Raw genomic sequence first — 62,981 nt, 5'->3', positions numbered from 1 at the left:
ATTCAATTTTGTTTAAGTGTCAAGTTTTTAAAGTCAAATTTTGATTGGAATGCATTTTTTGAGGGTGAGCTTTGATTTTTCAAATACTTTTAATGTCAAAATTACATTTTACTCTCCAAAGTTATTTTAGAACCTTAAAGTTGAATTATTTTTTATATAACAAAAAGGGGGAGAAGTATGGGTTTGAAAAATTCAATTTCTTAAAGAAAAAGGGGGAGCTAAACATTTTCATATATTTTCCAATAATTGGTATCTTTTTTATTAAATATTTTATTAAGGGGGAGTTTGCCAAAAACAATTTTTCAAATGTTTTATTATATCAAAAAGGGGAAGATTATTGAACTATATTTTGATATAACAATTTAAGGAAAAATGTTTTTGGACTTGAATTGAATTTGTTCAAAGTTTTCAAAAATAATTCAAAGTCCTTAAAAATTGGAATTGAGCACAAAACGATTTTCTGGACAAGCAGTACCGATATTGTTCTTACAGTATTGATACCTCATGAAGAATATCGATATTATTCATATGTTACCGATACCAAGGTAAGGGAAGTATCGATATTCACTAGGTGGTATCGATACTACCAGCTTTGCTCAAATTCCAAAATGCAAAATGGTACCGATACCTAAAGGAGTATTGATACTACTTTGTATAGTAGTATCTATACCATAGACATAGTATCGATATCGATACCATCACGCCCCAACGGCTAGTAATGAATAGTTGATTTAAATATAACAAAGGCAGTACCGATACTCCCTTTAGGAGTACCGATACCCTCTGTTCTGGGCAGCTTTATTTTGAACGAAAATTGATTCCCTAATGGCTTCAAAACACCTCCAACGGCTAGAAACGGCCACAACAATATTCCAACGCATAAATACAAGTTGAGGACACTTGAAGAAGAGTTAGAAACACCTATCCAAGCAATCAAACATAAGAGAAGAGTTTTTCATTCTTATTTTAATTTATCTTGTAAATATTGTGTTTGTATGAGCTTAATTCTTTGTAAACACCTACCTTTGAGAGGTTTATTTGTTTACTTCTTTTTATCTTTTGTAAAGGGTTTTTGGTTCTATCTTAGCCAAGTCAAAAGATAGGGTGATGTAAGGTATTTCTACCTTTTAATTGATTGTGGATCTAGGAATGAAGCAAAACAACCTGCATAAGTGAATGGCTCAACTAGATGGTTTGGTGGTATATGTAAAGGTGAAATGGTAGGCTATTTATGTTATGAGAAATGATAGCGTAAGTATGTTGTTATGGCTATGGTATGGGTGATGAAATAATGGAAGGTTGGTGAGGATAGTATCTTAGAAATGACCAAGGAAGAACTAGTGCTATAGAGAGAAAAGACCTAGCCTTACGAATCTTTCTAAGGGATGGTAACAAAGGACTTGGACCCACTATCTATATGGAGATACGAACCATAAGTATCAAGGGAATAAGGAGTTGATGGAACAAGTAAATGAATTACTTGATAAGTCTATAAAAGTCACAAGGACTTAAGGAAAGAGAATAATCTAACTTTAATTGATAAGAAAAGTGTCAGTACAAATGAAATAGGACTAGCATATTTATAGTTTTTGAAGGGACTTAGCCGAATGGGTACATGGTGGTTCAGCCAGCCCTTGTGTCCCTCTATAATGACATAATTAATTAATAAATAACATGAAAAAATAGGTGTTGGTTCAGTTGGAATAGAGTGGCATGTCTCATGGCCGAATAGCACTTGAAGCCCTTTAAGTTGGTGCCAAATTGGAGGAGGAATAATGTTGGCCGAATGGTTATGTGGCAATTCATCATGGCGCCTAAATGGAGTCACATGTATAGCACATGCCTTGGCTGGTCACAAGGTGTGCACATGACTTTCTAGGATGTTTGTGGTGCAACCTTATGCATAGGATGAAGACCAAGCATGGGCAGCAGCATTGGGCGTGAGTTGAGCTACATTCAAGCTTGCATATGCTTAGCTAGCTAACAATGTAAAGGCTGGCGGTGAATGAACTCCTTAGCCGTGACCTCCCAAGATTCTTAGATGCACATTCAGCTATAATTAATGTCACCTTTAACAACCTATTTTCAAATAGTCCAACTAGCTGAGATTAGCTAGCCTTGAGCTCCTTCAGCTGAGTTGAGCTTTCCTTAGTGTTCCATGAGCTGCCATGATGTTTGTGAGCTGATTATGAGCTGTATATGGCTTCCGAATACTCCACCAAGTTGTCCCAATGTGTGCCATGCTCCAATTTACCTACATGTGCAAAGAAAACAAGGTAATTCAATGGCATTAAGCTTGTATGAGCTAATTACCTTGTTGTCGTACATGATTATGATCTTGTGAGCTATGAATGCATGTCATGAGCTAAGTATGCCATCATATAATATATGTAAGCTAATGTATAAGGGTGAGAGCTAAAATGAATGCACACAAGCTAACAAATGAATAAATAAGCATGATGCCATTTCATGAATGTAATGAATCATGCTTAAATGGATGCAAGTTTAATCTAACATACTTATAACATTGTGTATCAATCATAAAGATGTGGGTATATTGTATGCATGCATATCATATAACATGGTATTCATAATAATGATAAATAGAAACATGTAATAATAATATCCTAAGAAATGAATGTAGTCATAGCATATATTTGAATGATATGAAAGACATGATCAACTAAGCATAGGATAGAAATAATAATATGATAATTTATGCTAATATGTGAATGCATGCTTATGATAGAATAAAATATATAAATGATATAATATAAGATAGGGTAATGAAGAACTCCCTTAGAAACAGCAGTGAAAAACATCCATGGAATAATCAACTTATGGAGAATGTTGGTCATGATGATGCATGTATCATCCCCCTTCTTTAAGGTGATTTGTCCTCAAATAAAAGCTCTTCATTGATTGCTTCTTTTGTGGAGGAATGAATGAATCTACTCCATGTAGAACGTTCAACGCAGATTCTCCCCTTGCATAAGCACAAGTCTCTTGAAAACCTCTATTGTGTCCTTTTGAATCATCATCCATGTTTGGAAATTCATCACCCTTGGTGATAGGACATAATCCTTTAAAGTTTTTCTTTTTACTTGAAACAACACATTTGATTGAAAAGGCACACGTCCATTGCGATCCCTCTTTGGAAATGTGATGTCTTTTTAGAATAAGACTTGCATTTTGGATTACTCCTTTAAACTTTGTACCTTTCCAAATGATGGATTTTGAGTTGGTGGATAATGCTCGATTCATATTTTTGAATTGTTCAACACAAGTGAAAATAACTCCATAGATATGAATCCTTTCGTTGTAAAATAAACCAAAGTTAGAAAATGAATAAACAAGATGAATGGAAATAGTAAACCAGGGTGGATGTTTAATGGGCGTTGGTTGCTTGATGATGGAAAACACCATTGGTTGTTGAATTCTCTTCAATAGTTGTATTGTACTTGTAGCCTCAATGATCACAACTCGTGGCACTTCAAGTGACACATCTTTTTGAACTTCAAGTGGCATAACTGTTGGAATGTCAAAGGACATGTCTTGTAGTTTACCAAAGGTCACGCCTATTGGTTCTTCAAAAGACATATTTCTTGAATCTTCATCTTGAAAAGATATGTCTCTTTAAATATCATGCAAGGAAAAAGAAATAGTAAAAGAAGATTTGTTAGGTAAAATTTGTCCTTCACTCTGCTTATCTTCTCTATACCCATCCTTTTCAAATTTGCCACTTTCAATTTGCTCCACTACTTGCAAAACATCCTTTTCAACTCCAACATATTCATTTCCAATAGTTCTTGTCTCCTCAAAACGTTCTTCTTCAAAGCTTTTTTTTATGGCCTTCATTTTCTCCCATTATTCTATGCGTGACTTAAGGGTCACTTGACATTCATGGACTTGACTTGGAAGCATAGGCGCCAATATGATTTTCTTCATTGATATTGAAAGGAATACTCATTGGAAAATCCATCATGAGTATTATTCTTGTCAAATTTCCAAGGTCGTCCTAATATAATCTGGCTTGCACTTATGGGTACCACATCACAAAGAACTTCATCCTTGTATCTTCTAATGGAGAAAGGAACAACAACTTGTTTGGTTACCTTTGCTTCCCCCACATCATTGAGCCACTGAAGTTTGTAAGGATGATGATGCTTGGAAGTCTTTAGGCCTAACTTTTCCACCATGTGAGCACTTGCTACATTTGTACAACTTCCTCCATCAATGATTACCAAACAAACTTTATCTCCCATATGACATTTTGTATGGAATTATATTCTCTCTTTGTTCATCTTCTTGACTTTGAACGTTCAAAGTCCCTTTAAAAGTCCCTTTAACTACATAGATGTTGGATGGAAGAGACATGTTAGCAAAATAAGAAAAAGGAAATGTGTATAGGACCTTACCAAATAATACTCTCACAAAGCCTCATGAGTTCACTCCAAGGAAACTTGAATGTCACTCAATCCGCTCGTGTTTGCACTCTAGGACTTTAAGGCTTTTACTAGTCCTCTTCTAATCTCACACGCTCAAGCCTTTTTCTTATCAATCTCTTTATCTTAAGTTCTAAGTAACTTTACTCAAAACTATACCAAGTAAAATTTACTTGTTGTGCGTCGGCTGCAAAAGGGTTAGTAGGAATGGAAAGCAAATTATAATGAAAGGGTGGCTTAGAAATAGAAAGAAGAGAATAAAGGGGTTACTTACACAAAGTCACTTCACAGCCCTTCTATCACCACAATCAATTTTAAAGGCTTACTTGAATGGCTTGGTGATTAGACTTGTTATTGTGTGTTTTCAACTTTTCTTCTTTTTCTGTTCTTTTTTTTTTGTTTACTTCTTTTGAGTGCTTCAATTTCTTTGCTGATTTTTTATTCTTTCACTTGCACTTCTTTTTGTAATTTATTTTTTTTGTTGTTGTTGCATGTTGTTTCTTCCACCAAAGCTCTGAATACCACTTGATGTAAGGTATTTCTACCTTTTAATTGATTATGGATCTAGGAAGGAAGCAAAACAACATGCATAAGTGAATGGATCAAATAGATGGTTTAGTAATAGATGTAAAGGTTAATGGTAGGCTATTTATGTTATGAGAAATAGTAGCGGAAGTATGTTATTATGGCTATGGTATGGGTAATGAAACAATGAAAGGTTGGTGAGGATAGTATCTTAGAAATGACCAACGAAGAACCAGTGCTATAGAGAGTAAAGACCCATCATTACAAATCTTTTTAAGGGGTGGTAACAAATGACTTGGACCCACTATCTATATAGAGATAGGAACCACAAGTATCAAGGGAAGAAGGGGTTGACACCAAAAGTAAATGAATTACTTGATAAGTCTATAAAAGTCATAAGAACTTAAGAAAAGAGAATAATCTCACTTTAATTGATAAGAAAGGTTTCAGTACAAATGAAATAGGACTAGCCTATTTATTGCTTTTGAAGGAACTTGGCCGAATGGGTAAATAGTGGTTCGGCCAGCCCTTGTGTCCCTCTATAATGACATAATTAATTAATAAATAACATGAAAAAATTAAGTGCTTGTTCGGTTGGAATGGAGGGGCATGTCTCATGGCCGAATAGCACTTGAAGCCCTTTAAGTTGGCGCCAAATTGGAGGAGGAATGATGTTTGGCCGAATGGTTATGTGGCCATTCATCTTGGCACCTAAATGGAGTCACACGCATAGCACATGGCTTGGCTGGTCACAAGGCGTGCACATGGCTTTCTAGGATGCTTGTGCTACAACCTTATGCATAGGATGAAGACCAAGCATGGGCAACAGCCATGGGCGTGAGTTGAGCTACCTTCAAGCTTGCATGTGCTTAGCTAGCTAACAATGTAAAGGTTGGTGGTGAATGAACTCCTTAGCCGTGACCTCCAAGCTTCATAGCAGCACATTCAGCTATAATTGATGTCAGTTTTAGCAACCTATCTTGAAATAGTCCAACTAGCTGAGATTAGCTAGCCTTAAGCTTCTCCAGCTGAGTTGAGCTTTCCTTAGTGTTCCACGAGCTACCATGATGTTTGTGAGCTGCATACGGCTTCCAAATACTCCAACAAGTTGTCTCAATGTGTGCCATGCTCCAATGTACCTACATGTGCAAAGAAAACAAGGTAATTCAATGGAATTGAGCTTGTATGAGCTAATTACCTTGCTGTCATGCATGATTATGATCTTGTGAGCTATGAATGCATGACATGAGCTAAGTATATCATCATATAATATATTTAAGCTAATGTATAAGGTATGAGAGCTAAAATAAATACATATGAGCTAACAAATGAATAATTAAACATGCTGTCATTCCATGAATGTAATGAATCATGCTTAAATGGATGCAAATTTAATCTAACATACTTATAACATTGTGTATCAATCATAAATATGTGGGTATATGTTGTATGCATGCATATCATATAACATGGTATTCATAATAAATGATAAATGGAAACGTGTAATAATAATATCCTAAGAAATGATATGTAATCATAGTATATATTTGAATGATATGAAAGACATGATCAACTAACCATATGATGGAAATAATAATATGATAATTTATGCTAACATGTGAATGCATACTTATGATATAATATAATGTATAAATGATATAATATAAGATAGGGTAATGAAGAACTCCCTTAGAAACAGTAGTGAAAAACGTCCATGGAATAATCAACTTATGGAGAATATTGGTCATGATCATGCGTATATCACAGGGAGTTTATAAAGGTTATCTCTTGATCCTTTAAAAAAAGAACAAATTAGTGAATTTGTTAGAAAATCCTTAGTGAGGAGCTAAGATAGTGGAGGTAGACTAGTTTGATAAGTTGAACCACTATAAATCATTGTCTTTATCGTTTTATCTTTTGCTCTCCTTACTCTCAAATCAAATTATTGACAATTAACCCCCTTGCAAATTTTTTGGTTGTTCAATTGAGCCTCTTCGATCCTAACACTACGAGTAACTCTCAAATAATACGAATCGAGCGGATCTGACGAACGGGAAGTATCGGATCTAATCAACCCTCGGTCGAGTGAAACATGAGTATCTTCATAAAAATATTTTCTCGAATCAATTCCATACCCAAATCTCAAATAAATAAATAAAAATGCTAAAAATATTAAGCATTTTTGGATTAACAGGCTCGATTCATGGCTTTCGGTCAGAATTTGGCAAAACATATCACAAAATCAGACTCAGGACGTCGAAAAATGTCAAGATTAAGGTTTTCAAAAAAGTTAATGCTGGTGAACGGTCAATGGTCAACGATCAACGGTTAACAGTCAACAGTCAAAGGTTGACCAATTCGATTTGGGTAGTCAGGTCAGGTAGGGTAGGCGGGTCAGATCGGGTCGGCCCGTTTCTAGAAACGCACCAGGCGGTGGGACTTCCCCACGCATAGTGGCGGTGCATGGGGGCGATTGCAGGGCCTTCTGGGGTCGGAAAAATAGTTGAACATTTTCTATATGCTATTTAAAGGTGTTTTGAGACACTTACCAAGATCAGTTCATAGCAGTGAAAGACGGAGAGCTCAGTTTCGCAACATCGAAAACTTGATCTTCCTCACCCCTCACAAGTCGATGATAACAAAGACATGATGGAAACTGGTGGACTCAAGACGATGCAAGGAACATGATAGTATAGGACGTGTCAAAAAGGAATAACGTTCAGCGACAAAACATCGATTAAAGTTTTCTTACAAAAAGAGGAAAGGTTGAAGAGAGAGAATGAAGTTTCCAAAAGAGGAAACTTTCTAGATTTGGGGTTTATATATTCTTAAAAAGGAAAAATGGTAAAATTATACCATAAGTCCTCTAGTTTTTTATACTTTATGAATTTGGATTCGAATTTAATCAATTTTCACTTTGGTCCCTAAATTTAGTTAAAATTTCAATTTAATCTTCATAAAATTTAAAAAATTTGGCCCTAAGTTGAGGTGTGACAGACATTGAGCTTCAAAATTGATCTCCACATAAATTAGGTAAATTCATGAAAATTTGAGGCTTTTATGCCCTAACTACAGCGCTTGTGTACACCTCAACACCTAATATGCTGACATTGTTGTACCTATTATCAAATCTTCACTTCATCTTCAGTTGTATCAGGCCTAACTCTTTCTCAATACAAGATGCAATCTAAGAGAGAAATCAAAGGGAAATTCAATAAAAGAGAAAGAGAAACTATCACCACTAAAAATTGAAAAGAAAATGATTTTAAAAGAAAAAAATCAAAGGGAAAGATAAAAATAGAGGAAATATTATTTTTTGGCCATTAATTGTCGTCAGAGGTTCAAACAGTCGCCAAAAAAGGTAGAAACTGGAAGAGTTTTTTTTAGATAAATATTGATACGAGTGTGTTTCGAGAGTTTGGAGTTTGGATTTGAGTTTAAGGAGTCTAAAGGTATTGAAAGGTATCCTTTATGAATCTCTAGCCACTGTGGGTGATGACCGAAAGAGATCATCGTCGTCAGTAAATGATTGTCGATATGGTGGCATATCACTGATTTTTGAGTTAATGTTAAACACCATGAATGATGTTTTAGATTATTTTGGGAAGGGAAATAATTTTTTTATTATTAAAAATCATCTTTTATAGGCCTCTCATACGAGGTAATTTTGGGCATCTCTTCTAGGCTTTAAACGATTTTGATTTGACTTCTTCCTGCTTGGGTGACCCGCGCCTGTATCTGGATCAACTCAAATTCACGCATTTTTGAATGGATGCAAAATTTTTACCTGTACTCCTTTTGCTTTATTTATGAATGCAATTCAATCTTTTTTCTTTATAATTGCACATTTTAACTTCATATTTATCTTAAATTAGTCCTTATCTTAGTTTTTTTTTCTTTTAAATACTTTACTTTAGTTTCGTTTTAATTTAGTACCTTATTTATTTCCTATTTTTCTGTTTCAACCCCCTTTATTTACTATAGTTTACATTTTAATCCTTTTTTTATTATCATTTACTTTTTTAGTATTTTTTTATTTAAGTTTTAAAATTTATACTATTTATATTTCAGAACTTTAAATTTCAACAATTTACTTTTTGCTACTTTAAAATTCATTAGTTTTATTTTTCAGTATTTTTATTTTGTTTATTTCAATTCATTCTTTTCATTTTTTTATTTAATTTTCTATCATTTATAATTTTTGTCTATAATTTTATTTACTTGCAACTTGATCCTTTATTTGTTCTTGATTATGTAATTTTCTTTAATTTAATATTCAAGTCTTCAATTTTACATTTATTTAATCTTAGCCCTCATTTGGTTTGTGCACATTCATTAATCGCATTCAATTTTGTTTCCTTTTCTTTTTGTAAAATCAAAGCAATGTTGTTTTATATCAAATTTTAACAAAACCTTATCTAAAGTGACTAGATGTCAATTTTCGTTAAATTTTAAAATAATGGTATATCATTTCAAAAATAAAATAGAGTGACTTGAACCCCCTTTTTGTGAATTCAAGTATAAAAATAGACTATGTGTCCAAGTAAGTCATCGAGGGACAAGGTATAGTTGACATGCCATAGAGTTCAACAGCAGGCTGCATATTCAGGATTGCACTAATGTATAACTAGTGCATATGGTGGGCACGACCTTATGTGTCATATTCGGGACTACACTAAAGTATAACTAGTGCAGATGGTGGGCATTACCTTATGTGTCATACTCGGGTTAGCACACGGTGCATATATTTGACTCGTGTACCCAGGGTCCTCAGGGTTTAAATTGGGATATGGTTTATTTTTTAATAAATGATAAACAGAAAAGTAAACTTACGAGCTTGTGGAATGAATGACAAGTATATTGGTAAGAAACTTGATATTCGGTTATATCATGTTAATATATGGTAACATGGTTCGAATACAGGAAAGTGATCATATTGCATTGAATATGGTAATTCATTTAAATTTATCTGTTCCATTTCTGTAAATTTTCATATGATTTCCTCACTATGTGTGTACTTAGCGTGTGATGATTTTCACGCTTAGGAAAAAGGAAGAGAATAAGTAAGGAGTTGAATTTGGCATCAATCACCAAGGAAATATTTACAGGTAACAATGATGGCATCCTACTGTGTTCTAAAAGTCTTAGCTAGCATGTATACGAAAATGGAATGTCTATAATTTCTTAATAGAGTTAGTATTAAATATAATTACTAGTATGAATAAATAGTATGATATTAAGCTATGCTTAGCAAAAAATAATTTGGGTTTTAAATTAAACGGGTTATAAAGTCGTATTTGTTTTATGAAAAAATAATAGAATTGTCTATCGCTACTTGAAATTGGTTTTGAATTGGTAACCAACAATATTATATTATGATTTTTCTCTGAATAATTATTTTATAATAATTGTTCAATTTATGAAACTTGAGATGTTTAAATGAAACAAAATTTTAATCAGTTCAATTAAAGAAATGTTTTGAATTTCTGATGTGACATTTGTAACTCGTATTGGTTCGCGTATACGGGTTATGAGTGTTACAGATCCTAGGGAGGGGATAACGATTCTTGATGGTTAACTTATTCAACTGACGGTAGTCAATGCACAGCCTCATCGACCCGTCCTTTTTAACGAAAATGATCGATGCTCCCCATGGAGAGATACTTGGTCGAATAAACCCCTTATCGAGTAACTCTAGAAGTTGCGACTTCAACTCCTTTAACTCTGTAGTGTGGTGATAAGGAGCAATGGGAACGAGAGCGGACCCTGTCATTACTTCTATACCGAATTCTAACTCTCTATCTGAAGGTAAACTTGACAACTCATCTAAAAATACATATCGGAATTCTATGGCTCGGATGTCCTCAATCCTCATAACTGCAACTCTGGTGTTGATCTAACATTCATTGTGCCTTAAGAGCGACACAACCTTAGCAACTTAGTCTTCTAGCCAAAATGACAATCTTAGTCTCATCGAAGTTTACACCATCGACGCTTATATCTCAAACTCGCATAATGCTCTAACAACCAATCCATGCCTAAATCAAATTAAACTCTCTAAAAGGTAGCTCATCATATCAGCAGGAAAGATCTTGCCTTGAATTTCCACTAGGCATCTACGATGAACATTATCTACAAGGATATCTAACCCTAGAGGGATGGACACTTGAACTCCTATCTTAAGGTTTTCAGTTAGAATATTTATTTCCTAGACTAGCTCATAATAGATATAAGAGTGGGTCCTCTCAGGCTCAAATTACATACTAGCGAACGGCTACCCTGGGATTGGAATTAGCCCCAGATCGGGCTGTACCCCTGCCAGTTTGATCGGATGTAGAGCTTCCACCCCTCTGGGGTCCTCTACCCCTCTGAACCAACTTTATTTATCTCTGAGTAGTGGTTGGGATCACATATTGTACCTTCGGGCAATCTCTGACAAAATGGTCCAAGGATTCATAGCGATAACAACTCTTGGTCCTACCGATAAACCCTGAATGTCTCTTACTGCAGTTAGAATAACTGGGATGAGACTGAGACCTAGAAGAACCACCCAAAAATACAACTGATGCAGTGGCAACAGTTTCCTACACTGGCTAAATCAACCACCACCTCTGCTCGTATTATGAGCAAACAAGTTGACTGGCATGTTGAGGCTCTCCATGACCCTTGAGCATCTCTCGCCCTCTCGATTGTTAAGAATGTCCATATGACCCTGTCGTCCCTCTATTTGACCAAAGATAAACTCTGTCTCTGCTCTCCTCTCGACAACTTTTTCCTGTTAGAACTCGGTGGATCAACACTAAATGGTCAATATCCAACCGAAGGCCCTCCTAAACTTCCAAAAGTGGTGATACTCCAATGACACCAGCTCTAGTGCATACCGACTCAGGCGAAGAATTCTACCTTATACTCAAACACCGTACGGTCCTCCTAGTCAACTGGACAAACTGATCTCTCAGGCATCCTATGAGCCTATCAATATATTTCTGGCAAATTCTTCTAAGAAGCGATCCCAGGTAAGTCACTCAGCTGTAGGGACATTTCACCTGTATCCCACCAGTCAATGGCGTTACCTTTCAGCAAAGATATGACACACTCCATATACCTCAGGGTAAGGTGTAGCTAGCGAAGAGTTTGAAGAGTCTCTCTAAGTCATTGGTCTACACTACTGGATCATAGTCTACTGCAGGTGGGCTGGTTGAGTTGGCTAGATAGTTGGGGTAGTAGACACTCTAGGTAGAGCTCAACTATACACCTAAGGGTCTCTGTCAATAAAGAAGGTCACCTCCTCGACCCTCGCATCCCTAGGCTTCTCGGCGTCGTGTATTAGGGACAAACTCATCACTTAAGTCATCGCGAGGGATGCCCACTCTTATGTCTACCCTCCTAACTGTGTCCTGGCTTTCGTCCATATCTAAATTCTGAAATTTAAACAATAAGCGAGATTATATAATATTCTCATAAGCATAAGTACTCTTACAATCCTAGAGGCAAGTATATTCATAAACTTCTATTGACTCTGACCTGCGGTTTTAGGAATGTCTAAACCTGATGCTCTGATCTCACTAAATGTAACACCCTACACCAGTACACACAATCAACCGATGAGAGTGCTACGGAACTACCGAGTGAATAACGAAAATTTTTCTTTACCATACTCAATTGAAAAAATAATCATTTATAAATTATTGTAATAAAATAAATAATAACATTTATCCAAAACAGTTACAATCAGGAGCTCCCACATATATAAAATTAAAAATATATAGACCTTGAATTTAAAACAAGTTACGACTTGTTTATACAAAAAGGGTCACAAATATACATACCCTCTAAAGGACTCGAGACGTACTCTGCTCTGGAAACACTACTGGTAAAAATGCTCATCTACTGATCTTCACCTAATCTGTGTAAGGAAATAAATTCCAAACGCTGAGCTAACTTGCCCAGTGCCACACTAACAACTAAAACATACTAACATGGTTTCATTAAACATGCTCAAACAACTAATAAAACAATGTATACTAAATCCATTTAGTCTCAAACTTTAGTGAGTATCTTGATACTCATTTTCTACGCTATGGTGAACCATGGTATGGCTGAGGGATCTCTGCACTCAAAGCTCACACACCCTATAGTCTACCGAGGATGTAGCCCTTAGAATCTCTACATCGGACACCACACCCCCAACTTGCGAGTTTTGGAACTTATTCCCTAACTAGTCAGTTTTAAGGGCCTTATGCCCTACATAAGGATATTCAGACTGATTCTATACTTTGACACCCTGAACTAAAGAAACTAGAGTATCCGAGTCATTTCCCGAGCATTGAGCAAGGCTAGTCTTATTTATCCCTTCTTTATCTCGTTTCTACGTTTGATTAATCGTTATTATTGTTTCCACTTGTAGTCTTATTTGAAAGTAATTATATAGTTCTTGGGAACCCCATTTCGCTCTTAATATCCCTTAAAATTCTTGCTCAAAATATAGTCGGTACCGGTACTGGAAATTGATCCCCGTAGTTTGTTATCTTCCTTGGTATCGATACTGATTTTTGGTTCGATGTTTTGAAATGTTAAGTATCGATACTCTTATGGAGAGTATTGATACTTCTACCCTGGGTATCGATACTCCCATGAGTACCGATACCAAATTTAGCTTTGATGTTTTCAAAATATCCCAGTATAAATACTTACCCTCTGATTATTGATATTGGACCCCTAGTATCGATACTCTTTTAATGAGTATCAATATTTCCCTTTCAAATTTGAATAATTTTATGCTAAAATTAGAACAATATTGATATTATTTCATTCAATATCGATACCTTCACTCAAAATGGCCCAATTGGGCACTTAAACTCACCCATTACTTTGAGTTCCCAAGTATTCTTAATGTTTTATCTAATCATAAAGGGCATAAATAAGGCTTTAAAATCATGCTTATACATAACACATGAAATCTACCATTAACATGCTTTCCAATATTTAAATCAAACTTTCATACTAACATACACTTAAAGTGAACCACTAAGAAGTATGAGAAAGTTGTAAGTGTGGTTACCTTAATCCTTTGGTTGCTAGAAACCTCTTCAACTCAACCAAGTGCTAATTTTTCCTTACCTTTGGGCTTTGAGCTCTCTAACTCTTATCTAAACAATGTAAGAAAATGAAATAAAATTAAAACATTTCTCACCTCTTGAATCAGCCAAACCATCTAAAATCCCAAGTTTCTACTAAACCTCCCAAAAACTCATTTTGGAAACTATGGTTTAAAACTTGAGAAATGGAGCTTGAATGAAAGCTAGGAAGATAGGATTAATAATCTCACCTTAAATAAGCTAAACTAGTTTTGAAAAGTTTAAATTCTTCACTTTGAATAAATGAGAGAAATGGAAGAAGATGAAGTAAGAAAGAAGGGTTGGTAAGATATTTGGGTAGGTTCACGTAAACTACAAAATAATATGGGGGGTTTTTAGCTTTTTAAAACAATGGGGAAAACTACACTTTTGTCCCTTCATTTTCCAATTCATAAAATATTTATCCCTTCCATTTATCTCCTTGGCCCAACTCAGCCCAAATCCACATAAACTTAGTCCAAGCTATTCCAACTAATCATTTGGGCTCTAAAACAGATCTCAGGTTGACCCAAACTACTACTTGAGTTTCGAGGCATTATATTGCACAACAACATTGTAAGAAAGAAATGATACAAGTAAGACTAAAAAATGAAAGGTTATGAGATATGTTGAAGTGGTTTAAAGGTGGTGAAAAAGAGATGATAATGGTGGTTGAATGAAAGAGTAAGATATGGTAAGATAGGAGAAGTGGTGTAGGCGTGGACTAGTAGGTTTAAAGTGATTGCGGTCACTAGCTATTAGAGCTATGAGTCATAATATAACATATGGATTTGATGGAAGTGGAACGTGACCTTGCTAGATGAGCTATGAACCAACATTATTCAAGTGGAATTAATTAAGACTACAAGACAAGTCTTGAAGCCGATGAAGTTCTATAAAGAATAAGAATGAAAGCAAAACTCTCATAGGTTTTTCTATATGCAAAAGGTACTTTAAATACATATCAATGACATATGATAATCTTTTGCAGGTTTAAATTCTTCAAAGAGAAGATGAATAAACATTTTCAATGGAATAGTTCATAATAAGAGTAACTAGTCCAGAGAGGGAGAAGAAGTTTATAATGAGAATTTGTTCAATGTTTGCTCGTCTATCATAGAAAAAGGTGAATTAGTGTTTCCGATGAAGGAGTTCATAATGAAAAGCACTTGCTCGATGAGGGAGAATAAATTCATAATGAGAATAACTTGTTCAACATTGACTCGTCTATCACAAAAGGAGATGTATCAACATTTTTAATAGAATAGTTCATAATAAGAAGAATTTGTTTAAAAAGGGAAACGAAATTCAAAATAATAAGAACTTTTTCAACATGTGCTTAAGAACCTAATCAGTTTAAACTTGATAAAAAATAATATTTTATATCTTTGCTCCGTTCCTATAGAGCAAAAATGTTGTAATTACCAATTTTTTTCATAAGCCCAAACAAATTAAATAAATATGTGTATAAATAGAAAAGAGGTTGAGTCCAAATTATAACACCAATGTAAACAAGCCAAACCCAATACAACCCAAACCTTAACCTAATTTTTTTAAAAAAAAACTATCAGCAAATAATCTAAATTCAAAGCCCAACCCAGACTCAATTGGCACGTGGCGAGTACGCGTGACCAATGAACTCCTTAACACGCACCCTTCAGTATCACGATTGCATCCTTCGTGGCCCCTACTACGCACGAAGTCGAGCAGCAATGGTTCATTCCTCAGTCTAACCTCCACGATAGCCCTGGTGATGGTCCCAGTCTACGACAGCAACCAAACTCGACCTCCTTGACCTCGTCACCAGCCATGCAAGAAGGAGAGATTTCTAAAAAATAAAAAATCAAGTTAAAAAAAGATTTTTCTTTTCATTTTACATTTTAAGTAAAAAATAAAAAAAAATATAAAGAATGGAGCAACAAGAACTTAAAAGAAATGAAGGAAATTTTTCAAAGGTATTTCAGATCTCTTTCTCACCATTTTTTAGAGTTTTTTTTTGTGTGTGGTGAGTCGAAAAAAAGGGGAAGAGAAAGATTAGGGCCTAATTGCCTTAGTCATTCGAAGCTCCTCAATGGGGTTGAGTATTCGTCAGAATTAACGTCATCGGGGAGTGAAGGAGTGGAGAAAGGCACAAGTTAGGGGACTTTTTGACACGGGGTGCTTGCTTGTTGAGCTTAGGGGTTGATATGGGTATTTAGGGTTTTGGTTTAGTGGACTAGAGAGGAAAACGAAGTATGTAGGACAATTTAGGTTTAGTTTAGGTCTCTATGGCATTCCTGGACGGCTATCGGAGGCAGGACTGGCCACCAAAACATGATTGCTGATGAGGGGTTTCGTGATTAAGGGCTCGGCCGCGTGGAGAGGGCTTGGAGAGAAATTTGGGGCTAGGGTTTAGTTTTAAATGGCAAAGAATTAGTATTTATATTAAATATCTTTGGGAAAATTTGTCTTTAGTCCTTCATACTCACGCATTTGTTTGCATCCTGGTCACTAGAGGATTATATTTTTTATTTATTTCGAATTGCAGGATTTGTTTATGTTAATTTCTCATTTTAGGGTAAAGTATAATAGTTGTCACTGAACTTTTTTAAAGCTTTTATTTTGGTCTCTAACTTTTAAAACTTGTAATACAGTCTTCCAACATTTAGTTCGTTTGTAATATGGTCTCCGACGTAATCGGTCGTTAGTACGATTGCAATATGGTCATTAAACATTTCAAGTGCTTGCAGTTAGGTCCTCCAACTTTTAAAACTTGCAACACAATCCTCAATTTCATTTTAAATCCTAAATTTCTTTTTGATCTCGAATTTTCTTTTTTGTCTCTCTTTTCTCATTTCCAGCCTAACTTTTCAGTTAGGGATGCATGAAATATTTTAATTTAACTTTGAATTATGTGGATATGTTGACTTGAATAAGGGTCTATTGAGAGAATACTTGACCAAGGGACTATCAGGTTCATTAATGATTCAAGGTGTAATGTTATATACACATCATCTCAGGTAAAGTATAGATGTTCGATGAAATGTTTGTGAGAAAAAATGAGATTAGAAATTCATAGTTGACAAATACTACTAAGATGAACTAAGTATCATTGTTGAAAGTCACCAACAAAGCTGAAATTGTTTTGTATAAATAGCATATAATAATTTCTTCGTTTAATCCTTGTGGTTAAAGATTTTCAAACAGATGATCAAATATAATGAAATCTCAAGCATCGCATTCACCTCTCAGTCTATTTCACTCACATGCACTCTCGTTTGGTTTTAGTTCTTCAATTTTCCGCTATGTAAAAATGACCACAAGGATTAAGCGAAAGAGACTGAGAGGTGAATGTGTTGTTTGTGATTTCATTATATTTTAACATCTGTTGGAAAATCTTTAACCACAATGATTAAACGAAGAAATTATTATATGTTATTTATACAAAATAATTCCAGCTTTGTTGGTGACTTTCAGCGATAATACTTAGTTCATCTTAGTAGTATTTGTCAACTCTGCATTTTTAACCTCATTTTTTTCTCACAAGCATTTCATCGAACATCTATGTTTCACCTGAGATAACATGTATCTAACATTACACCTTGAATCGTTGATGGTCCGGATAGTCCCTTGGTCGGGTCTTCTCTCAATGGACCCTTATTCAAATCAACACCTCCACATAATTCAAAGTTAGATTAGAATTTCTTATGCATTCCCGACTGAAAAGTAACAGTGAAAATGAGAATAAACAAGCGAAAAAGGAAATTCGAGATTGAAAAGGAATTTGGGATTTAGAATGAAATTGAAGATTGTGCTGTAAGTTTTAAAAGTTGGGGGACCTAAATGAAAGCGGTTGAAAAGTTTAGTGACCATATTGCAAACGTACTAACAGTAGTATAACGGCGTCAAACGACTGGTTACGTCGGGGACCATATTGCAAACAAACTAAATATTGAAGGATCGTATTGTAAGTTTTAAAAGTTGGGGACCTAAATAAAAGCTTTAGAAAAATTAATGACCATTACTATACTTTACCCTTATTTTTATTATTAGTTTGCTACGTTTTAAAAATGAAGAATCACCTTTTTAATCCCCATAGTTTATGCGTATATTTACATTTTAGTCATTATTTTTCATTTTTTTAAATGTTCGATTTTGATGTGCCTTCTTTATTTTTTAATTTATACATTGCTTTATTTTTATTTTTGCATTAAACACTCAAATCGGTCTTGAGGTAACCCATCCCGGGTACAACTCTCATTATTGGTGTCCGAATAAAATTTTAATTTTTACCGCTAATCACTAACTACTAACCCTTAAAAAACTACTCGAATTAATACAACAACCTTACGAAAACCTGTCCTAGGGTATAACTTATATTATTATGATATGGGTAAGATTTCAAATTTTAACTAACCCACTGATCGTATAATATTCTAACTAGGCCTGTAAATAAACTGAACGTTCAACGAACCGTGCGGCGGGAAGTTCGTTTATGTGCGTTTATTTATTAAATGAACGAACATGAACAAGATTTTGTGTTCGTTTAATTAAATGAACGAACATGAACATAGGTCTCGTTCGTTCATTTACTATGTTCATGTTCGTTCATTTACGCTCGTGAACGTTCGTTTATGTTCGTTCAGTTATGTTCTTTCGTTTATGTTCATTCATTTATGTTTAAGCCAATCTTCTTAAATCAATTTTGGTGACCAATTTGTAAGTATCTTAAAAATATTAATTAATCTGATATTCTGATGACCAACTCCATAATTAACCCGATTTTATTTGGAAAACCCAACAATATTAACTGGTTTAGTTCTTTTTGAACGATCCATAAGCTGCATACCCAGCACCGTCAACATCCACTGCGTCGGAACCCTATGTGACTGCGTCACCAGCTGGTTATTCGATGAGCAAAGAGGAGTCCCAGAAACCGGTTGCTTTCGAAACCAAGTCCAAAGGTGATGGATTTCGGAAGGGATGTTAAGTATTAAGCATCATTTCTTCTACTCAAATAATCTTCTTTTCTTTCATATATAATGGAGTATTCGAATTTACAAGTAAATAGTGATCAACCAACAACTCAAGTCAGCTTACTTTGAAATCAAGAACCCAATAATGGTGAGGCCTTATTCATAGCTTGAGAAGTTCTTTAACGCGTTTTAATCGAGCTCTTAATTTTTTTTTGAGTTCGAGCCTTTTCGAGTTCAAGTCGAGTTTCAATATTATATTTCGAGTTCGATTCGAGCTTGATAATTTTAAGCCCACGAGTTTTCGAGTCGAGTCGAGCTGACTTTGAAAGTTTTCGAGTTCGAGTCGAGCTCAACAATACTCGAGCTCGACTCGGCTCGTTTACACCCCTAGGTAGGGTCTCTAACGTTTATGTTTGTTTATGTTCGTGTTCGTTTATGTTCGTGTTCGTTTATTTATTAAATGAACGAACATGAACAAGTTATATTCCTTAATAAACGAACATGAACAAAAAAAATTGTTCGTTTATGTTCGTTTATTTATTAAATGAACGAACATGAACATACCTCCGTTCGTGTGCGTTCGGTTCGTTTACAGGCCTAATTCTAACTTATTTTATGACCTTACGAGTACTCGTCTTGGGATATGACTCGTGTTATTTATAGCTAGGTAAAAAGGAAAAATTGACCAATAACCTTTATTTTATTCGATTTTCTAATTTATGCTTTTATATTTCCACCCTTTAAATTTCTGTTTTTTACATTTATACCCTTTAATTTTAATATTTTAATTTCTTCCTTTAAATTTCTAGCATTTTAATCCTTTAAATTCTAGAACTTAATTTTCTGTATTTGTTTTATTTATTTATGCATTTTTAGTGTCTGTTTTATTTCATTTCATTCCCTTGTATATATGTGTTTGCCTTTAATTTATATTACATTTTTATCCTTGTTTTTTTCCATGCTATTATATTTTTTTGCTCCTCTAGCTTCGGTATTTTACACTTTAGGTCTTCGATTTAGATCCTTATTCATTCTAATTACTTTTTTAGTTTAATATAAGATGTTTAGGGGTCTATTTTTACCTTTAGTCCTTGTATTTATTATTCAAGCATTTTGGTTCCTATATTTTTTATTATAAATATTCATGATTTATATTTTCAAAGATATTTCAACTTTTTTATAATATTAAACATTAAATATATAATATAGTGCCCTATATATATATGTATTTTATAAAAGTTAACATTTTTATTATGTTTCGCTATATATATTTTATATTTTTACACTACAGCAAAACAGAGTTTTAGCGGCGCTTTTTTAGTCTTATAACGGCGTTTTTAAGCGCCGCTAAAAGTATTTGCGACAATAGGAAAAACGCCGCAAGAAGCGCCGGCAATACCAGCGCCGCTAAAGTTAGCGGCGTTTGAGAACAAAAAACGCCGCAATAGGTCAATATCTATTACAACGTTTTTTGAACAAACGCCGCAAAAGGTCGATATCTATAGTGGCGTTTTTGGAATAAACGCCGCAAAAAGTTATGATAAATAGCGGCGTTTCTAGAAAAAACGCCGCAAAATGTCAGATCTATAGCGGCGTTTTTGGATACAAACGCCGCAAAAGATAAGACCTATACTGGCGTTTGTAGAACAAACACCGTAAAATGTCAGACCTATAGTGGCGTTTTTGGACACAAATGCCGCAAAATGTCAGACCTATAGCGGCGTTTTTGGACACAAACGCCACAAAAAGTCAGATATATAGCGGCATTTTTGGATACAAACGCCGCTAATTACCATTCTTTAGCTAAGATTAATTGATATTTTGCATATTTCATTTTTGTTATACATCACCTAAATTCAATATCATGTAATTTTATATAAATTTTAACAACAAAATAAATTAAAATTTATAAACTTTAAAATTAAATGTAATATAGCTTTGATGTTCATTACATCGAAAATATTGAGTTCAAGTCCACATATGGAAAGAAAAATAAATTAGTATGCATATAATATAAGCTACAAATGCCATTTAGCTGGATTCCTGGCCTAAAAGCTATTCCAAATTTTCTTGGAGATTCAACTTCTGCAACTCCTCCCATTTTTCTTTGTCTGCAACCATTTTCCGCACTGTTCCTGTGACAAGAAATGCTGCTTTAAGATTGGCACAACCTTCATAGCAAGCTCTACTTTACAAGAAAGGAAACCATCTACATCAATATCATTTATAAGAATTAGATCAATATTCAAATACAGTATAAGATGAAACAAATAACTTGTCTCCATAATTGTTCATTTTAAACAACATCAACCAGATCACCTTCACCAAAAGTAATATGTGGAAGTTAATAAAATTTTTAAACTAATATAAAAAAGAATATATGGTTGTACCAAGAAGAAACAAAAACGTGGAAGCCAAGGACCTGCTAGTCTAGTACCACAATAGTGTTACTCCAACTCATTATACGACAAAATTACACCCAAAATCTCCATACTACTGCATTCACACTTTTGCAGAGAAAGAATTTAAAACAACCTCCGGGTTAAGATTATTTTCTTATTTTGACATACTGCCTGACCTAGTACCTCTTGGTAAGCCGGCCCTATTGCTAACTGCTAAATGAGCTTGATAGTACTTAGTTGCCAATGGTCTAATCCAGATAAATTGCTCATCAAATGAACAATTAGAATATACAGGAACTAAATTCTAACAAAACCCCAAATGCCACACCCATGTTTTAATAATAGTAACCAGTTTAAACAAGGAAAAAACGCTAATAGGCATTTGGTAAAATTAATATCATAGAGGACGTTGATCAATATCATACCATCGCCAGAAGAGAAAGCCTTGCATGACTTTTGCATGATAGTCTCCGACTGAATGCTAGAGATGACATCCCTGCACATAAGAAAAGCTGTCAGGGGAAAGAAGTGCCAAGGAGCGGTAAACTGATCTAAAGAACAAAAAAAGCACGGGCATTGGAATTTCCTTTCTAATTTCCCTGCCTAATATAGTTTCTGGATAAACAAAAATGAGGTGGACTAATTAACACTGAAATGGACCTTCTGGTAATGATAGATATGCTAATCACCCTACATAAATCATATCACTCCTGCAGTTCACTCATATCCTCACCGTGATAAGAAATGACAAACAAGTGACAGTACAATTCCAAAAATTGATGTGGGTTACAAAAGTTCACTACCAACTAACCTTGTCTTTGTCAAGTCAGCAGAAGAGCCTGAAATAATGAAGAAATAATTTCAATTAATAACAACGACAATCAACAGAATTTTACCAAAATGAGAACAAAACAAAGTCAAAGATTTACCTGGTAGAACAAGATGAGAGAAGTTGCGGACATGGACAATTCCCCTCGGCTGAAGAAACATAATCTGTTCAAACACTTAAATTTAATTCTCGTAAGAATGGTTACCAATGTATGATAAAAATCCAAACATCTTCTACATAAATTAAAGGTTTAATAGCAACAAATAACGACATCAATAAAAATTCAAGAGAAACCGAACCACTAGCATGGTTATCGAATCATATTCAATTTCAACTGAACTATTTACCTCTTTTCCAACATTTGAAGACACTCTAGATGCTGAAACGCTCTGCCGAATCACCTGCAAGGACTTCCCTAATACCTGTAAAAGAAATGGAAAAAACAATTCAATAAAATCCAAGTGCTTTATCCTTTAGCTGAATAAACCACAATTAAAATAAAAAGAGGTTAACAGTTCTAACCGAAGCTGATGAACCTCCGGTCGCAACTTTTCTCCTTAAAGCGCCCAACATCACCGCTGTCCAGAAGCTAAACGCAAAACTCAATAATCTAAAGGAGAAATCAAATAATAATTTATAACATAATAGATAGTCAGATATAACTGCGTGGATCTGAATCTAAACATTGAATACAAATGAAAAGGGCAATAATGAGAGGCGAAGAAAAAATTATATATGGAAGAGAGGTTTAACTTAAACCTGATTTCTGCAGACAAATATGAGAGTCCTCGAATACACTGTGATTTGCTAAAGAAAAAAGAAAATATCTAACAAGTTTTTTTTTTGGTTTCTTTCTTCGACAGTGAGGGAGAGAAACAGTGAATATCATGCCAAATACCTCGCGATTAACAACAAAAATGGGGCAATGTTTTTCGATAACGTCATGCCAAACAGTTCTAGACTGAAGACAACTTTGCATTTGCAACCTTTTTTGTAGTGAGAATTTGTTTGAACGAAGCATTGAGAAGAAGAGCCCCCCATTGGAGAAGAAGCAACAGATGGGTTTGAGTAAACGGCGGGAATGAAAAAATAGGTGAAGGGAAAAAATGAAAAAGGGTTAAAGGGGTCTTAAAACTGTAAATTTGCGGTACAAACGCCACTAAAGTACGAGTCTTTTGCGGTGTTTGTATAAAAACGCCACTAGCGTACGAGTCTTTTGCGGCGTTTTTATAAAAACGCCACTAAAGTACAAGTCTATAGCGACGTTTGTAAACAAAAACGCCACTAAAGTACAAGTCTATAGCGACGTTTGTAAACAAAAATGCCACTAAAGTACGAGTCTATAGCGACGTTTTTAAACAAAAACGCCACTAAAGTATGAGTTATAGCAGCGTTTTTATAAAAACGCCAGTAAAGTATGAGTTATAGCAGCGCTTTTATAAAAACGCCACTAAAGTACGAGTCTTTAGCGGCGTTTGTATAAAAATGCCCCTAAAGAACGATTCTATACCGGCGTTTGTGTAAAAACGCCACTACAATACTAATCTTTAGCAGCGTTTTTATACAAACGCCACTAAAGTAAGATCTTTTGCGGCATTTGTATACAAACGCCTCTAAAGTTAGGTTTTTTGCGGCATTTGTTCAAAAAACGCCGCTAAAAATACCGCTATAAACCCATTTTGCTGTAGTGTTAATTAGAAATATAGTTTTTCTTATTTGACATAAATTAAGACATTACTTTTTTTTTGTAAGATTAATCTATGAAATGCCTTTTATCTTCTAGTAAAAAATAAATTGTTTTTAATAAAATAAATTGAATTATATTTAGTTTGGGGAAATCTTAATATCTGGAGTTCAATCCTTTAAGGCATGCGAGTAAAGGAATATCTCCGTTAATTTGAACTTAATTAATATAAATAATTTGTGTGTAAATGTCCTATTTAAATTTGTATACTTTCGACATAACAAGATCACAATCTACGTTAATTTTTGAGGTAAAAGAACATCTTAAGGGCATTTATTTTTACAAGGAAATTTACTCTTTTCAAATTCATTCATCTAAATAAAAGGATCGTTATTTAAATTATGAATTCAAATAAGTAAAATTCAATTATTTTGGGCAACATATAATTGAAAGATACTAATTTTGGGTATTGTAGGATACTTACCTTTCTCTATGCATAACTGGCTTTCGAATCAATAAAAATGAATTTATGAGAACATGCAAATTAATTTACGTCTTTTAAATGATTTTTTCTAAAATTTGTTAAAGTGACTTTTTTTTTAATATTTAATCTACCTAAACTCAAAGTTCACTGAGGACTCCAAAATCATTTCAAAAATAAAAATTGATTTTTTTCCAAAATAAGTCGAGAAGCGTTCCCAAGTCTTAATGACGTGTTCCGACACTACACATGCATTAATTATTTTAAAAAACTAAGTGTTATATATTTAACAAGTTCGTGTTATAAGGTTTTGTAGGATGAATTAATCATCTTTTAAAAATTTTAAATTATCATATATTTATACTTCCTATTAGTATTTTTTTGTTCATCCTAAAATTTTATAAGTTCATTCTCCCTAAAACTCTAAAAGTTCACCGTTAACATAAAATTTTACATTGGTCATCGATCCTATTTCTTGTGTTGTAAAAAAGTTCTTGTAATATTTAAAAGTTATTATTCTTATAATGAAAATATTATAACGTGTTATATATATTATATTATATATAAGTTTATATTATAGAAAGATTATGTTAAACTATTGTTTTTATTATAAAAATTCCTTAAATTATGAGGATGACGACAAAATAATAATAATAATAATAATAATAATAATAATAATAATAATAAAAGAGTATGATTATGTGTCTAACCATTTCAATTTTCACACCTTTCTAAGAATTAAAGAGTGCAATTTGAGTCTCTTATTACACTCGCTACATCAAACTCATAAAATATAATATATTATTGTGAAATTTGAGTCCTAATCGAACCGGGTTACATTCTTCTTGTTCATAATTTTTATTAATTAATATTTAATATATTTATAGCATATAATTTTGTATAACATTAATAAATTAAATAATAATAATACGTTATAGTAAAATTCTAAAATTATATTTATTTAGTTTGTATTTATTATAATCATATATTATTGATTTCTCATTTTATGAGAGAAAGGCAAGTACAAAACCGGAACTTTTGGTTAATATCAATTCACTATTTCACCCATAGTAGTGTGATAGATTGACCTCTTTGTATTTTCAATCCTGAACATAGGAAAAAAAGCATATAAATCATTTGAAGACTTGATCCAAAAACTAAAAATCATTGAAATTATCCCTACATATTACTAATGTTTTGATTAATTATTTGTCTCAGTACACAATTTGAATTAATCAATTAATATATTAGTACATAATTTAAATTAATCGATTTATATATTAGATATGAATGATTAATTTAAAAATATATATATGAACTTTGGCATTAAATAAATGTTTTGTGAACATCCCATCCTTCCCCATCTATTCCTCTACTTTTCTTCTTTATGGAAACCAGTCCTCAACGCAGAAACAAAACTAACAATGATTCCTTCGATGAAAATGGAATCCTTCTGCCAGGTCTCCCTGAAGATCTAGCTCAACGTTGCCTGTCTTATCTTTCTCCTTCCCTTGTTTTCTCCGTTTGCCGTCCATGGCGTCGCTTCCTTTACTCTCCATCATTCCCTCCTTTCTTCTCCCTCTATGCTCTTCTTTCTCCTCTTCAAAATCCCACTCTCACACATCCCGGAGAAATTGTTCCTCAAAATACAATTGAATTCAACTCCTTCGATCCAATCTCATCATCTTGGACACACCTTCCTTTCCCTCCACAACACCCTTCTCTTCATCTCCTCCACAGCCACCCTTCTTTTCTCTCCCGGAACCTTCCGGTACAATCCCTGACAGTTTCCAACCATTTAGTCCTCATAGCCGGAACGAACCACAAGCTTTTGCCTGCACTTTTCAGCCCTTTAGTCTTCAACCCGGAGTCCGGCAGCTGGTTTTACGGACCCCAAATCTCCACCCCGCGGCGGTGGTGCGCTACAGGCTCAGTCCGAGGTGTGGTCTACGTGGCAAGCGGCATTGGCTCCCTTTACAAAGGAGATGTGGCGAGGTCATTGGAACAGTGGGACCTAAGCAAGAAGAGAGATAATTGGAGATGGCAAAACAAGGCACGGCTTAAAGATGGAAGGTTTAGCAGAGAAGCAGTGGAAGCTGTTGGGTATAGAGGGAAGCTTTGCATGGTTAACGTCAAAGGCAATGCGGTGAAAGAAGGTGCTGTTTACGATGTGGATTGGATAAGTGGGAAGAGATGCCTCGAGGCATGATTTCCGGTTGGAATGGGCCGGCCGCCGCCATGGATGAAGATGTGATTTATGTGGTTGATGAAGTAAAAGGTAGCTTAAGCAAGTACGATGATGAAGGAGATTGTTGGGTAAAAGTAGTTGAGTTGGAACAGCTTAAACGTGCCGAGCAGATAACAGCGGCGAGGGGGAAAATTTGTGTAGTTTCGGCGAATGGGGAAAGGATTCTAGTGGTGGATGTTGGGGATAGGCCGGCCAGGTTTTGGGAGGTGGCACCACCACGTGGGTTGGAAGTGGTGGCGGTGCATGTTTTGCCTAGGATGTGTAGTAGACAACGCTAGATAGTATTTCGAATCAAGTCCCATACGAAACCTAGTTGCGAGCTTGCTTGATTGTTTGCTGCTTGTATTTTCATGTTCCAAAAAACAAAAGAATAGTAGTATAGTTTACCATCAAAATCAAATTTAATGGAAGCTTTGGTATAATTTGTAATATGAAAACTGAGACTACGTAGTAAATATTTGATGTTCTTCCTCTCAAATTGAATTGTAGGTATGGTCTAAAGTGATTTTAAAAAAATAATGTCTTATTTGATCGTTAAATTGTAATTGGGAAAAATTAAATTAATGTGAACTTGAAAATTTATATGATTAATAAAAATTATAAATCTAAACTATAAAGTTGAAAAGTGGATCCCAATCCTAGTGTTCCCCCGATAGTCGACTATGTCTACCTAGAAAGATTCATAGCTACTAGATCTATAGAAGTAAATTTGTTGTTTTTATTTAACCATCAGCATATGTTCTATTAATTAATTTTTTAAAATTAGATTTTGGAGAGACCTATTATATGATTTACTTTTTTTTAATTAATATATTCTAATCATAAACATTAAAATTTAAATTTTTAATTTTATTTTAAAAATTTAGTATATCACTATATTAATTGATTATTAATTATGAACCATATTTAAACAAGTATCATGCCAAAGTCACATGAATGTTTATATGACTAAGTTGATATGATATGATATGAACCGTAATACAAGTATCATCTTTCAAAAAAAAAATTGATATGATTATGTATTTGTATGTATACATGATATTCAAATTATGGTTGGTTTCTCGACACCGACACACCTATTTGAATAAACTAGATTAATTGACAAGACAAGGCTAGTTAAGGACTTACATACAGTGTTTTGAAAATCGGATCGGATCGGTCGGTTCAACCGAGAACCGCTGTCTAGTCCGGTTTAATCTACACCGGTTGAACCGCTACTAGTGAACCGGCCAGAACCGTTGAACCGTTCGAACTGGACCAGTTGAAAATCAGAAAAAACCGCCAATTTTTTTTTTTAAATTAAACCAAAAGACGTCGTTTGTTAAATGAGCCAAGTCGAACTCGAGTATTGCTATGCTCGACTCGAACTTGAAAACTTTAAAAGTAAGCTCAACTCGACTCAAACTCACGAGCTAAAAATTATTAAGTTCAACTCGAACTCGAAATATAATATTGAAACTTGAACTCGAAAATGCTTGAACTCAAAAAAAATTAGAAGCTCGATTGAAGCCTAAAATTCGAGTTTGATTGAAGTGAAAGAATAGTTCACTCAATGCTCACCAAAAGACTCCATGATTTTGAGTGCCAAATTACCTCTATTATTTATAGAAGTTAGTTGGGATGCTCTTCTATGTTTCTTAGCCATGTGGGATTGTTTTGTTCTCATATTTTTACTCTTTAGACTTTTGGGATGCTCTTCTATGTGTCTTTGCCATGTGAGATTGTTTTAAAAAAAAATTAAACCAAACAATATCATTTTGTTATGATTTTTTTAGCCCCAAATTTATTTTTTAATTATAGTTATATAATTATATTTATTATTTAATATGTTTTACCTTAAATATTATGTTGTAGTTAATTTGAATCATTTTGTTTCACTTGATTTTATGGTTTTTAACTTATATATGTTATGACTTGTTTGAATATGACTTGTGATATAAAAAATTATTTTTTATTAAATATTTTTAGTATTTTTATTTAATTTTTTAAATAATTATAACGTCATCCGGTTCTTCGACCGTTAAACTAATGAACCGATAGAATACCGATTCATTAACCGATCCAGTTCTGAAAACCATACTTGCATGGCTCTTTTAATATCCTAACCTGATAGGAAAAGGCTAGCTATGTGTATTTATGGATGTTTCCATTTTGTGTAAGAATATGAGAAATGATCACAGGATTTAATATACAGTTAAAAAAATATGTTTTTAGTTTTGTTATTATTTTTTAATAAAATTAGTAAAATATTATCAGAAATATTATTATTTTTATCGTTTTATTATTATTGAGTGTTTTACCGGTTTTATTAACATATCGATAAAGTGCTATTGGTTTTATTATTTTTCTACCGGTTTTGTTATTTTTCTACCAGTTTTGTTATTATTGGGCACTTTACCCGGAATTGTTAAAAAAATAATAATATTTTAGGTAGAAATAATAATATTTTAGATAATTTTTATCGATTTTATTAAAAAAATAATAACAAAACCAGTAACATATTTCTTTAATCGTATTTTAACTTTCCTAAGAATATATAACAACTTTTTTTTAGGGTTGTTGGCACTCTCTATGGTTGAGATCATTTTTTTTTGTTTCGTAGCGGTCATGATTTTAGCCTGGGTTGTTTAACATTGGTTCTCTTTCATTTTATTTTTTAAATTTATTTAATAAGAATAAATATGTATATATTTTCTTTATTTTGTGGTATGTTTTTTATCTTATTTCTCGATCGTTTGATCGTTCTTTTTATTTTATATTTTTCAGGATAGATTCGACGACGTCACGATTGATCAAGATGACGCTTATTTATAATCATGTTGATATTTTCTGTTTTGGACTCTCATATTAAATTTAAATATGTGATATTTTGAGTTCGTAGATAATTTCTCACAATGTTAGACTCTAATTTATGGTTATCGGTGACTTTTTATAGCTTAACCGCATTTGTGATTCTTTCGTCGATGAGGTCATATTTATTCATATCTATTTTTTGTTCAGATCTTTTGGTTGAATTTTTAACCTTTTTCATATATAGTCATAGTGTACTCTAAAGTGACTAGTTTATTGTGTCAATTAATTTTTCCCTATATGATCCTTGTGTACTTTAAAGTGACTAGTTTTTTTTTTGTTAATATTATAGGAAAATATCCAAATTATCTATTTAATTTACGATTGAAGACATAAATTTTTATTAATTTTTTGGTATATAAAAATTGAGGTCAATGGTGACTACCCCAATACAGGGCCAGGCATACATAAAACCCAATTGAGATTTACATATGACTTTACAGATTGTCCACTAAGAGTGACAGTGATGAAATTCAAACTTGATCTTACAAACTTAAAATCATGAATCTCAACTACTTATGCCAACGAGTGACGGTGATGAAATTCAAACTTGATCTTACAAACTTAAAATCCTGAATCTCAACTACTTATGGCAACACTCGTTGGCGTATAAATTTTTATTATAATTTTAAATATTTTCACATTTTTAATAAGATAACTTCTATTAAAAAGTATATAACGGTTTTCCAAGTGGAAAAGAATGGTAATCTTTGTTGGATTTCGTCAAAACCATTTTAATTTTAATAAATAAAGTGGAAGAAAGGCTAACCCAACAGTAGCTTATGCTTTTATTCAACTTTTAACCTACTCATTTATGTTATATGTGTTGTCATTCAAAAAGTTATTAACTTTTTTTGTATCTTATTTTAAATTTTGATCCTTTTTACCAGCAATTTGATATTGGAAAATAAAAAGGATATATATATAATTTTACCTGACATTTTGTTCTTTCCACTTGTTTGATTCTCTCAGTTATACCAAATTCACATCATATTAATTTTGAGCGACAATTAGCTGCCCACTTTAACTATTAGGAACCTTCATCCTGAGAAAAAGTATTGTAGAGACACTAATAAAATTACAACGAAAAGTTAAAAATTATTTAATGTATTAATAATATTTTTTATTTCTTTAAATTATTTTAAGTTGTCATGATTTATTTTTATTTGATATAATACTAATAGTTATTTTTATATATAAATCTTTTTAATTTGTTATTATGTATATTTTTATTTAAAAATATTTGTTGGACACGAATTAAACAATCTCAATAGTTATTTGATTGTTTTTATCTTTTTGAGATTTCATATTCGAGTACAATATATATATTGTCAAATGATTAAAAAATACCTCAGCTTTTCATTTGGTTTCTTATCTCACAATTAAATCCTACCTCAAATTTTAGGCAATATTTTACATCTAAACTTAATTACTTTTAACTTTATAAACAGTATTTAATAAATTACATATCTGCAATTTTTATTCTAAAAGCTAACTTCTTTCTTTTAAAAATCACATTTTGTAATAACTCCAATATTGATTTTTATTTATTTTGGGATAATCATGGGTCTTGTAATGATTTCTAACTTGAGATATTTTATGGAGTAATAAAGGCTAAATATAGGAATAGAAAAATAGACCTTATGACCCACATAGCCTACGGAGGTGAAGCAAAAGTTGGAATTGAGGCAAATATCAAAATGGTAATTGAACGTTTAAAGTCAATTAGTTAAAATTATTTAAAACGGATATTATTTGTAATGAATTTAGCTTAATAATAAAAAAAGAAAAGAAAAGGAGGGTAACAATTAAAGGTCCATTGAGGAACGGCGTGCGCAACAATATTAGCATCTTTGCTTATGAAAGCAAGTATAATCTTGGGATGCAAAGTGAGAAGTCTTCGAGATTCCAACTGTTTTTAGTACTAGGGGTGTTCAAAATTTGGCTTTAACTGAATTAATCGATCGAATTGAATTAGTTCGATTAATTCGATCGGTACTGAATTAGTTCGGTCGGGTAACGGTTAAGGATTTTTTTAGAATTCGGTTAACGGTTAATTCGGTTCGAAATCGGTGAATTAACCAAATTAACATTTAAATATAATGGTAAAGTATAGTAATGGTCACTAAACTTTTCTAATGCTTTCATTTAGGTCCCTCAACTTTTAAAACTTGCAATACAGTCCCCAAACATTTAGTTCATTTGCAATATGGTCCCCTAACAGTTACATCAGAGACCATATTGCAAACAACTAAATTTTGGGGGCCCATATTGCAAACAGACTAAATGTTTGGGGACTGTATTGCAAGTTTTAAAAGTTGAAGGACCTAAATGAAAGCTTTAGAAAAATTCAATGACCATTACTATACTTTACCCTTAATTTTATTATTTGATCTGAGTTTGAGAAAGTTTTATTTATCTTAAAATATTATTCGAGTTTTGAGATAAATTCACACCCGCCTTTAATTGATTAAATATGTGAAGAGAGTAATACAGTATTTTTCACTATAAATCTAACCTCAACCTTAAAAAAATTCAACCAATTTAAATTTGATTTAAAAAAAATCCAATTCTATAAAATCAGATTAAATTCATCGAGTTTATAGATTAAATGCTCATTCATATGTATAACAATGTTATTAAAATGTCAAATATTAATTTAAAATATTAATATTTTAAAATCATCCGTACAAATGAAAAACTTAGTTTAGAGTTAATAATGTAAATGAAAAAAATTCATAACATTTTTAAACCTTGAATGTTAAATTAATAAAATATAAATCTTAATTTTTTAATATAAGGGTAAAGTAAAGTAATGGTCACTGAACTTTTCTAAAACTTTCATTTAGGTCCCAACTTTTAAAACTTGCAATACAATCCCCAAATATTTAGTCCGTTTACAATATGGGCTCCCAACATTTACGTCGGGGACCATGTTACAAACGGACTAAATGTTGGGGGACTGTATTGTAAGTTTTAAAAGTTAGGGACCTAATTGAAAGCTTTAGAAAAGTTCAGTAACCATTGCTATACTTTACCCTAAATATAATTATATTAAGATACTTAATCGACCCATTCCATTTAAAACCCATTTAAAACCCAAATCAATATTAATTAATTAAAATGAGTTCAAAACTAAATGCAAAAATATTTGAATCAAATTAATTAGATATTATTTAAATTAATTGTAAATTATTTTTTAATTAAAAAATATTAAATTCTAAAATTCTAAAGAATTTTAGTTAATTAAAAAATTAACCGAATTAACCTAAATTTATTCGGTTCGATTAATAATAATAATAAAAAAGTTTGGTTCAGTTAATTCAGTTAAGGATATTTCGGTTCGGTCGACCATCGTTTTAACCAAATGAACTCCCCTAGGCTAAACAAATGTCTTCAATAAATGCTCCAGCCTCTACCATTTTAGTGAAAAGGTTATATTTCAATCTATAAGCATGACCACCAACTTACTAGACCATGATAAGTGAAAATAAACAATTAATATTAATATTTTATTTTTTAAAAATATTTTAAAAAATATTAAACTGATTTATATTTTATATTCATATTAGGATCCATTAATACATTGTAGGCTTCTTTAGTTTTACACAGATCTATAATTGTTAGATGAGTGAAAATATATGACTAATATTAACTCTTTGTTTTTTTCCAGTAGATACATTCTCATTTCCTACTGTTAATCTCAGACGTATTTTTTATTTATCCAACGATCCTAAATCTATATAAAATTAAAAAGTTTTATATAGTGTGATGGGATCCTATGCCTTTATATTCTAATAGTACTTCTTATTTCCATTCTTTTTACTTTTACAAATTCTTATTTAAAACTACTAGCAAAATTAAATATTTTTTCGGTTATATTATAAATAGTTAAAATATGTATTTTGTTTTTCTTCTGGTATTTCTTATTTTTTTGTTTTTATCTATGAATAAATATAGAAAAAGAAAATTAAATAAAAAATTATATTAGTTAGTATATCTTTTATTTGTACTAATTTAATTATAAAAAATAAAAGTTAAAAATATTTTTATATTAACTAAATTTAAAAATAATTAAAACATAAATTATTACTTTTATAGAAATAATAATAAAAGAGAAATGAAGTATAAAACTATAGCAATAAGAAAAAGGCTAAACAACATCATTAGTCACTAGACTTTAGATTATATATTGATTTTAGCATTAAACTTTAAAACACTTCAATGTAAGCATTAAATTTTGGTTTACGTTTCAATTAGGGCACTGGGTTATTAAACCATTAACAATTGGATGATGTGGGAATGAGCATTCGATCATGTCGAGTAAAAAAAATTCAAGTTATTCGAGTTGACGAGTCGTATTTTACAACTTGAACTTAACTTGAAATTTTTTTGAGTCGAGTCGAGTTTAAGAAATTCGACTCGAGTTATTCGAGCCGAGTTGTTCGAGTTTCTATACTAATTTTATTATAATTGTTTATAGTACTATGGAAATGATTTCTTCTGATTTTTTACTCTATCTAACCATAATATATATATATATATATATTAAGAAATATATTCATAATGTTATTTAATATATAAAATACAATCTAAAATTATGAAATATATTCATAATAGTATATTTTAAAGAAAGTATTTTGAGGGTAAAATGTTGATGAGAGTATAAATGAGTCAAGGAATTAATTTAAAGAAAGAATTTGCAAACAATTGTAGTCAAAAAACCAAATTGAGTAAAATGCAAAGTTAAGGACTAAATAAAAGAGAGTACATCTTTAGTAAAATAAAATAACAATTAAAGTCACATAGGTATTCTATTGTGTTATATGAGCATGTGGTTCAAATTTGGTAAAAAAGGGACTTAAAATAACTCACAAATTGAAGGAATAAGAAGATTATGAAAAATTGAAGGACTAAATTGAAAAATATAAAATTGTTATAAAAAATAGGAATTGAAAGTAAAAATTTATTCCAATATGGTTTAGGAGCATGTGGCTCAAATTTGGTAAAAATTGGACTTAAAATAAATGACGAATCGAAGAAATACCAAAATTTGAAAACTTGAAGGACTAAATTGAAAAATAAAAATTTGTTATCAAAAAGATGAATTGGAAGTACACATGTATTCTACTATGTTTTAGGAGTGTGTGTTTCAAATTTGGTAAAAAATGGACTTAAAATGAAGGAGGAATTAAAGAAATAATGAAATCAGGGATTAAATCGTAAAACTATCAGAATACTTGGTCAAATTTCCGGTTTTTTGAGTAACTAAAAAATTCTCAAAATTTCAACTCGACTCGAATTCGAAAAATGAATTTATAATTCGATTTGATTTGAATAACTCAAATAACTTGACTAGAATAACTCGAAATTGAAAAAAATCGATTTTTCGAGTCGAGTCGAATTTTGTTCACCTTAATGGGAAGTTTGATGTTGATATGGAAGCTAACATGTGTTAATGTGGAAGTTAAAAAATATCCTACTTAGCATCTTGTTAACCAAAATTAATATTTTTTCACCAATTTTAAGTCGTAATTAGAAACCATCATTCTCTGGTGTCTTTTACTATCACTCTAAACACCGATGAACTTGTTTCATTATCTTCTATCACTTTATCAATTTTAATTTTTTCTCAAAACCTCTTTAAGACTCATAAAATTAAGCACATTTTTTACTTTTTGGGTTTAGGAGATTTCTTGAATTTAAGGGATTTTTTTGGAAACTCTAAATGGTGATATAAATATTCTTTTGAGAATATGAACAACATAACTAGAAAGTCTTATCAGATGATCATCGGAGGATATTAAATCATTAGAACAACAAATATCTAGATGAAATTGAGTGGATTTTTTTGGAAAATCAATTTAAGAGAAATAAATATGAGCAAATTACGAACATTTTAGTACTGATCTTTTCGTGAATATCGACCGATGATGAGTGATGATTAACTGACATTGATAAATGAAGGAGTTGTCATTATCTTACAAAAATAATAAACAACCATGTCATCACGTTGTTAACAATTTAACGACACATACCCAAATTGAAATGTAAAAAAATTAAATTTTAAAATTAAAACAATAAAAAATCATTGCTAAAATCAATGCACAAGTTAAAATTAGAGACTAATAATATAATTTACCCTTAAAAATATTTTTAAAAAGAATAACACATATTAGTTAAATGAGGAAGCGTAGGGGTGTTAAAAAATATTCAACTCAAACTGTCTAACCCATTGACCCACTGATTCAGTAAAAAGATACTAGATATTGTTTTTGAAAATACCCAAAGTTGTAGGTGGAGTATCCGACTTCCTATTTTTCTCAGGTTTCCAAATTGGGCCCAAGTTAAAAATTCCTTTAACCAAGTTCTCATCGACTCTATACCTGGTTCCCTTTTTTAATTTAATTTTTTATATTATTTTAATAAAACAAAATATCCATTTTCATTTCATTGTTCAACCCAAAGCTAGATGGCCAACATTGCCCCTAATTCTCAACCACAAATTGCAAATTTGTAATTTTTAATTCATCGTGTAGATACCCAATTTTATCTGGTGTTCATTGGTGGATATACAAACTTGGAAATATGTTAAATGATGAATTTACAAATCTCTAATTGCTTCGAAGGAGAGATTCTCAAAATCGATCATATGACATGTACATTTAAGACCCAAATTATACACAACGAACCACAATTACCAAAACTCAATACTCATTAATTAACCCATTTTTGTAACACCCCAAATTTTGATTTATTAATTTTGGGTTAACCCAAGAGGGTTTTGAATAAACCCATTAGTCTTGTAGGAAGCCTTGGTCCAAGTCTGTATTGGGTTGAGCATAAGTTGAGCTCAAATAGAGACAAAAATGATATTTTTGAATTGAGATCAAAGGAGGAGGGACGTAAGAGTTAGTTACCTAATTTATTATTTCAAAGGCTGAAAACCCATTAATTTGAGGTGATATAACGACCATGAAAGGGGGGAGGGGTAAAATCTGGCCTTTTGCTATATCTTTTTCCTCACCCAAACTTATCTTCTTCTCCATTCAAACTTTATTTTTTTCTCCTCGGTGACTTGAATAAAGGTGAGAACTTTATTGGCCTACATCCCTAGTCCATATTAGTAAAAGTAAAATGTGGAATCTTCACCCATAGAGCTTCCAATCAAGCTCACTTTCTCCTTAGTTTGCCATGTTAGCCATAATTAGCGGTCTAGAGGTTCGTTTTTGGAAGTTTGAACCTTATGAAACCTTCTTAACTTCTACTAAGTCCTTTAGTGAGTTTGTAACTCATTTCCTTGACTCTTGTCTAGTGAAAGAGGTTGGAGAAAGCTACAAGAACAAAGGCAATGAGAAGCTTGTGCTTGGTTCAGTTTGGTTGTTCTTTAGCAACAAAGGACCAAGATAACACACTACTAACTTACCTATACATGTCCAAACCTATCTATATATAACATGTCTCATCAACCTCAAAATTTCAAAAAAAAAAAAAAACCCCTTAAGGTCGGATCGGGATCCATCGGGTTCGGATATTTTGACCATCACTACTTAGAATTAGGTTTAAGACATAAAATACAAAGTTGATCTCCTTTTAATTCTCTTTCATTTGGTACCAATAATTCACGGTTTCTTTGTATTATATGATTGGGAAGTAAGAGACATGTTTTATGGTTTGATGGTGATTCACGAGATTTAAAGTTTGAATATGATGAATTGGGTGTTGTTTTACCATTTCCATATTTGAATAAGTGATGAAAATTTATTTAGAAATGGAAGAAAAAGTTTTGGCTAAGTAGGATTTTTCATGGATTTTTTGGAATTAATGATTTTATATGAAGAATAAATGGTCCTTAAGCTTAGATATGACGTTTGGAAAAATAAATTCATGCTTGAATGCATAGGTGACCGAATTGACAACCTTGCAAAGTTAGGGTTTATATGTAAATATTATTTTGACGATAGAAATGACTAGAAAATGATGTTACATTCTTGAATGGATTGTTTGAAGCTTGAATCTTATGGTGATGTTTAAGTGACTAATTCGACTACAAAAAAAAAAAATAAGAGAAAACTTTTATGAAAATTTTATTTGAAGGGTTTAGGTAGTTTATTATCATCATTAAAGGTTCATTTTGATAGTTAGAGTATGAAATTGAAGTTGATATATGGAATGTCCTTCACTTGGACTTTAAAATATTAGAGGAAAGAAAGTAGAGTTCTTATGGAATTATAAAAGTTAAGGTTTCATGGAAATATAAGAAACCTTATGTCAATCAAGCATTGAGAAAAATTTTCAATAAAAAAGTCTTCTTTCTTTTTATGTGCATGGTTTGAATAAATTACTAACACGTACTTTGAATTGTATGTATTATATAATAGTCTATATATAGAATCCGAATAAAGTCGGGATCAAAGCAAGTTTAGAGGCAAGAAAAGAAAATCAAGAATTAAAGTTTACTTTCTACTCCAAGTTATTTTGGCAAGGTAGTAAAGGTGAGTACATTCCTTGTAGTTCATATTTATTAAATATTTACGTTTAGGAAGAATTACAATTCTACCTATATGGCAACGTTAAGTTGGTAAGTTATATTATATATATCTTATATAAGTAAAGTATATGTTTGAATACATAATGCGAGTATGAAAAGCTCTATTATGGTAAATGTGGATTTTATTATTGAGTATTAATGTGATATATTCATAGGTAAATTGATATTAAATTTACAAGTTATTGAACTTACAAGTTATTAAATGTTATTGGAAACATTAAATTGATAAGTTATATGTGTGCACAAGTATGTTGTATGAGAGCCTTAGATATAATGATATATGTTAGGATTTTCATTGCTCTATCGATCAACCAAAAAAGTGCTAAGAGAGAGTGAATTGATCAATTGAAAATTTTAGGAAATGGAGAGAAAGGATGGAAAATTTTGTAGAAGTATTTAGAGTGGTTCAACTTCCTCAATGCACCCTACATCCACTACCTTAGCTCCACACTAAGGATTTCTAACAATTCCATAATTTGTTCTTTCTTTTTCCATGCTCAAGAGTAACCTTTTACAAATCCCTAGTTTTCAATGGCTAAACTATAACCAAACCCCTTTATAAAAGGATAAAAGATTGTAAACAAGAAAACCTCTCAAGGTGGGTGTTTACACAACTAACTCACTAAAACACACAATGTACAAGAGAAAAGGAAAAATAAGATTGAAAGAGCTTTTCTCTTGATATGGATTGCTTGGATAGGAGTTGTAACCTTCTTCAAGTATCCTTAACTTGTTTTTATATGTTGAAATATGTTTGTGACCGTTTCTAACCATTGGTGATGTTTTGGACCTGTTGGGGATCAATTATAGTCGTTAGCTATAGTAAAAAACAACATTTATTACCAAAGGATCAATCCTTTTGTGAAAGGGATTGATCATTTTTTAAATAATTCGACCGTTACAAGAAAATGATTGATCATTTAGGGGAAGGGATTGATCCTTTTCATCAAGGGGTTGACCGTTTCCTTGAGGGATCGATCCAAAACTTACTCGAATCCAAGGAAATTTTTTTTTCAAGGGGATCGATCCTTTGGACAAAGGGATCAACCTTTTTTTCTAAGAGATCGATCCTTTGAGCTAAAAATGCTTGGAAACTTGACTTTAAAGAGTGAAAACGATCGAGTATGTTTTTGAAAAGGTTGGACTAAGTTGGAAATCATTTAAAACATATTTTTCAAGTTAATTTGGACTTTGAGTTATTTTTGAATCATTTGAACAAATTCAATTAATTTCAAAAACATTTTGCCCGTATTTTTTATATGAAAATAAAGGTTCAACAATATTTTCTTTTTGATATAACAAAACATTTGAAAATAATTTTTGACAAAAGCACCCCCTTAATAAAACATTTCATGAAAAAGAGACATATTTTGGAAAATATTATGCTTCATGTTTTTCATTCTTGAAATTGAATTTTTCAAACCTATACTTTTCCAAGCTTATACTTCTTCCCCTTTTTGTTATATAAAAAATAATTCAAACATTTAGGTTCAAAAATAAAAATGGAGAGTAATAGAAATTTTAACATAAAATCAATTGAAAAAAATTAAAGCTCCCCTTCAACAAATGCATTCCAAAAAAGAATTTAACTTTTAAAAAAATTTGACACTTAAAAACTATTAAATTTCAACAAAGATAAACAAATATGTTAGTAGCACATGAAATTCAATAAATCTAAGTCTATTCTACTTTATGCAATATTAACATGAAACATTAAAGTTCATACGCATAAAGCTTTAAAAAATGTTATGCATCTGAAAAATGGATATCAATTGTTAGAGAGATATCATTTTCAATAAAAAAGCATATGTACAATCAATTAAATTTTAAGTTAAAAAAATAGAAGTTTGTAAAAACATTAAAAACAAATTTGACCAAGAGTCATTATGATGAACAAAAATTTATGAAAAATCATTAAAATTTTTAAATGTTCACCATAACACATTTTAACTTACATGAGATAGAAAAAACATATAATCATTTATGCTCAAAACTCATATACGCATAAAACAAAATAGGCAACCAATTATTCAAAATAAAAAACATTAAGCTTAGAGATTACCCATTCCCATCTTGTGTGGCAAGGGGATTTGAATGCCTTCACTTTTGTCACCATTGCTCCCACACACCTACAAGTGACATTTATTTGGATTTTGTTATCCAAATTACTTTGGATCCTTGATTTCGCCCCTTGTTCCATTAGGAACGCATACTTATCCAATTTTAAAATTTATTCTAAGTTTTAAAGGACAAGTATGTTCCACGTGACCATGGAAATGGAAATGCAACATTTTGCCATTTTTAAACATGATGAATTGTTTTGAAAAATTATTTCAATTTCTTTTGTTAAAAATTTAAGTTTAAATTTCAAATCAAGATTTTCTTTTTCTAAATCATTAAATTTGATTTTTGAAACTCAAAATCATTTTTCAAAATCTAATTTTTCTTTCCAAAGAAAATCATTTTTAAATTTAAATTTTGAAATCAGTTTCTTATATTTAGAGTTCATGGTCTCAAATTTCAAATATAATTCATCATAGGCATCTTGAAACTCTATAAAATAATAAGAATTTAATGCAATATAGAGAGAAGTTATCATTCTTCGATGGCCATGAGACATAGGTTGACTACTTCATCTTCATTATTAAAGTTCTCTTCATCACTCCAAGAAGCCAAAAATGTCTTCTTTTTGCTTGATCCCTTCTTCTTTAGATGAGGAAATTCATATTTGACATGTCATGTTCTTTGGCACTCAAATCACATCGGGTGAACATTTTTCTTACTCGATTAATTCTTTTTACCTTTTTACGATGTCATGAATCATTTGATCTTTTGAAGAGCTTGGACATCTATTCATATTCATCCACCTCTTTGCTTGAGTCTTGATTACTCTCATTGGTGGATTTGAAGTTATTTCCCACATCATTCTTTTCCTTGTTCTTATCTTGTAACATTTCCGTCTTGTGTACGACCTCAATCACGAGTCAGAGATGTCACTTGTTTTTTAAAATATTTTCTGTAGCACATCTTTCCCTGTATCCATCCCCGAAATAAGTCAAATATGTCACAAAATATTTATAGACAATCTACATTTGAAAACTGGTAAAATTTAGTTTCTTTAGAAATCAGGAAATTTAACATAAATAATTTAATTGAGTAAAATTGAAAAGTAATATTTAAAAAATATTACAAACTCTTTTTACACGTATACATGCCAACTAGAAATCCAAAACAACAGTAGGATGTCATCACTGATACTAGTAAGTAGTCTTCAATGATCGATGCCAAGCTCAGCTCCTTACTCCATTTGCTTTATTATACCTATGCATGAAAATCATCACATGCTAAGTATACACTTAGTGAGGAAATTTAATAACCATATATAACAAAATAAGGCATATCAACATATGAAATATCATAATAACCAAAGTACCATATATATATAAATGTGAACTTGTAAAGCAAACTTATTAAATTCATTTTTATCATCATAATGTATAACATCGACATTTCATTTATAAGGCATATTATGCCAACCAAGTATTCAATATGACAAGTGCTTTCATTGAAAACACATAATCTGCACCTGCCATATTTATTCAGTTCATAGTATGTACTTATTTATAATCAAGTCCTATAACCTGGGCTTATCACATATTCCAATCATAGCCCAATGTATATCAAATGAGAATGCACGATACATGACTTAGACGAGTGTGCACAATATGTAGTCAAACTATCTCATAGATCATCTGCACGTTAAGTGCTAACCAGGAGAATAGGTACTGTAGAACACATCATCTATATACTAATATTCAGGATGGTAGTTCACATGTCGAAGCATCATAAACACCATAATTGCACATATAGTGCCAGAAGTACACGAATGTACTAATAAATGAATACTCAAAGGTACTAATACATGAGTGCACGTATGCACTTATACATGAGAGCACATAAGTATACATAGGTAATAATATAGGAATGCACAATTGCACTATTGTTGGAGTGCAACAAGGCACTAAAATAGGGTCCAACAAATGCAATAATACTGGAGTACACAAAGGTACTAAACAAGATCGAGCGATAAATACTCCACTTCGTACATGCTAATTGTACCAAAGACTCTCAATGCAAATACAATGGGCGTTTATGTTATAATCATATACCACTCATTTATTAGGATTATCCGTAGATGCTAACATATCAAAATATATATAAAAGTGCATTAGGCAGTTTATACCCTAAATAACCCATTTTCACATATCATAGGTATATCATGGAACATCACTTATCACTTTCCTTTTTGACATATGAACATCATATTTCATCACGTGATAAATATCACGATTATCAATCCAAGATAATGGAGTTGGCTCATTTCAAACATTTACAATAACATATAACATAAGAGTAGCATAAAAAGCATAATTTACGACAAACTTCAAATTTTGCCAGTTTGTGCTACCCTCAAAGAAATATTATTCTGTATTAATCTACATGCTTAAAAATTATTTTTTTATACCAATGGAAACTAGACTCGAATAAAAATGTAACAATATAAGACATTTCTTCTAGTTCCATTTGTACAATCTATGGTGAATTTTCAAAGCTGACTTACAGAAGCTATTTTGAGCATAATATGCTGTATTGCTTTCATACCCATCCTCAATTAGAAATTAATATATTTTAGCATACTCCTCAAAATCAGTATCTGTGATATACGAATCCAATGGTATAAAAATATCCTCTAATAATTTTTGTATAATTTATGTTGATTTTCTAAACTTACTGTTTAGATCACAATTTAGGCATATTTCACTAATTTTCATCCTTAGCTTATTCCATAATTCTATTAGCTTACAAAATGAGCATATATGCATACAACACAAATCACATATCATTAGGAGTTACTTCTTGCCATATTAACTCTGTCACTTTCTCATCGCAAGCTAATGTTTACTCGATAACATAAGTACAAACTAAATATGCACTCACATGTTGTCCTTAGCTTGCAAACTTCCTTAGGAATTAACATTCATCCTTAAGCTTCTCCTTAGATTTAATATTGCTTGATCTTTATTTCAATCATAATCTTGTGAAGCTCATGTCCATGGCTGATTTTCAAGAAGAATTGTCATGAAATTTCTAGTTAATTTTATGTTAATTTGTCATTTATTAAGCTTAAATGAATTTAAAATTCATTTAATGAGAAATGTCAATTTTACCATTAATGAAACTTGATAATTACATCCATACCTTGATACATACCAATTATCATATTCCAAAGTAAAAGAAGAACAAATTATTTTACCCTTTACAACTTTACCCATGCACTTTTCCAAAAATTTCAATCTTGCTTCATCCAACTATCCAAAATGAACATTGAAACTAATTTTCAAATCCAATGCTCTATATTATTTTCCATTATTTTAAAATATGGAAATAAATATTTCCAAACTTAATTTATTACCCTTCACATTTTCTCAAAATTTCTAGTCGATCAGATTTACCAAATTTTTACCGGACTTTAACACTTTATAGCTTTTAATATAAATTTCGGATAAAAAATCTAAATCCTATGAAAACGTCATTTTTGGGGGTGAACTATTCATTTACGGGGAAAGAATACCTAACTTTTGAAAATTACTCTTTGGTCCCTAAAATTTTCTTAACTTTATACTTTGCCTACTAAACTTTCAAAATTACATTTTAGTAACGAACAAAAATTTTTGGGTGTTACATTTCGTATTCGAAAACCAGTAAAATTTTGTTTCTTTATATAACACGATTTAATAATAAAACATATAAACTATATAAAACATTATTTGACTACTAACATATAAAATACCATTTATGTCTTTCACATAGTAGTTTAAATTCACTTATAAATATAATACTACAAACCATATTTCAACTATTCCTACTAGAACATCATAACATAAGTAAGTACATGCCAACTAGTAATATCAAAAGAACATCTAGAGATGTCATACTGTTATTAACGAGGCAACCTTCGACAGATGATATCAGCTACACTCTTCACTTTGAACATTCTCTATTACCTACGTGTGAAACAATCACAAGATAAGTATTCACTTAGTGAGGCATTATAACAAACCAAGGTCAGATAAAATATAAACAACTTAATAAAATCAAAAGAGTATAATATTCAATATGAGTACTAAAAATCCATTCGCAACCCAATGTATAAAGGATTAGAATGCAAGGTACGTAAACCTCAATGAGTGTATATAACATGCACCTAAGTGCTCAGCAGGAGTATAAGTACTATAGTACACAACAACACTATACTGATAAATCATGATGGTGATTCACAACGTCTAAACATTAAGACACCACGACTTCAAACACATAGTGCAAAGAGTACACAAATGTACTAATACATGAATGATGCACTAAACAGGAATGATCGATAACCACTCTACTCAAGGTATGTCAAGTGCACCTATAACTCTAAACGTACATACAACAAGCTTTTATATTCGAATCGCATATTAAACATTTATTCAGCACCATCAAAAGATGTTAAAATGTTAGGGAAGTTTATACTCTAAAACCATTCATAAAATCATTTTCATAAAACTTTATGAAAATATACATAATACGATTATAAACTCATCTTTTCAAAATCACTCAAGGTTGACTCATCGTCAGTTTTCCTCATATCATAGACATTTATAATGAAAACAATGCACTTACCTGGTATGCCTCACTATTAAGCCTTACCATCAATATCCACTTACTCTTGTACTTTTTTTCTTGCCTTTAGATTTGGTTGTATCACGAGTTTGATCACGATCTACACGAGTACCAATATATAACACATACAAATATAAAATACATGTTAGTATTCTTTCTAACATTTTATACACATAAATAATACCAAAAGTGCTACTACTATTTATGAATTCTTTTATAATTCATCTTAACCTTTCTTTTTTATTAAAATGGTCCATTGCCATTGTTCTTCAATTCAAATATCAATCAACTTAATTAAATTTCCAGCATTTAATTTCCATCCCAATACCTCAGTAATTTCACTATTACCACTTAAATATCTAACTTTTCCAATATTGGTCCTCAAATTTTGCCAACTTTCTAAAATGGCCTAATTTCACATTCTAATATAAATTCAACCTTCTAACATTAAACTCCAACTTTCTACATTATCTATTTCATAATTTCACATCAAACCCTTATTTTTTATTATCGAATAGGTCCCCCAAATTTCACAAAATTACAAGTTGGTCCAATCAACGTACTAAAGCTTGTAGAATCCTTTCTACATCATTTGTAACCCTTACAAAATGTTTCCATAATTTTATAACCCTTTAACCCCATGGCCGAATACTTTAAGGTAGGATTTCAGAGGTTTCCAATTTGATTCAAGCATGAAATCAACTCTATTCAACATTTCAAAGCTTTCACAACTAAACCCTAATATAATTTAATCAAACACAAACATTCCCAAATCCTAGGTTCATGTCGAATACAATAGAAGCATTTCTTAATGGTTTTAATCATCAAACAAGCTTTGAAATGATTGTACAATATCAATAACCTCAAAATCCATTATCAATTTAGAAAACCCTAAAATATTCTTCATCCACCAAATATAGGAACTAAGCATTTCAAGCAATATCAACATGCATAATTGGTACCAAATGATAGAGCTCTTCGAATAGATCAATTTCCTATTTCACGTTTTAATCCAAAAACCTAAGAAAACTTCTAAAAATGAAAATAAATTTTCTCTTACCTAGGGTTGGACTCACGACTAAATTTTGAAGATGAGAAAAGTCTCATGAATTTTCTAGTTAATTTGTCATTTATTAAGCTTAAATGAATTTAAAATTTATTTAATAAGAAATGACAATTTCACCCTTAATGAACCTTGAAAATTACAGCCATACCAAAGAAATTTTAATTATTATCTTTCAAAGTCAAAGATGAACAAATTATTTTAGCCATTACAACTTTTCTCATTCATTTTTCCACAAATTTCAGTCTAGCCATTTTCATCCAACGATTCATACTGAACATGGAAACTAATTCTCAAATATAATTATCTATAATATTTTCCATTGTTTTAAAATGTGGAAATAATATTTTTAAGCTTAATGTATCACCCTTCAAAATTTCTCAAAATTTTGGTTTGACCAATTAATTGAATTTTTATCGAAGTTTAGCACTTTACAGGTTTTAACAAAATTTTGAATAAAAAATCTAATTCTCAAGAAAACTTCATTCTTGGGGTGGTGACTTTTCATATGGAATAAAATTTCTTTTTACACAAATTACTACTTTGGTCCCCAAACTTTTCCTAAATTTGTATTATAGCCACTAATTTTCAAAATTTATATTTTGATCTCTTACCAAAATTTGGGTATTACAATTCAATCCCGTAAGAAAAATTCATCCTTGAATTTTTAGTATGTACCTGGAGTAAAAAGATGCATATACTACTTTTTCATGTCCTATTCTCTTTCCCAGGTAGCTTTCTCAACTTTGTGATTCCGCCAAAGAACTTTGACTAGAGGGATCGTCTTGTTCTGTAGTTCTTTAACTCCTTGAGCTAGAATACTTATTGGTTCTTCTTCATAGGTCAAATATGGTAGAATTTCTACTTCTTTTGGGGTGATGACTTACGAAGGATCTGATCAATACTTCCTAAGTATCGACACATAAAAAACATTATGACTTTTGTCCATTTTCGAAGGCAATGCTAGCTGATAAACCACTGGTCCAACTGTTTTTAGAATCTCATAAGGTCCAATAAATATTAGACTTAGTTTTCCTTTGCATTGAATCCGCAATACTTTATTCTAATGATACTTTAAGAAACACTTTATCACCCTCTTTATATTCAATCTCTTTTCTCTTCAAGTCGACGTAAGATTTCTATCGATCAGAAGCTATCTTAAGATTGTTTTGGATAACTTTCCCTTTATCTTATACTTCTTTCATTAAATCAAGGCAACTAGATTCGGTCTTTCAACTTGAACCAGTTTACTGATGTTTGACATTTTCTCCCGTATAAGGCTTTATACGGAGCCATCTTGATGGTCGATTGATAGCTGTTGTTGTAGGTAAATTATGATAAAGGAAAATACTTTTCCCATAATCATTTGAATTCAATTACACATGCCGTTAGCATATCTTCCAAAATTTGAATAGTCCACTCGGACTGACTTCTACAGATGGAAACTATGCTGAAATTAAATCGTGTACCCAAGGCATTATGCAAAGACTTCTAAAACATTAAAGTTAACCTTGGATTTCTATCAGATATTATCGATACAGGAACTCCATGAAGCTGAACTATCAATTAAGTATTCTGTCCAAAGTAGAATGAAGTGAGTTATCTTGGTTAATCTGTCAACAATCTCCCAAATTGAATCTTCCTTATCGGGTATCAAGGGTAGTCCTGTAACAAAATCCATGGTAACTTATTCACTTTCCACTTAGGGATAGATATTGGTTGTAATAATCCTGAAGGTACTTGATGTTCAACTTTCACTTGTTGACATGTTAGGCCTTTTGCAACAAACTCAGTGATAACTCTTTTCATACTAGGCCACCAATACTGTAACACCCTAAACCCGATTGGTCCTAAAGTGCCACATTAGGTTACTGAGGCAACCCATGATTTACAAAACCTGTTCATTTTTTTTCAAACATGGTGAACGTATCATAATAAAAAACATAGACAACTGTTATAAAAATAATTTATAAAGCTAGAGATTTGTGACACAAACTTTAAAATCAAAATAATACAAACTTTGAGTTTAATAAAATTAACACATAAGTAAGATCTATGAATACATATGGCACTCAGCTATGGTATATTACTCTGAAAGAGATGCTAGAAGTCTTGCTGCGATGGTACTCAACAAACCGCTCATGCTACTAACCTACCAATGGAAAACATCCGAAGGCCAAGCTTACAAAGCTCAACAATATAATTGTTAATCTAGAGAGCATATGAATTTCATAAGCATAAGCATGCTGAAGATATGACACTAAGCAATAGGTACATGCATGATATAGATTGAATGGCAATTGCTAAAGGCTTAGCTATTCTATCCCTGAAGTAGGGGTCTTATGCATTCCTAAGACCTCGACTAAGGGCTTAGCCATGAGTACACCTCTAAAGGGTCTCTAACCCTACTGGTTCTATCTACTGCGCATTGTCAAAATGCTATACTGATGCTCATGTGCATTATCTAAATGCAACACTTACTCTTCTATACATTATCTGATTGCAATACTAACTCTTGTATGTATTATATGAATGCAATACAGTTACTACTATGAATCACACAAGCTGAGGTAGGTATCATGGTATGGCTAAGAAACTTCATCTTAGAGCTCAAACACCCCTCTAGCCTACTTAAGATACCCTTGAGTACCTAGGTAAAATCTGGAATAGCATCAGAAATGTACACCTGGTCCCTCAGATTTATGGGGTGAGATACAAAGCTACATAAGAATCATACACCCTACGAACTTACTCTGTTGAGTCTTGGGGCATATGCACCCAGTTGGCAAAAGAATTTCCCTGGCACTGACTAGTCTATACCAGGACATACTGACAAATAAAAAATCGCCCAAAAGTAACTAGGGTATCCTTACTATTTCTCGAGTGTCACACAAAGGCTAGTTTTATGGCATCCTAACTATTACTGTTTCTAGTTGTTATTGTTACTATTTTTAACTGTTACTATTACTGTTACTATTTTTAACTATTATTATTTTAGTTTCTAGCTATTATTTCACTTGTTCTCCATATAGAATGCTTAAAGGGTTTAATTAATCAGTTACTATTGATAATCTGTAATGATATGGTTATACGTTATTTAAGGGTACTTTAGTCATTATCTAACTTTGGGGAAATCTATATGCTATTTGAGATTTCACGACGATTATTGTGTTTACTATTTACTGATTTTGGTTTTAGTTAGCTTGATATCTAACTCGGGTTCATTTTTGGGCGGCGATACTCTATTCGTTATATAACACTTTCCCTCAAATTTAAGAAATAACTACATGTCTAACAATCTTAGTCATTCTTGCAGTTTATGACACTATTGTTTCATATATGATTGCTTGGTCATACCTCTCGACAGTACACCTTGTGCACTGATAATTCTTTCATAAATATCTATTACATGCTTACTAAAGATTCTTAGACGTATTACTCCTTCTATGGTTAAAGTGGTTGTAACCCATTCCTATGAGTGTCACGGGCCCCTTTGGCCAGTTATGTCCTTCACAGATTAATTCTTATCCTTACTGACCACTCCTAGCCCTTATGGATGTTAATCGAGTCTAATCAGATCACACAAGGAGGGTAGTATTGATACTCTAGCTATGGTATCGATACCCTAGGGTCAAGTATCAATACCCCTATGAGTATCAATACCAAAAATATAATTTTTTTTATGAAAATGGGGCCTCAGTATCGATACTGCTAACTTGAGTATTGATATTATAGGGACAATTCAATACTCATCCAGGCAGTATCGATACTTCCTCTGAAACCCTAATTTTAGCCCCAATTTAACAAGTATCGATAATGTTAATCCCAATATCGATACTTAAACCTTGAAACTATTATTTTAGGCTCATAAAACACCCAAAATCATCCTAAATTACTTGGTTTGGTTCTTAAATTTATTATGAAGCTTTAGTAAGTTGCTTAGTATCTTTAAGTGTCATAAAAACATTTCCTTAACCCCTGAAACGTGATTTAATCTTAAATCAAATTTAAACTATAATATGCTCAACTACACAAATCTTAGCAAATTCTTGAAATTTATGAAATCTTAATACTCCAAAGGATTAGAAATACACTACCTTGCTAATTGAATCCCGAAATAGAGCTCCCTTAGCTAGAAATAATCCTCCACCATGGCTTGGATGATAAAACCCCTATTTTTCTTATAGAATAAAATATAAGCTTGAATTTTTATAACTATGTTGCTAGGGGTTTAATTAGGACGAATTTTAATATAGAATAGGCTAAAAAATCTTACCTTTTCTATTGCTAGGAGAGGAAGAAGGAAATGAAAAAGAGGAGAAATGAAGAGAATGACAAGATGAAGAAATAAAATCATTCATATTTTTTGAAATGGGCTAATTACTTTGCTGGTCCCTCATCATCTTTCTACTATGAAAATTTCCTTTTTATGGCTAATTGGGCCCAAGTCCAAGCCAATTCAACCTAATGAATTAAATTATAAATTCTATGGTGTCTACTCACCTCTCGTGTAAAACTCGAAACTACTAGCCCAAAATTTGGGGTATTACAACTATCCTCTCCTTAAAAGAAATATATCCTCAAAATTTACCTAGGCTAAAAGCAACTTATTCTTTGGTCAAAACTGAGGAATCTCAAAGTTCTTAAACATTTTCAAATTTGATTCTCAAGGAATAAGTTCTTACAATATGATATGCTACTTGGTACTCGCAAAATCAATCTATGATTTTTTAAGGGCACTACCAGCGCTGAACTTTAAGCATAGACCTTCAAGAAGAACGAAGCTAAAGAATTCACATTCTTATTGTCTGATACTGTACGCTTGGAACGTTCCTCAAGGATGGAGATACTTCAATAATCACTGCTATCGCTGAATCTTTCTTTGAACAATCTTACATAATTGAGTTAATTCTATGCATAACCTGATAACCTATTTTTACTGCTGAACATAGGCAACTCGTCGTGTTATACCTTAAGATCTATGACGCTGACCAAAAATATCTCAACACTAACTACTGAAAATATGATGATAAAGCTCAACTTTCTAACGTCCAAATCTACACGTCTGCTGCGGAACTCTGATTTAATATTCATAAACAATACCTGACTGTTTCTTATTTACCTTGTGAATTATATACGCTTTACTCACCTGATCGAGAGTATAGTGTGCTCACAACTTCAGCCACTTATCGAACGAAACTAGCAACATCTAGCTTTCCCAGAGTACATGCCTCACAAAGTGGAGATCTATCACAATCACACTCTAACTATGGATTTTGAGACTATGAGTCTAATACCCACTAATGCTTACCCCTACTGAGCTATTCGATGACGGCTATCGTTAGTCATATGATGCTTAACAAACTTGATTTTCTTTAATTTAAAGAACCCAAAATCTATGATACTATGCATGCTGCGTACTGTTGGGTGTGACATATAGGTCGTGCTCATATACCACACGAAGACACCTCTGACGAGGCTTGGATCACTTAGCTGATTCACTAACTGTTCATGAAATAAGGCATCCAGATGATTTTTGAGGTTTCACTAGACCTCGAGACTCAAAACTCACTGTAACACCTACAGTACCTCTAGAATATGGTTTGAAATTCCGAAACTACTACATCGAAATATACACTAAGCTAACTTACACTTTGCGAGTAGTTGGGGCGTCTGTGCCCAGTTAGCAACTGAAGTGCCTTGGCACTTTCAGAGACATATTCTAAGATTTTTAACAACATTGTGATTTTATACTGACAACTGACAAGAGAAACTTGAGTACTCTCAACACTTTTATTGATATCTCTACCTCTAAGACTGAACGTGGGGTTTCTAGTTCTCTACGAGTCGATCACAGGAACCCTCTACTGATGATGCAAATATATACTTATAGCCTCTTATCTGAGGGTACCATCAGAAAGGTGCAATACCCCATATTTTTATTAGTGACCAAAATGTAAAATTTGAAAGTTTGGTGACCAAAGTATAAATTAGGAAAAGTTTAAGGACCAAAGTGATAATTTTCCAAAAAAGAATTTTTATTCAATAAATGAATCGTTCACCCCCAAGAATAAAGTTTTTATGGTAATCGTACTTCTGATGTGGAATTTGTGTTAAAAGCTAGAAATTGTTAAAGTTTGATAAAAATTCGATAAATCGAATCGAACAAAAATTTTGAGAAAATTTGAAGAATATTAAATTAAGCATAGATTTATTATTTTCATGTTTTAAAATGATAGAAAAAAATGTGGATCATTGGATTTGAGAATTGATTTCCATGTTCAATTTGGATCATTGGATGAAAATGACAATATTGAAGTTTTTGGAAAAGAGCATGGGCAAAGTTGTAAAGGGAAATTATTTTGTTCATCTTTGATTTTGGGAAGATAATAAGTGTTATGTGGCTTGGTATGGAGGTAATTATCAAGTTTCATTAATGGTAAAATTGTCATTTCCCATTAAATGAATTTTAAATTCATTTAAGCTTAATAAATGACAAATTAACATGAAATTAACTAGAAATTTCATGAAAATAAGGCCTTTTTCAAGCTCCATTTCATGCTTCTTCATACCCTAGGTAAAAGAAAATTTTATTTTTCATTTTGAAGTAATTTCCTTAGATTTTTGGATTATGACGTGAAATAGAAAATTGTTCTATTCGATGAGTTTTATCATTTAGTACCAATATTGCATGCTAATCTTGCTTGAGTTCAAATATCCCAAATTCTATGGTTTGTGTTCATATTAGGGTTTAAGGAGATGATGTTAGATTTTGAGGTTATTGATGTTGTAGAATCATTTCCAAGCTTGATTGATGATTAAAACCATCTATACATGCTAGTAGTAGGTTCGACCTAAACCTTAGTTTGGGGAAAGTTACATTTTGATGAACTTTAGGGGTTTGATTGTATAGGCTTTGAAATGTTAATTAGAGGTTGATTTCATGCTTGAATAAAGTGAGTATCATTGAATTTAAAACCCTTATATGGATCAACTTCAAGGAAAATATTGGGGAAAATTTTTGAAAAATTTCCCATGGCTTAGAAATGATATTTGGAAGGTTCTACAATCCTTAGAAAAATTGTCGGACCATTTAGTAATTTTCAAAGTTGGGGGACCTTTTTGATAATTTTGAAAAGTTATGAGTAAATGTATAATTACCCAATAGTTGATGTACATTGCTGGAATTTTATTTTAAAAGGCTGAAATTGATGTTAGAATTTGAAATTGGACTATTTTGGGAAGTTAGCGAAGTTTGAGCATCAGATGGTAAATATTGAGAAAGTTAGCGACTTAAGTAGTAATAATGGTATTGTTGAGGTATTGAGCTTGAAATTAAATGCTGGAATTTTATTTTAGTGGCTTAGAATGAAGAAATAATGGCAATGAATCATTATGAGTAAAAAGGAAAAATTAAGATGAATTCTAGAAGAATTCAAAATAGTAGTACTTTTGAGTATTATTATTGTGCTTAAAATGTTAGTAAGAATAATAACATGTATTTTATATTTGTATATGCTATGCATTGATGCTTGTATAAACCGTGATCAAACTCATGATACAAGCAAATCGAAAGGCAAGGAAAAAGTCCAAGAATAATCGGATATTGATAGTAAGGAATAATAGTGAGGCATACCAGGTGAGTGCATTTTATAATGAACTTATATGATATGAGGAATACTTGCGATGAATCAACCTCGAGTGTTTTACTAAGCATGTTTTTAACGCATTCTGAAATATTTTCATAAAGTTTTATGAATATGATTTTAATTGAAAATTTTAGGGTATGAACTGCCTTAAAACAAATGGATGTGTTTCACACTATTTAACGTTTATTAATATTTTGGAATAAATGTTTAATATGTGATTTGGATGTAATATCCTATTGTATGTACATTTAAAGTCATAGGTGCAATTTTAATACCTTGATTAAGGTGGTTATTGATTGATTTCGTTTAATGTATTATTGCGTTATTGTAGTAGTACATTTGTTGTACTATGGCACTAAAATTGGGTGCAACAAATGCATTAATACTGGAGTACGCAAATGTACTAATCAAGATTGAGCAATTAATACTCCACCTCATGACATGCGAATTGCACTAAAGGCTCTCAATGCACATACAATGGGTTTTTTTTGTTATAATCATATACCACTCATTTATCAGGAGTATTCGTAGATACTAACATATTAAAATATCATATAAAAGTGCATTAGGCAGTTTATACCCTACATAACCCATTTTCACAAATTATAGGTATATCATGGAACATCACTCATCACTTTCCTTTTTGACATATGAACATCATATTTCATCACGTGATAAATATCATGATTATCAAGCCAAAATAGTGGAGTTATTTTATTTCAAACATTTAAAATAACATATAACATAAGAGTATTATGTATTAATCTACATGCTTAAAAATTATTTTTTTTATATCGAATAAAAATCTAACAATATAAGACATTTCTTCTAGTTCCATTTCTACAATTTATGGTGAATTTTCAAAGCTGACTTACAGAAGCTATTTTGAGTAGAATATGTTGCCTTTCTTTCAGACCCATCGTCAATTAAAAATTAATATATTTTAGAATACTCCTCAAAATAAGTATCTATGATATACGAATCAAATCATTCTCTAATAATTTTTGTAGAATTTATGGTGATTTTCTGATCTTACTGTTTCGATCACAATTTAGGCAGATTTCACTAATTTGCATCCTTAGCTTATTCCATAATTCTATTAGCTTACCAAATGAGTATATGCATACAACACAAATAACATATCATTTAGGAGTCACTTTTTTCATAATAACTCCTTCAATGGCTCATCGCAAGCTGATGTTTGTTCGATAACATAAATACAAACTAAATCTGCAATCACACGTTTTCCTTAACTTGCAAACTTCCTTAGAAATTCACATTCATCCTTAAGCTTCTCCTTAGCTTTAATATTTCTTGATTTTTATTTCAATCATAATCTTGTGAAGCTCATGTCCATGGCTGATTTTCAAGAAGAATTGTCATGAAATTTCTAGTTAATTTCATGTTAATTTTTATTAAACTTAAATGAATTTAAAATTCATTTAATGGGAAATTACAATTTTTTGATTAATGAAACTTAATAATTACATCCATACCTTGGTACATAACAATTATCATCTTCCAAAGTAAAATATGAACAAATTTTTTTACGCTTTAAAACTTTACCCATACACTTTTCCAAAATTTTAAATCTTGCCATTTTCATCCAACGATCCAAAATGTACATGGAAATTAATTCTCAAATCCAATGCTCTATATTATTTTCCATCATTTTAAAATGTGTAAATAAATATTTCCAACCCTTAATTTTCCACCCTTCACATTTTCTCAAAATTTCTATTAGATTCGATTTACTGAATTTTTGTCAGACTTTAACACTTTATAGTTTTTAATACAAAATCCAGATCAAAAATATAATTTCTACTAAAATGCCATTCTGGGGGGTTGAACTATTCATTATAGGGACAAAATACCTAACTTTTGAAAATTACCCTTTGGTCCCTAAACTTTTCAAAATTTTATACTTTTGCTACTAAACTTTGAAAATTTATATTTTTGGTCACTATCTGAAATTTTGGGGTGTTACATTTCGAATTTGAATACCAGTAAAATTATTTTTCTTTAAATAACAAGATTTAATAATAAAACATATAAAATATATAAAATGTTATTTCACTACGAACATATAAAATACCATTTATGTCTATCACATAGTAGTTTAAGTTCACTTATAAATATAATACTACAAACCATATTTCAAATATTCCTACTAGAGCATCATAACATAAATAAGTACATGCCAACTAGTAGTATCAATGTCTAGTGATGTCATATTGTTATTGATGAGGCGACCCTTGACAGATGATATCAACTACACTCCTCACTCTGAATGTTCTCTATTACCTACGTGTGAAACAATCACACACTAAGTATTCACTTAATGAAGCATTATAACAAACCAAGGTCAGATAAAATATAAACAACTTAATAAAATCAAAAGAGTATAATAGTCAACCTGAGTACTAAAAATCCATTCACATCCTAATGTATGACACATGAGAATGCAAGGTGCATAAACCTCAATGAGTTTATATATCATGAACCTAAGTGCTCAGCAGGAGTATAGGTAGTATAGTACACAACAACACTATACTGATAAATCATGATGGTGATTCACAACGTCTAAACATTATGTCACCACGACTTCACACATATAGTGCCAAGAGTACACAATGTACTAATACATGAATGTAAGAATGCACTAAACAGGATCGATCGATAGCCACTCTACTCCAGGTATGTGAAGTGCACCTATAACTCTGAATGTACATACACATGCTTTTATATCCAAATCGCATATTAAACATTTATTCAGGAACATCAATAGATGTTGAAATGTTATAAAAAGCCATTTGTTTTAGGGCAGTTTATACCCTAAAACCATTCATAAAATCATTTTAATAAAACTTTATGAAAATATACCATAATACGATTCAAAACTCATCTTTTCAAAATCACTCAAGGTTGAAAAATCTTCATTTTCATCATATCATATACATTTATAATAAAAACAATGCACTTACTTGGTATGCCTCACTATTAAGCCTTACCATCGATATCGGGTTACTATTGTACTTTTTCCTTGCCTTTAGATTTGGTTGTATCACGAGTTTGATCACAATCTACACGAGTACCAATATACAACACATACAAATATAAAATACATGTTAGTATTCTTTCTAACATTTTATACACATAAATAATACCAAAAGTACTACTACTGTTTATGAATTCTTTTAGAATTCATCTTAACCATTCATTTTTATTAAAATGGTCCCTTGCCATTTTTCTTCAATTCAAGTCTCAATCAATTTAATTAAATTTCCATCATTAAATTTCCATCCCAATAGTCAACAATTTCACTATTACCACTTAAATTATTAACTTTTCCAATATTGGTCCTCAAACTTTGCCAACTTTCAAAAATAATCCAATTTCACATTTTAACATCAAATTCAACATTCTAACATTAAATTCCAGATTTGTGAATTATCTATTTCATAATTGGACATCAAACCCTTAAATTTTTATTATTATCAAATAGGTCCCCCAAATTTCACAAAATTACAAGTTAGTCCAATTAACATACTAAAGCTTGTAGAATCCTTTCTATATCATTTGTAACCCTTATAAATTTTTTCCATAATTTTCTAACCATTTAACCCCATGGCCAAAAAATTTAGGGTAGGATTCCAGAGGTTTCTATTTTGATTCAAACATGAAATCAACCTCTATTCAACATTTCAAAGCTTCTACAACTAAACCCTAACATAATTTAATCAAATCACAAACTTTCCTAAACCCTAGGTTTAGTCCGAATATAATAGAAGCATTTCTAGTTGGTTTTAATCATAAAAATGCTTGAAAATTATTCTACAACATCAATAACCTCAAAATCCATCATCAATTCATAAAACCCACCAAAATTAGGAACTAATAATTTCAAGAAATACTAACATGCATAATTGGAACCAAATGATAGAGCTCTTAGAATAAATCAATTTCCTATTTTAGGCTTTAATCCAAAAAACCTAAGAAAACTTCTAAAAAATGAAAATTAATTTTCTCTTACCTAGGGTTGGGACACACACCATGTATCTTGAAGATGAGAAAAGTCTCACGAAATTTCTAGTTAATTTCATGTTAATTTGTCATTTATTAAGCTTAAATGAATTTAAAATTCATTTAATGAGAAATAACAATTTCACCCTTAATGAATCTTGACAATTACAACTACACCAAGCCATATGTTAATTATCATCTCCCCAAAGTCAAAGATGAACAAATTAGTTTACCTTTACAACTTTTCCTATGCATTTTTCCAAAAATTTAAATCTAGCCATTTTCATCCAACGGTCTATACTGAACATGAAAATTAATTTCAAATCTAATTATCTATAATATTTTTCATTGTTTTAAAATGTGGAAATAATATTTCTAAGCTTAATTTATCACCCTTCAAAATTTCTCAAAATTGGTTTGATTCGATTAATTAAATTTTTCTCGAACTTTAGTCCCTAAGCATTTCCTAAATTTATACTTTTATCACTAAACTTTCAAAATTTATGTTTTGGTTACTAACCAAAATTTAGGGTATTACAATTCAACCCCTTAAGAAAAATTCACCCATGAATTTTTAGAATATACCTGGAGTAAATGATGGGGATACTGCTTTTTCATGTCCTCTTATCTTTCCTAGTTAGCTTTCTCAACTTTGTGATTCCGCCAAAGAACTTTGACAGTTAGCTTTCTCAACTTTGTGATTCCACCAAAGAACTTTCACTAGAGGGATCGTCTTGTTCCGTAGTTCTTTGACTCCTCGAGCTAGAATATCTATTGGTTCTTCTTCATAGGTGAAATTGGCTGAATCTCTACTTCCTCTAGGGTGATGACATGAGAAGGATCTGATCGATACTTCCTAAGTATCGACACATGGAAAACATTATGAATCTTATCCATTTTCGAAGGTAATGCTAGCTGATAAACCATTGGTCCAACTCTTTTTAGAATCTCGTAAGGTCCAATAAATCTCGAAATCAGTTTTCCTTTGCGTCCAAACCGTAATACTTTTTTCCAATGATACTTTAAGAAACACTTTATCACCCTCTGTATATTCAATCTCTTTTCTCTTCAAGTCCGTGTAAAAATTCTGTCGATCGGAAGCTATCTTAAGATTACCTTGGATAACTTTCACTTTATCTTTTACTTTTTTCATTAAATCAGGGCCAACTAGATCTTGATCTTTTAACTCGAACCAGTTAATGGTGTTTGACATTTTCTTCCTGTATAAGGTTTTATACAAATCCGTATTGTTGCTCGATTGATAGTTGTTGTTGTAGGAAAATTCTAATAAAGGAAAATACTTTTCCCATGATCATTTGAATTCAATTACACATGCCCTTAGCATATCTTCCAAAATCTAAATAGTCCGTTCGGACTGACCATCATTCTCCAAAATGGAAAACCGTGTTGAAATTAAATTGAGTTCCCAAGGCTTATGCAACAACTTCCAAAACCTTGATGTAAAACTTGGATCTCATCAGATACTATCGATACAATCACTCCATAAAGTTGAACTATCTCATTTATATACAAATCAACATACTTATCCATTGAGTATTCTGTCTGAACTGGAATGAAGTGAGTTGTCTTGGTTAATCTGTCAACAATTACCCAAATTGAATCTTTTTTATCGGGTGTCAAGGGCAGTCATGTAACAAAATCCATGGTAACTCATTCCCACTTCAACTCAGGAATATATATTGTTTATAACAATCCCGAAGGCGCTTGATGTACAACTTTCACTTGTTGACATGTTAGGAACATTGTAACAAAATCAATGATAGCTCTTTTCATACCAAGCCACTAATACTATAACAAACTAAACCCGATTGGGACTAAAGTACCATATTGGGCTACCAAGATAAACCCTATTTTACAAAACCTATTCATTTTTCTTTTGGAACATGCTGGATGATATCATAATAAAAAAACATAGACAACTGTTATAAAAATAATTTATAAAACTAGAGGTTTGTGATGCAAAATTTAAAATCAAAATAATACAAAATATGAGTTTAATAAACTAAAAAATAAGTAAGGATCTATAAATACATATGCCAACTTAGCTACGGTACAGTACTCTGAAGGAGATGCTATAAGTCTTGTTGCGACGGTGCTTCACAAACCGGTCGTGCTACTAACTTGCCAACGGAAAACATCTGAAGGCTGAGCTTACAAAGCTCAACAGTATAATCGCTAATCTAGAGCAGCATAAGAATTTCATAAACACAAGCATGCTGAAAATATGACACTAAGTAGTAGGTACATGCATGATATAGATTGAGTGCTACCTCCTTAAGGCATAGTTATTCTATCCTTGAAGTAGGGGTCTCATACAGTCCTAAGACCTCGACTAAAGGTGTAGTAATGAGTACACCTCTAAAGGGTCTCTAACCCTATTAGTTGTATCTGTTGTGTATTATCTAAATGCTATACTGACGCTCATGTGCATTATCTAAATGCAATACTTTCTCTGCTATGCATTATCTGAATGCAATACTAACTCTGATATGAATTATCTAAATACAATACTGATACTACTATACATCACACAAGTTGAGGTAGGCATCATGGTACGGCAGAGGAGCTCCATCTCGGAGCTCACACACCCTAATAGCCTACTTAAGTTACCTTGAGTACCTAGGTGAAATCTGGAATAACATCTAAAATGTACACCTGGGCCCTCGAATATATGGGGTGAGATACAGAGCTACATCGAAAATGTGCACCACACGAACTTACTCCGTCGAGTCTTGGGGAATCTGTACCCAGTTGGCAAAAGAAGTTCTGTGGCACTAACTGATATATACCTGGACATACTAACAAACAAGACAATTTCCCTAAGGTAACTTGGGTATCCTTGCTATTTCTCGAGTGTCACACAAAGGCTAGTTTTATGACATCCTAACTGTTATTGTTTCTAGTTGTTACTGTTAATGTTTCTAATAGTTACTATTACTATTTTTAACTATTATCATTTTAGTTTCTAGCTATTACCTCACTTGCTCTCTCATATAGAATGCTATACAAGGTTTAATTAATCTGTTACTATTGATAATATACACTGATATTATTATACGCTATTTAAGGGCATTTTAGTCATTGTTTGACTCTGGGGAAATCTCTATGTGATTTGAGATTTCACGATGATTACTGTGTTTATTATTTACCGATTGTGGTTTTGGTTAGCTCGATATCTAAGTTGGGTTCATTTTTGGGTGGCGATATTTTATTCATTATATAACCTTTCCCTTAATTCGACCTCAAATTTAAGAAATAACTTCACGCCCAACACTCTTAGTCATTCTTATAGTTTACGACACTGCTGTTTCATATCTGATTGCCTGGTCATACCTCTCGACAATACACCTTATGCACTGATCCTTCTTTCATAAATATCTATTACGTGCTTACTGAAGATTCTTGGATATATTACTCTTGTTATGGTTACACTGGTTGTAAACCACTCCTATAAGTGTCATTGGGCCCCTTTGGCCATTTACGTCATTCACATAAGTCTTATCCTTACGAACCTCTCCTAGCACTTATTAATGTTATCCGGGTCAAATCTGATCACACAAGGTGGGTAGTATTGATACTTTAGCAGTAGTATCGATACCCTAGGGTTAAGTATCGATACCCCTATGAGTATCGATACCAAAAATGCATTTTATTGTAAAACTAGGGCCCCAATATCATACTGCTACCATGAGTATCGATACTGGACAATATCGATACTCACCCTGACAATATCAATACTCTCTCTAAAGATCCTTTATTTAGCCCCAATTTAACAAGTATTGATACTGTTAATCCCTGTATCGATACTTAACCCTCAACATGATATTTTAGGCTAAAAAACCCAAAATAATCATAAATGACTTAGTTTGGTTCTTAAATTTATTCTAAAGTTTTAGTAAGGTTCTTAATGTCTTTTAGTGTCATAAAACACTTCTTTAAAACCTGAAATATGATTTAATCTTAAAATCAAGTTTAAACCATAATATTCTCAACTACACAATTCTTAGCAAATTCTTGAAATTTATGAAAGCTTAATACCCCAAAGGATTTGAAATACAAAACCTTGCTAATTTAATCCCGAAATAGAGCTCCTTTAGCTAGAAATAGTCCTCCACCATGGCTTGGATGATAAAACCCCTATTTTTCTTATAAAATAAAATCTAATCTTGAATGTTTACAACTATGATGCTAGGGGGTTTAATTAGGACGAATTTGAATATAGAAGAGGCTAAAAATCTAACCATTGCTATGGCTTGGAGAGAAAGAAGAGGGAAAAGAGAAAGAGGAGAAATAAAGAGAATAAGAAGAAGAACAAATAAAAGCATTCATCTTTTTGGAAATGAGTTAATTACTTTACTGGCCCCTCCTCATCTTTCTACTATACAAAATCTCCTTTTTATGGCTAATTGGCCCAAGTCCAACCCAATTAAGCCCAATGAATTAAATTATATATTCTGTGGGGTCTACTTACCTCTCAGATAAAATTTGAAACTACTAAACCAAAATTTGGGGCATTACAATTATCCTCTCCTTAAAAGAAATCTCGTCCTCAAAATTTACCTTGATTGAAAGTAACTTACTCTTTGGTCAAACATTGAGGAATCTCGAAGTGCTTAAACCTTTTCAAATTTGATTCTCAAGGAAGAAGTCCTCATAGTCTTACATGCTGCTTGATACTCGCAAAATCGATCTACGATTTTCTAAGGGCATTACCAACGCTGAACTTTAAGAAAAAACTTTCAAGAAGCATGAAGCAAAAGAATTCATATTCTTACTATCTGATACTGTACGCTCGAAATGTTCCTTAAGGATGAAGATACTCCAATAATCACTGCTATCGCTAAATCATTATCTGAATAATCTTACTCAATTAAGTTAATTCTCTGCATAACATGATAACCCCTTTTTACTATTGAACATAGTCAACTCGTCGTGCTATACCTTAAGATCTTATGGGACTGGCCAAAACTATCTCGATACTGACTACTGAAAATATGATGACAAAGCTCAACTTCTTAACGATCATATCTACACGTCTTCTACAAAAAACCTTATTTAATTTTCATCCACAATACCTGACTGTTTCTTATTTACCTTGCGACTTACATACTCTCTACTAATCTGATCGATAATCTAAGGTGCTCAGAACTGTAAATCGTCCATTTGTCGAACAAAACTAGCAACATCTGGTTCTCCCAGAGAGCACACCTCAAAAAGTGTAGATCTGTCACAACCATACTTTGACTAAAGATTTTAAGACTGACACCCACTAATGCTTACCCCTATTGAGCTATTCGATGACGTCTATCGTTACTCATACGATGCTTAACGAACTTATTTTTTAATTTGAAGTACCCAAAATCTATGATACTATGCATGCTATGTATTGTTGGGTGTGACATATAGGTCGCGCTCA

General features: G+C 31.8%; 1 protein-coding gene and 1 pseudogene across 1 annotated transcript; one reads left to right on the top strand and one right to left on the bottom strand.

Moving 5' to 3' along the window:
• Positions 1 to 21,337: 21,337 nt before the first annotated feature.
• On the bottom strand, positions 21,338 to 23,073 carry LOC120176937. The gene is made up of 7 exons (XM_039183216.1): positions 23,032 to 23,073; positions 22,795 to 22,861; positions 22,620 to 22,694; positions 22,373 to 22,436; positions 22,255 to 22,282; positions 21,869 to 21,939; positions 21,338 to 21,360 (listed from the first exon to the last, which is right to left on the bottom strand). Exons 2-7 carry the CDS (start codon positions 22,843 to 22,845, stop codon positions 21,338 to 21,340), a joined length of 312 nt encoding a protein of 103 aa, XP_039039147.1. The 5' UTR covers positions 22,846 to 22,861; positions 23,032 to 23,073.
• Positions 23,074 to 25,824: 2,751 nt separating this feature from the next.
• Positions 25,825 to 27,043, top strand: LOC120176936 (annotated as a pseudogene).
• The last annotated feature ends 35,938 nt before the right edge of the window (positions 27,044 to 62,981 follow it).

This window comes from Hibiscus syriacus, unplaced genomic scaffold, assembly GCF_006381635.1.
Source record: "Hibiscus syriacus cultivar Baekdansim isolate YM2019G1 unplaced genomic scaffold, ASM638163v2 tig00112261_pilon, whole genome shotgun sequence".
Taxonomy (NCBI): domain Eukaryota; kingdom Viridiplantae; phylum Streptophyta; class Magnoliopsida; order Malvales; family Malvaceae; genus Hibiscus; species Hibiscus syriacus.
This window is presented reverse-complemented; position numbering and strand designations above follow the sequence as displayed.

What these genes read in the sequence shown, in the direction of transcription:
- LOC120176937 (XM_039183216.1), bottom strand. Translation starts at nt 22,845, where the DNA reads ATGTTGGGCGCTTTAAGGAGAAAAGTTGCGACCGGAGGTTCATCAGCT. An exon ending in CCGGAGGTTCATCAGCTTCG is followed by an intron (nt 22,695 to 22,794) that starts GTTAGAACTGTT and finishes TTTCTTTTACAG; the next exon opens with GTATTAGGGAAGTCCTTGCA. An exon ending in CTCTCATCTTGTTCTACCAG is followed by an intron (nt 22,283 to 22,372) that starts GTAAATCTTTGA and finishes TCATTATTTCAG; the next exon opens with GCTCTTCTGCTGACTTGACA.